At 38.4% G+C, this 63,212-nt stretch overlaps 2 protein-coding genes across 4 annotated transcripts; one reads left to right on the plus strand and one right to left on the minus strand.

The window, feature by feature from the left end:
- The first annotated feature begins 5,212 nt into the window (after nt 1-5,212).
- TRAT1 (T cell receptor associated transmembrane adaptor 1) lies at nt 5,213-20,884 on the plus strand. The gene is made up of 6 exons (XM_074856536.1): nt 5,213-5,362; nt 10,613-10,723; nt 12,379-12,415; nt 13,753-13,814; nt 16,297-16,355; nt 17,575-20,884. Exons 2-6 carry the CDS (start codon nt 10,621-10,623, stop codon nt 17,839-17,841), a joined length of 528 nt encoding a protein of 175 aa, XP_074712637.1. The 5' UTR covers nt 5,213-5,362; nt 10,613-10,620; the 3' UTR covers nt 17,842-20,884.
- A 1,740-nt stretch (nt 20,885-22,624) lies between these two features.
- Nucleotides 22,625-46,477, minus strand: HJURP (Holliday junction recognition protein). Of its 3 annotated transcripts, none has more exons than XM_074856553.1 (13): nt 46,380-46,477; nt 44,816-44,882; nt 43,351-43,415; nt 42,111-42,138; nt 37,718-37,773; nt 36,145-36,184; nt 31,916-31,977; nt 30,718-30,816; nt 29,914-29,974; nt 27,396-28,969; nt 26,801-26,864; nt 25,310-25,397; nt 22,625-23,191 (listed from the first exon to the last, which is right to left on the minus strand). In XM_074856553.1, the coding sequence occupies exons 2-13, from the start codon at nt 44,844-44,846 to the stop codon at nt 23,071-23,073; spliced, it is 2,289 nt and encodes a 762-aa protein (XP_074712654.1). In that variant the 5' UTR covers nt 44,847-44,882; nt 46,380-46,477; the 3' UTR covers nt 22,625-23,070. The 3 variants fall into 3 exon arrangements, with proteins under 3 accessions (XP_074712654.1, XP_074712648.1, XP_074712665.1); XM_074856547.1 differs by lacking the exon at nt 46,380-46,477 and adding an exon at nt 46,124-46,282; XM_074856564.1 differs by lacking the exon at nt 44,816-44,882 and having other exon boundaries at nt 46,380-46,470.
- Nucleotides 46,478-63,212: the final 16,735 nt, after the last annotated feature.

Genomic DNA, 63,212 nt, shown 5'->3' on the forward strand with positions numbered 1-63,212 from the left:
TGGGTCATATGGACCTGCTCGTGGTAGTCCCAAGCAACTTTTAAAGGCACAGGCTCAGTCTTTTAGGGACACTATCTTGCTCATTAATTATTCTTGCACTTTGGTCAAAGTTGATAGAGGTGCAAGCTTGATATCAAGCACAGAGTGGGGCCTGCTGGCTTCACTAGGATGTCTGACATGAGGAATAGCTGCAGAATCAGGTCTTTGGCTGCCCAGGGGAAAATGTTTTCCCATACTCTCTCTATAAGTGTGTCAAGGGGGAATTGCAAAAATGCTAAAACCAGGTAAATGGATTTTATTGGCACCAATAATAGCACGTAGAGTAACTCCTTCCTAAGCCTTCCTATTCCTCCTTCCTATTCCTCCTGAATGTATAGGAAATTCATTCTTCTTGTGGCTATTGAAAGAAATATCACTAGAGATTACATCTTTCTCAGGATACAGCATCTGTCTGAACAGAAAATAAAATCCACTGAAGTCAATGGAAAGGCCATACTTCTGCAGGTCCGGATGAAGTGGCATCTGTTCTGTTTTCTCTCTGCTAGTCATGAAGATACTGCTCAGCTATCTCAGAATGCAACACAAAAAACCCCACCCAAAGCTGCACAACTGTGCAGTGTTAGCTCTCAATGGAAATTTTGACAGTGCAGAATTACCAAGATAAGAAGTTTTCTCTTTACAGTCCTTGATAATAAGGTTCTGTAGCATTCGCAAAAAAAACCTGTGGTTTCCCCACAGGAAACCCATGATACTGCTTGTAATAGGAGCCATAATTTCAGGAGCAGTTAATGAAATAGCATTGTGTTTAACACTGGCTTAAGTAAAATAGCGATATTCAGGGCTTTGTCTACAATGCACAAATGACACTGATTTGTTAAAAATTTTATCATTAAATACAAAATTCACTGTAAGAGTCAGAAGAGCTCTCTGCAGTATTTGAGGCTGGCTTGAAAGGCCTCACTCTTTCCGGCAGCTGTTTTACGTCAACCTCTCTTTTGTAGCATTGTTGCTCATTTATGTTCACTACACAAGGAGCACCAGGTCTGCACCTGCAATCTAAGCAAAGAGCCACATGCTAAGCTTAGAAGAAGAGTTCTACTTCGATAAATTCATGAGATTAGAACCAGAGCAGACTCCACTTCAGCATAAGTTCCCCTCAAAGCATTTCTGCTGTAGTTATTTTCCCCAGCAAGTACGAGGAGATTAATTATTAAAAATATATTCCCACTTCAAACAGAAATGTCATTACATCTTGCAAGAATACCTACAGTTTTCAAGACTTTTACTACGAACAGTCTCTTTTTCATTCTTTGCAAGGGGGTTTCCACTACACCACTTAGCATTGAAAATGACATCATATTTCAAAGAAACATTATCATTTGAGTAGTGATTGAGAAAGTAGGCATTTGAGCCCTGATTCTGTTGTCAGCTGTGCAATTTATTTCACATGCAGGAAGCTAGAATAAACATGCATTCTACTGTCTTAGAAAAGTACAACTTGCTGGCAACATGCATACATTGCAAAAATGTAATCAACTAAATGACTTCTTAGGTAAAGAGATGCAGATTTATCAAGTCAAATGCATTGGAGCCTTGTGCTATCTGCCTGTTAAAATTGCATTTTCTCCAATTACATTTGAAAAATGTAATATTTAGTTGTAATACTCATTTTCTAAGAAACAGTTAAGGCAGTCCCCAGAAGTCTTCTTTTAGTGGCACAGCACAGACTATCTTCTTTGAAAACAAAGAGGAAGGATTCAAGAAGGCTCTTCAATTTCTTAGGGTGGAGGAAAGGGAAGGTACAAACTTTGAAATTACTTTCAGGTCAATAAGGGTGAAAATACCTTTCCCTTGAGATTTCCAGTTATGTACAGCAAATTCCAGGTTTGGACGAGACTGTTGGGAACCACTAAAGTATTGTTACCTTTTTAAGAAACCATAGTAAAATGTTCCATCCTGCCATGGTTCATCCAGAACCAGAAAAGCACTTTAAATATATAAATCCTAGTAAAGGTCTTGTTTCTGGAGACTTGCTGATCTCCTCTGTTGGGATCTCAGCAATATTATAGTTTTTCCTTGGTCAGCCACTGCCTTAGCTCCATGCTCCTTGGCAACAGTCTGCTATCTCATCAAAGAAATTAGATATAGATATCTAACATGTTTGGCTGCTGCCACATATTTCCTTCCTCAAAAAATTAGTATAAATCTTCCAGTTTCACATATACCACTGATGCATAAATATACAAGTTGAAGGAACTTCATGGTAAGTGTGAGTTACCACCTCCTAGAACATGAGTACTTAACACAGACACTGCCAGATTTTCTATTCCATTCTGTAGATAACACCATGTATTTTCAAGAAAAAACCCCAACCCTACATTCATAATGTGCTTCCTCCCTACACTAATATCAAGCTTAGAAAGACTCAGCTAAGCCCAGAGAAAGAAATTCAAGATCCACTCTCTCCCTTTCTAAGTATGGCTTCCCTTCCCAACACAGAGTGGTCTTTCATGCCTACTTTAGGACGCTTCTGCTTGTCTTTCCCTAAAACAACAAACAAAATACTACTTTATAAACTCTTTTTTCACTTTGTCAATTGATCTCTCAGTCAGCTTCACTCGATCACCCAAGACTTCTGCCAAACAGTGCTGTTTGACTCCATTTGAGCACAGACTTACTCCTTCATGTACCTCTGTGCACATCAGTATTTAATAGTACTCCATTTACCTCCTTCAAGAACTTAAATAGCAAGAGCTATTTCCAGCCAAGTCGGATGTCCACTTGACATATAGATTCTTATCTTGGATACATCAGCAGCATATGTTTACCAAAGATCACATAAGTAACTAAGCAGTCAGAGATACTTTCCCAGAATATGCACCCAGCAGTTTATAGCTTAGGGACTTTCAAAAGAAGAGGAAATGTCTTTGTACGTGATAGATGTGGATGGAGTAGCATTACCTTATGTCATGTCTTTCTAAACTTAGGCACGATTTGTTCTTGTCTTTATTATCCTGAATAACAGCAATTCAAGCAGACTACTGGCTCACTAAGTTTTTTAACATAGCACCGATACAAAGGCCAAGAAAGAAAAATAAGAAGTATATTCATAAAATCCACATTCACGATGGATTTTACAGCCTGCAGTGAATAATTTCTTGCTATCTAATGGAGCTTTCAGTCTATTGCAGGCTGCCCAAAATAACCTACTAAGCTTATGTCCAATCCAATAGACCTCGCTTCTGCAGCCAGTCAAAGCTGATACTGTACAAGAATGGTTTGCTCTTGGAGAGCAGAATTATTAACACACCACCAGGACTACAAACCCAGAAGTCTCCTGCTGCATTCTCAGTGTTCACCTTTCCATTATGCCCCTAATTGTCTCCAAAGGAGTTTATTCCTTGTAAGCTTCTTGTTCAGACTGATAAACATTTCATTCTGAATCCTCTGCAGATGTCGGATTTACTTCTCGTGCTCTTAGCTGAGGAACTAAGCAACTGTCTCGATTTTTACAAGGCATATCTCTCATTCTCTCCAGCTTCCCTCTCAGTTCAGGATCCTTCTTTTTCTTAACAAGAGACCTCCTCTTGAGATGCATACTCTCATCAGATCACCCAGGAGTCTTCTGTTCACTTGATCCTACAACATGGAGCTGCTAAATCCAGTCGTTATAACTGGTCAAGTCCTTCTCCTCCCCTAGGCTCAAGACAATCCCTTCAAACATATGAATTGCAGTCTCCGCAAAAATGGAGCTCTTTCCTGCTTAAAGCACAGTTCAGACTAAAGATCATAGAATGTATCACTTACTGAAAGGAGCTCTAGTTCTATATCCTGGTTTTCAGTGAAATGTGATGGACCCATGCTTTTTAGTTTAACAATGAGAAATTTTGATTCTACTCTTATTTATGAGTGGGGTGTCTAAACTCAATTGCTGGCAAATGCCAAAGCTATGTCCACTTTAAAACAGTGTAGTTTTTCATGCAATTTTTCATCATAATAATTACAACCTCAAAACCAGTATAAAATGTAAGAATTCCAGATATTTTCAATAATTTTATATTAATTGCTCCTCATCAGCTCACTTCATTATGATAGAGATCTGAGTAGATAAGAGACTATAACACCTTTGGAAGCAAATAGAAGCGTATAGTATATTAATCAAGGCTAACCTTCATGTCATAACCACATGCTCCTTCACGTTCAAATAAAATGCTAATCCAGTAAATTATTTCTTAAGCCTTGATTGAAGGCAGTTAATATAAAAATAATATTCCAAAGTAATAAAATCCCAAATAAACATACACTGCAAAGGACATTTTCTCACATAAGAGACTTTCTCAAAGAGCAATGTTTTCCACTGCTCCTTAGGCTACACTGAGGGCTATTTCAATGTACGTATTCCAAAAAGACAAACATAGTCACATGATTCACTTTTTCTCCTAAGAAACCCGTCCTGCTTCTACATTATGAATAACTGGAAATAAGACCGTGCTCTGCAAAAAAACCCAAAACCTCAGAATTTAACAGAAAGATTCTTTGAAAGTCCTCAGAGTGCAAGCTTCCTCTGGAAGAAGCTACTCTGATGTTGAGAATAAAATGGCTTCTCTACCCAAACACAGGCACGTTTCATTAGATTTTAAAGACACACAGTAAGCCACATGCTGACTTACCCTCTCTTTCCACAACTGTTCTGGATTGTGGAAAATTCATAGACTTTAAAGAATGGAGAAAGGATATTATGATGATATCCTAACCTGACCTTCCAGAGCTGGCAATGGTATAATTTCTGGATCACGTCTCTGAATTCCAGTTCAGCTAAACTGTAGGCTCTCTCAGCAATGGGCTTTGAGACTTGTTTCAGAAACCTCAAGAGATAAAGAGCCAAATAGCACTTCTAGGTAAAATAGTTCTGTAATTTAGTTTAAAATGTATCTAAATACTTTTGTTGAATTCAACATAATGTCACAAACAGGAAGACTTAGAGTATGGGTCTCATGAATGTTACAAAAGAAGGTTTGTGTCGCATAAAATGGAACTAATAGCTCTGTACGTGCTCATCTGTGGCAAGACAGGTGGATTATCAGTGCAAGTGCACACATAAATATTTTATTCCTCTCTTGCAGGCAAATACTGAAGGAGACCGTCAGTTTTCTGGTGAGGTTATAAAAGCCTGAACCACATATCCTGTTTGTAAGAAAGCAGGTGAAAAAAAAAGGCTGGAGACCTTTAAGACTGACAGCAACTCTAGAGATAGATTCATGCTGCCAGGTCCAAGACAAAAGAGCATCCAAGATCTGCCAACATAACTTGATTTCCTGTTGGATAAAGGGGCGGGGAGTATTCCTAGAAACAACAAAACCAGGTAAGAGTTAACTTTTCAGTATTATAAACTTGCAAACAAAGGAGCAGTAAAAACACACTATGGTAGATTATCAGTCTTCCAAGAAGGTTGCTCAGGGTTCTGAAGTCAAATTATTAATAGTAATCATGATGACTTGAGTCATCATCAACAACTTAAACCTTCATTAATTAAGGTTTGTTAATGAAGACTAAGTATTGGCATTAGTTTTGTGTTTAAAATATTTACTGTACTGAGGGCTTCTTTTTCTACAGTGCGCTGCTTCCCTTCTGAAGTATGAAGTTGATATCTTACAAAGCAATTAGTTGTGCACTAATTAATTGCAGTTTAAGGAATCCATTCTGGAGGATTAATCCTGTCTTAAAAACTCACACAGGTGGAAGCATCTTTAATGCTAATTTAACATTCATCAATTTCTTAATGGGTTTATTTTTCTAAGGGTCATTAGTACAGAATATTATTTATTTCACCATTGAAAATTGGAAAGGGGAGGGAAAGCTAATTTTATCTCATCTTTGACAAATTTGCAGACAGAAGCAACAGGAAACAAACCATTTTGTTCTCCAGATCATCATCTTAAATCTGGTAGAGCCCAAACTGATTAATTTGGTTCTATGAATGATGAGTTGATACCGTAGATGTCACGTCCAGCTAGACAGGTATCTATATTCCCCACCTCATGTGCCTTTTCTGTAGGAAAAACTGCTAGAAGTATGATATCTTCCTGTTATGCTTTGTGATGGATTCTCTAAACAAAATACATTAGAACAAGAAGGAATGAAACTTAGTACTTCTGCTACCTATTCTCATGCTATTAGGAGGACAAACACCTATTTCTGTCCCTAAAATCTTAAATCTGGCCCCTTTCCCAAAGGTAAGTGCATGATTATGACCACTTTGAGTTGCAATAACATTGAATTGCAGGAAAGATTAGAATGTTTTGGCGGCTTTTGTTTGGTTGGGTTTTTTTTTGTTTGTTTCCTTCTTCATTCTGTTCTGCTGTTCATTACAGTATAATGAACCCTGCAAAGAGAAACCTAAGAACGAGTGACCAAAAGTCTATTTATTCCTGTGTCCTGTCTCTGTTGGTGGAGAAAGTTGACAATAGATTTAAAAAGGAGAAAAAGCGTAATTAACTATGTCTTTAGAAAGTCTCGTTTGCCTGTATTTTGCTGTGTGAATATAGTACCTTTAGTTTATAGCAGTGTAAAATATACTAAGAGGAGGTGAGTAACCCCATCCCTGAAGTCAGAAAAGCAAAAACATCATCCAAATGGAGTAAATTACCTAAGGTAGATGTTCTACTCAGATGCAATTCCAAGTTTGACCGTGCTTCCAAATAGAAATGAAAGAACAGCAAAATAGGAATGTATAATTAATATTATAGATATTCTGGTATTATGTATTCAAAATACTGTCATCTTTATAATGATTAAATGTAGTACTTCCCCCACTCACACATTCCAGCTTCGTAAAACAAGAATTGTTGTCCTTCTCATGAAACCTTTGGCTATATGATGAACTCTTTTCTTTCAGAGTAGCACATTACTTTAAGAACAGCTTCAATATGATTTCTAATGAACTACTATCACTCTTAGTTTTTTCCATCACAGATAGACTGTTGTAGAAAACCCTGATGGAATTTGAGCTTATTTTATTAGAATCATAGTGCAATATTCCCAGGGGCCTAATTTTTCCTTAGGACCGTTTTTCAAAGATATAACAAATTTTTTTAAAATATTCAATTTGATGGCAGTTGTGTGAGAATGCCCCTGAACCCAGTGCTACAGGTTCTTTGGAATAAATATGTCACATGTAAAAAATAATAATCTGGTTTTGTTCCATTTGACAGTAGATGACTTGAATGAGAATTAAAAATAGAGAAAAGAAGAAAAGACACTATTTCAGAACAGACTATAATTAGCCTAGTAGACTTCTCATTCCATTTCTTTGTCACTCTCCATCCACAGTTACCTTATCTTTTTTTGTCATTAGCACAACTGTCACAGGTTGTATCTGCTCTTATATGTATAGGGACAACAGTGTAGTTATTTGAGGAGGCAAATTGTTCTTCACTCAGGTATTCAGCTTTCCTTCTACAGCCGCTGTTGACAAAGTAGTAAATATTTAAATAATGTAGTTGCAAATAGCTATCATATTGACAACGACTATAAGGGTCATACAAGAACACCTGGGAAAGAGCTGGGAGTTGTATATCTGTAAAGATAAGATATAAAATCAAAATCTCTCATATTTCTTACTTGGAAAGTAAGATTAACTTGAAACTGACGTTAGAAAAACATAAAGCACTCAGAGCAGCACCAGCATGTCTCTGATCAAGGCCTTTACTATCGTTTTATGGGGTAAACAAAAACTGCTGTTGTTTCTGAAATATAGTGTTGTCTGACAAACAAATAGCTCACATTGCAATGACAAAAAGAATTTAAAAATAAGATACTGAAGTCACACATATGTTTGTATACATTCTACTGAAATACAAGCAGATGTTTAAGTCAGAGTTGTGAAAAATAAATTTAAAAATAAACTAAGTTGTCAACTAGAAATAAATTTAAATGTTGTTTTCCTAATCTCCCCACACCCATGCAGTTTTCTAAGTCATGTTTAAGAAAGAACTATAGATTGTGAGGTTTAAAACATTGGTACATTTTATCAGAAATCCATGTTTCATATATTTTTAAAGGCCTAGAGAAGTGGGATTGCTCAAATACTGTAGAAGTTAAACTTCAAACTGAAAAGGGAAACAACTTTTTTTCCAATCTCTACTGTTTTCCAGATGATAATTCCTATTTAAATCAGAAGCTGAAGCATGAAATAATACTTGTCATCAAAAACTTGGTTTCCTCCTCCACTTCACTTAAGGGATGAAAACATTCAAATTGAAACTGAGTTCTCCCTCTGCTCTGGAAACAACAAGGAAAAATAGGATTACTAACTCAGAAAGATAAATGACAGCATTCAGTATCAAGAAAAATGTACATACTTAGGTTGGAACTGTATTTTAGGTATCTACTCACTCTTTTTAGTCTAATGAATCACAGGGTTGTAGTTTCTATCAGAGTTGCATGTGCTTCCCTTCTCTTAGGCCACAATACTGCTTTTCCTCCCTAGAATTAAAAAAGAGTTTGTAGGAAAAGAAATACAAAACAAACACAAGAAAAATGGAAAACAGTTACTACAGAAAAGATAAAAGGACAGGAGAAGAAGGAAGAATTACTCTTATTATTTAGGCACTACATTGAGACTTAAAAGCTCTTGCCTTTGACATAGACTTCTTGTAGTTTTGGACAGGTTGCATAGGATGCAAATGTTGAGTGACCAATCGTAGAGTAGCCAGGTTCCAAACACTGGTGGTTCTTGATGTGGCCTGATAACATCTTCTCAAGGTAGGATCTCCCTTTCTTTTAATTCCTTCTCTGGAAAATTGGAATAACATATAGCTGCTTCATGGGGGTGTTGTCTCTCTTCATGAATGTCTATATGTCATTACAAAAAAGTGCCTTTCAACATGGAAAGTAGTATTGCAGTGATAGAGGAGCCTCAAACACCTTTGGGAGAACTCAAGCAGGAGAAAAGAAAGGGATGGAAATTGGATGTTCAGTATGAAAGGAAGGATGAACAGCCACTGGAAGTACCATGTGCAAAAACCAGTTACAAGTCTGTCAGAAAGTTATAGCTTATTTATTTGCTCTGTTTTGTTCCCTTTAAAAGAGAGTTCTGATGAGAAAGGAAACCTGCATCATAGAATCCCATGTGATTTGTGATTTTTTTACTACCAAGGATTATCTTATCTTGTTTCATCATCATCATCAAAACATCTGTGCCTTGGAATATAACAAAACTAAAAGAGCTTTTGCAACGCCAGCATAATTAGGGAACAAAACCCATAAGGGGCAGTTCCTAAAATGAGCTGGAGCAGGTCAGCCAAGAACAAAGCTCTGTCTTCTCAGTGGGAACAAATGTATTGCCTGCCACCACCCCTGGCCAGCGACATCAGGAAGTGTATTCCTGTACTCTTTTACCTCGGCTTTCCTTTAAGAAGCAAATGAAATGTCAGCCTCCTGAAGGAATCCAGCTACATCAAAACCAAATAAGTATATTAAGGATCTGCTCAAATCTCACTCTGACACCATCATCCAGTCTCTCCCCTTGACTGCCTTGCTCCAGTTAGACTTTTTTGTACGGTATTAGTGGAGTTAATTAGTTCTTGGGACCAGGCTTTATTTCAAACACTCCAAATCTAGAAGAACATGAAACATGCCTTTGGGAAAAGTGAAAAATCTAGCTTCAAGCTCCTTTCACCCATGAATTTGGCTCAGCATTTCCTGTCAAGGAAGGGTTTTGCAGGCCATTTGCAGCAATGCTGATCATTTTGGCCGTTAGACTGTCACAGATAGGCTATTTTCTTCAGCATGGTTTGTGATGGAAAATTTATATGAGCTAGGTTAATTGAAGAATTAATTAAACGACAAAATATCTTTGGTGCAGAGGGGTTCCTTCCTGTGTTTCTAACAGGACTCCAAGGAGAGGCAAGTTCAGTGCAAAAGAAGGCATTGTGCAATTAAGTTGGCCCACCTTTTATCAAGGGATTCTTTAGGAGCTGTTTGGGTTTTTCACTGCAGCAGTTCTGGGGGGTTCACTGGTTCCCATGCTTTGCCACTACATCCTCTGCTTTCTCAGGAAGGAGGGCGAGGATATGAGTACAAGTAAGAGGTTTTAATAGGAGATGCAAGAAAACACATAACCAACCTTTGAAATCTGTTGCAGGGGTTAAAACCTGATGGTCTTAGCTATTATTCAGAGACATTTCCAGTGAGGCAAGATGACTTGACTGAATTAATCTTCAGAACTACATACATGAGCTCTAGAATGTAGCCAAAAATATCCTGCAAATAGTAAGTTAAAGACAGTTACAAAAATAATTTCAAAGGTATTCACTAAAATGACTTTTTTCTTTAGCAGTTTCTGATTTTTACTACATCTTACAGGCAACCCAATAGCCCAGCCTTTGGCTGAATTCCTATTTAACAGCAGTTCTGCTAAGAGTTTATTGATGTTGCTTTCTTATTATTTAGCGTCTGGTTTTGATATTAATTATTTAGCTTATATAGCAATGGCTGTCACAGAGTAAACAACAAAATAGCCGTTTCAATTACAGAAAGCAAAAATCAACCAACCACAAAGAATACAGTAAAACTGTTAGACAACACAAACTATACAATTATTTTCTTTCAGTTACAGAAATGGACTGCCATTTTTCTGTCTGGGCAGTTTTGGCCTTTCTGAGCTTGTCTCTGATTGTTTCGTTGATACTGAACATTTCACACTATATGAAAAAGAAGAAAGGTAAGTAATGTCTCTCTGTAAGAAATGGACTATGAGTGTTTAAAGTGTCTGTAGAGAAAGCCATCATTGCTGGGGGATTGCAAGACAACAAATTCATTCTTTTGAATCTTAAAGCTATCTTTTGGCAAGAATGATTCTAAGTAGAGAGGATGCAACTTTTAAAAATTTTGAGGAGAGTCAGGTATGATTACAGAATGATTGCTAGCTGCCCAATCTACTGCTAAAAATAGCTACCCAAAGCCATTCTCTGAAGACAAACCAACAGAACATGTACAAGGTGATGGATTTAGTTCTGGCTAAATCTTTATTTTTAAAGTATGTTTTTAACGCCTGTAATGTCCTTTTTTTAAGTGTACTTTTCATGTAACTGGTTATTATTTGTACTTTAATTTAAAAATTATTTTAAGTAGCTGCACTGATACAAAATACATTTGAGAAAATTTTCCCCTCCTAAAATTTAAGAATGTTTATTTGAATTTCAGATTTCATACACATTTTATGCTTAATCAGTTTATTTTGGAAAAAATTTCTAACTGCTTTTCATCATGGGATCCTAATGTAGCTCTTAAACCAATGTGTGACCCACAATAAGTAACTGATTTGTTTAATTTATGTTAAAGGGTGACTACAGTCATACTGTGGTTTTGGTTAAAATTAACTATGACTTCTTTCACAGAATCGATTATGGCAGTGCAACCTCTCTTATGCATACAATTCTATAGTTATTAAGTTGTACAATCCTCGCCACTCACATTCAGGGAAAAACGCCTTTTACACAGGGAAAACTGCACCTGTGCTATATGTGCCTGGGTGGGCAGGCAAACACTGGTGGATTCAACCATGTTAAACACGCATACATACATAATCTACATAAACAGAGGGCCTATGTATGCTATGCTATTAAGCTGAACTCACCAAGTAGAAGAGAATTAGATTATTACAGGATATTAAAAGAGCTGCTGGAGTGCTGCAGGATGGGTGGGTACCTTTTTGGTTTATTTTGTCTTTTAGTGCTACTAGGCAGATATTTTTATGATGAAAAAATCACAGCCATTTACAAAACTAACCTTGAGCAAGGTTTCAGTCAAGTTGGCATTGCTCATGGAATCAGAGCTTACTGCGGTAAATTCTGGAGTCCTGGAGCAGAGGATAGAAAGTCAGGCACTCCTGAGCTATTAATCAAGCTCTAGCAATAAATCTCTTTGCAGCCATTGCCTTTCTGCTTAAATTTCTTCATCTGTGTGAATCACGGGATATCTCTCTTTCAAAGAGACAAGAAACAGAACTAGTAAAATAAATAAACCCTTCACCTTGTAATATAAACACATGATGCACCTCCCTAGGCAGAGAAAAAGATGAGGTAGAAGCAGGAGGAAATAAGGAATTAATCGTATGTGTTACAATACATTTTTTGCGTCTTGTAAACTAATGTAGGTTTTGCAGCCACAGCCCAGCGTCATAACACAAACATTTCCTGTATTAGTCTAAAGTATTTGAGAAAAGCAGGGGGACAACTGAAAGTCCTGAGAGCCAAGAGCTTTCAGTTTTACTCTCTACAGTGAAATCAAAAGCGTGTCAGTTGAGACAATTATCTCAAGTGTTCTAAGACAGCATGTTTCATTTTCTCTTATTTTTTTTTTTAACAAATTTTCCAGCTAAAATGTATAAAGACTATGAAGACAACAGTCCAAGGTAAGTTGAATAAAAAAGTTTCTTTCTGGCAAAGATGAAATAAGCAATAAATAATGACAGATATCTTTGGAGGGATGGTGTAGAGGAAACATCCAATATCTCAAGCAGCCTGCCTGGGAACATCAGAGAACAGGATGGTTGTGAAAAAAAGAGTTTTCCAAAGAAAAGAGGAAAAAAAAATAATGTGGGAGAGATGTACTCATCATTTTATCAATGAAATAATTGCGTGCTAATATGATAATTTTATATACTGAAGGAGGTGCAAGATGTCGAGCTAAACTCTATTTATTATGACTCAAAGTCAATGAATCTATAATACTTCTAAAGAACACTCAGGAAACAATAATATATTATAACTCTATATATTATAATATATTATTGTTTTCTGCTATTTAATACCTGTGGAGCAATAATTTACATGTATTTATGTTTCATACTCTTTGTTTACACATGGTGTTCAAAAGCAATAAAATAGAGTCTGTTTACAGCTGCTGGATATCTCATGATCTGTTACAAGTCTGTTTCTCTTGTTCCATATTAAAAAAACCCCAAACTTTAGAAAAGAGAGATGGGAAGTCTCATCTCAACCCAAATATAAAAGGCCCTTGAAAGAAAAATACAAAAGCCTCCACCTGTTTCCCAAAACCAATCCTCAATTACAAATTTACTTGAAGTTGGGAAGTCTCTTTGTCTATTACTGCCTGTTTAGTTGAAAAATACCACTGAAAAAGTGATGTTAGATTGCACTACTTAATTCCCTTGATGAGGCACAGTATAGGGATACAACAGGAACAAGGTTACACAGGGCTCACCACTAACAATTCCCATTTTATAAACATGCTTAAAAACATTTTCAGGCAACACCAGGTAATGAAACAGAGAATACCATTAAAAATCCAAAGCTGAACTTTGCATTAGTCTAGTTGTGTCGAGATAAGTATTTTAGTTAAATCAAGAGTGGACCTTATAAGAACTTCGCTCCCAAAGACCCATTTAGTGCTATAGTTTGCACTGGAAAGTGGTCTCAGAGGACATGAACTGGATTCCTTTCAATGATCATTAATATTTCTAGAACTATGTCTATCAGTAGCGTAGTAGTCTTGAGATTAGCCTTATACTTAAGTTACAGAAAAGAAGAGTTCAATTCTTGGCTAGGTTAAAAATCTCTCTTCAGAATACAGATATTTCTGGCCCCCCTCCCATAATTTTGGTCTTGTTTCTTAGATCATATACAATCTGCTGTTGCTATATGTGTGTAAAATGTTTAGAGTAGAATAGTGGGGTCCTAAATAAAGCATGTTCTGTGATTTAAAGATATTTTTCCATTCCCTTTCTAGCTATGATGACTATTACACAGAAGATGACCCAGTTTATGGGAATCTCAATCAAGATATTTTAGGTAAGGTTGTAAGCAATCTCAAGATATTTTAGGTAGGAACATGTATCTGTTCAGAGGCTATAATAAATCACAGAATCATCTAGGTTGGAAAGGACCTTGAAGATCATCCAGTCCAGCCATTAACCTAGCACTGACCGTTCCCAACTACACCAGATCCCTCAGCGCTATGTCGACCCAACTCTTAAACACCTCCAGGGATGGGGACTCCACCACCTCCATGGGCAGCCCATTCCAACATCCAACAACCCGTTCTGTAAAGAAATACTTCCTAATATCCAGTCTAAACCTTCCCTGGTGCAACTTGAGGCCATTACCTCTTGTCCTATCACTTGTTCCTTGGTTAAAGAGACTCATCCCCAGCTCTCTGCAACCTCCTTTCAGGTAGTTGTAGAGGGCGATGAGGTCTCCCCTCAGCCTCCTCTTCTCCAGACTAAATAACCCCAGTTCCCTCAGCCGCTCCTCGTACGACATGTGCTCCAGACCCTTCACCAGCTTCATTGCCCTTCTCTGGACACGCTTGAGTCATTCAATGTCCTTTTTGTAGTGAGGGGCCCAAAACTGAACACAGTCATCGAGGTGCAGCCTCACCAGTGCCGAGTACAGGGGTAAGATCCCTTCCCTGTCCCTGCTGGCCACGCTATTTCTGATACAAGCCAGGATGCCATTGGCCTTCTTGGCCACCTGGGCACACTGCTGGCTCCTGTTCAGCCGGCTGTCAATCAACACCCCCAGGTCCCTCTCTGACTGGCAGCTCTCCAGCCACTGCTCCCCAAGCCTGTAGCGCTGCTGGGGGTTGTTGTGGCCCAAGTGCAGCACCCGGCATTTGGCCTTATTGAAGCTCATACAGTTGGCCTCAGCCCATCGCTCCAGCCTGTCCAGATCTCTCTGCAGAGCCTCCCTACCCTCGAGCAGATCAACACTCCCACCCAACTTGGTGTCATCTGCAAACTTACTGAGGGTGCACTCGATCCCCTTGTCTAGATCATCAATAAAGATGTTAAACAGGAGTGGCCCCAAAACTGAGCCCTGGGGGACACCACTCGTGACCGGCCGCCAACTGGATTTAACTCCGTTCACCACAACTCTTTGGGCCCGGCCATCCAGCCAGTTTTTCACCCAACAAAGCGTATGTATGGTTATAAAGCAAAATGCATGGTTAAAGCAAAATGTATTGTTATAAGCTGGCCGACCAACATTTTCTGTGTTTCTCAAATAGCAAACTTGAGAATCTACCCCTTTTTAGTTGCCGTATTAATACCTGCTTGGGATAGAACTGCAAGCCGTCATACTGCACATTATGCATAATACATACTCCCATTTGTAAGACCAGATCTCATACTGAATTTATGGTTAATGGTTGGACTAGATGATCTTCAAGGTCTTTTCCAACCTAGATGATTCTGTAATTCTGTGAATTTGATTTTTTACATCCAAATGAGCCTGTTCAGCCAAATATCTCAAAACCAAGAGCTTTTCTACATGTAAAGCTGTACTGGTTGAAATAACAGCTTCATCCCCACATGTTAAAGCACTCTAAGACATGTATTACTCACTGCCCAAAGTCAGTGCTCCTACAGAAGCTGGCAGAAACAAACACATACCACTTCTCTGCTGTAACTGTCCACAGAGCATCAGTGATGTTGACAAATACGCTGAAACAGGCCCAGCAGGTGAATGGTGGGCAGACATAGCTTTTCTCTGTTTTACTGGGCTGAAGTTAATAATCCTTGGCAGAGATATACCACATCATATGGCATCATACAACTGTAGCTAGAGCTAGATATGCTGAGGGTATGTCTCTCAAAGCTCTTCTGGTGTTAAAGCAGTATTTAAGTAACATGAACACAACTTTTTTGCTAGTCTTATTTAGGGTTAAACAAAACTAAAGTATTTGAACTGTGGGGAAAAAAATAAACCCAACCTTTTCATACAGGGCTTGCATAAATTTAACTAAGTCAACACTCAAACGCATTGACACTACAAAAGTCTGAAAACTGTAATCTGTTTTACTGATGGCTAAAATGAGATACGGCATGAGAAAATAACCTGCACCAAATTTACAGAAAACTGAAAGTAGAGTCAGGTATGGAATTTAATCACCAGCTGCTGCAACTCACAGCCTCTCTCTCAGCCAAAGAAAAGATTGCCTATGCTAAAAAATACATCGGTATGTGGTTACCCCTAACTGCAATATGTCTCCCTAGCAGTCTAAAATGATGCCCACTTAGTGAATAATGAGAAACTTCCCATCCATATGAACAGAAAATGATTTTCATTTTCACCACGTGTGTCTGAATTTCTAAGCTATTCAGCCCTCTATAAATAGAGGGAGAGATCTGTGTAATTTCAAAACAAAACAAACTTCTACCAATGTAAACTGGGGGGAGTTTGTTCTGTAACAGGGAGGATCTGTTGATCTGATCTTTTAAGACTTGATAGCATGTCTTAATAACTAAAACTTTTCTACTTTGAAAAATTATAGAGGAATGTTGTTACGAGCAGATGAAGTCCCAGCCTCAAAGGCCAGTTAACCAACTACAGGTATTTTTAATTTTACTTCTGGATTTCTGAATTAGGGTAGCGTGGTCTGTCTCAGAGTTCTTGTGTTTATCCCATAACAATAGATAACAATAATCTTCACACTGCTCATCACAAAAATTACCATGTGTTAGTGTCTCAGTTCATCAGGGAATTTAAGCATAGACTTGACCCTTCATTCAATCTGGGTCATTAACGAGGGAGCGGGATAATTATAGACAGCTCATTTTCATCCATATGGCATGATAAAACTCAGTCACAGGCATGCAGATCAGGCTGAATTAAGCCTGCATCTACTGCCATGACTTATGTAAAGAATTAATTTTATTTATTTTGGACATCAACCAAGTGAAAACACAAGCTGTATCACATGATAATCATGAGTTTGACTGGCTCTCTCCTGCCTAGCACAAAATCTATATGTCTTAACAGATGAAAGAAGACTGTCTGTTGATTTGTATTTTGTTGAGATACCTGGCTGCCTGAAAGCATGCAAGCTTCAACTGAAATTTGTCTGTAATTGAAGCATTCCTAGCATCAATTTCCTGAGTTGATTTCCAGGTATTTCATAAGGACTGATTTCCAGCATCTCTCTCAGGATATGTCCAGGGGGTAGAAATATTATTTTTTTTAATCTAGACGTTTGCCTGCATTAACTTCACAGAAAGAAAATAACCTTTGAAAATTCCAATGTCAAAAGTGGTTGACAATTTGTCTTGAAAGACACAAAGAGAAGCAGGGGAAAGACACACAAAGCATATATTTTGTACTAGAAACGAGATCCTATATACAGACAAGAATCACCCATCTTTGGTTTTCTGCACAAAGCCTGTGAAAAATGTTGTTGCTAACAATTGTATTCTAATTAAAAAAAAAAAAAGTGGGAAGAAAAACAGATCAAATAATGTCTTGCATCCCAAAGAACTTGTACTGATTATATAAGCTACTCTCATTCCCCCAGAGATTCTTTCCAATAATACCTTGATGAATTTTTCCTTACTGCCACTACCCTAAGAACATGAGTCATTTACCATTAGTTACATTGGTCTGTTTTCTGTGCTGCCGCAGCTTAATAATTTGTACTTTTTACTTTTTCATTTACAGCTAGTTTGGGTAAACTTCAGCCACTATTATGATTACAGCGTAGACATACTCAAAGTACTCTTAGACATAATTTTAAAGTAAGCATAACTACTGAATATTAAAGTGAATTTCCCTCTAGGTGGAGTCTGCCAGTCAGATGTGTTATGCCTCGCTTGATCACAGTGTCAAGGGAAAACGCAGAAAACCAAGGAGAAAGAAAAACCCTTCATTACAGGAGGATGGAGAAGAAAGATCATCTACAACTACCACGATGGCTTCCAAAGTCAGCATTTACCTCAACAGTGAGCAGCTGGCTGCTGAAAACACAGCAAATGTAGAAGCCATTCATGATGATCCCATCAGATTAATGGGTTTGATGCATACTACAGAAGGAGAGAACATTTGAAGTGGCTCCACAAACCAAATATGTAATTATAAAGTATCTGCTTGTTCATTCTGGAGGAACAGTGAATGATTAGAGATAATATCCTGGCAAACTGACATACCAAACAATGGTATAAAATGGGTAAGTGAATTGTTCCAAAGTGTCTTCCAACCATATTTATGGACTAAGCAAGAAATAAGTATAGATCCAGACTGCCACTTTGAAGGACCTGTCCTTCTGAAGATATTTTGAAAGGAAGTTGTACAAGCTGGTATCTCAGCATTCACATGATATTGATTCCAGTCAAAATAAATCTTTTTTTTTAAAACAACCATCAACTTTCAAACAGTCCCAAAAGACTCACTCTGGTGTGTGTAGAGCTCTAGCAGAGTATAACTATTCTATATAGGTTTTAACATTACTTTTGGAAGGAAATCGGTTTCTTACTTGCACGCATAATGATTTAGTAGTTTTCCCGATTAAAAACTGATCTGCTGTTCAACATTGTGTACTTTCCCACTGTGACTGGTCTATGGTAATAACACAGTGTATCTAAAGCTAATTGGAGAATAATTTAACAGCTTGTTTAAAGTATAATTGTACATCTCGTAAGATTTAACAATATCCTTATATCTTTAGTATCCTTCTGTGAGTAATGCCAGAATGCATCTCAAATCTCGACTCCTCTACTAACATAATGTTGTATCCAGCTGTATTCAGGAGCCCACAAAGATATTAGCAAATGATCTGTAACAATAAATCTCCTAGGGAGGATTTTTTCCAATATTCTATGTGATGCTTAAATTCTTATTGGGTTTTACATGGCCATTGTTACAAACTATTTGACAAAGTAGAAAAAGCTTTTTATTTCCCCAAATAATTCGCATACTGTGTGCACATTCATCTTAAGACTTTAAACTCATCAGATGATAAGCTTTTATAGACTGGGGATTTATTTTTCTATTCTTGGAGTCATTAAGTACTAGTAGGAAACAGTAAGGCATGTTGATGTAATATGCCTACCTCTAGGTGTCGGACAGTTCTGCCTTCTCAAAAGAGGATATTAGTGCCTTTAAAACCCATGCAGAGCACAGTGTCAAGGATTTAGAAACTCTCAAGCACATATAGACCGCTGCAAAGGTTTCAGGTCCTGAAGGAGATAGCCCTGAAACCAGTTACAAGAAACAAACCAAACAAAAAGCCCACAGTACAAAGAGCCAACTCCTTTTCTAAAAGCAGAAGTGGATGGACATGTCCAGAGATGGGACAAATTTACAAAGAAAAAAAAAATCTTTGTAAAAGAAACAGTTCTTTGACAGTGTGGTTCTTGTTCAGTTTAGTTCATAGTTAATGAGCCTCTTTAATGTGCCTTAGCTTCTATGCTAGACCAAAAGGAAGGGGCCAACCCCTGCAGCCAAAGCTGCCCAGTGTCACTGACTGTCTTGTGCCAGCACTTGCTTTTGTGTGCAGAAATCATATCAACATACTCTTGCTTAGACTCATGTATTGAAATTGTTTGAATAGCATTAATATGTCAAATATTTATATACAATATTTCAATTTAGCTGGCATCAATCAAATGCAATACTCAGCCCTCTGAGATGATTAAAAGAGAAAGTTTTCTTAAACAATCTCTCAAGCAAATATGCACAGGCCCAAGAGTCCATTTGTCACTATTTGTCACTATGCAACAAGGGATGCTGTATTTTCGTTCAATACAATTTGTGCACTCTTTGTACAAAAGTTGCTATTTCCTAATTTTCTCAAAGCATTTGCACTCTTGATTATGCCTTTCCTCTAAAAATTCCAAAGTCAAAGAACTTCTATGACTTACCTAAATTCAACCTGTCTTTTCAGCCTAACCATTAATTTAATGGAAATAAAGTACACAATTCTCGCATTGAGTGTACACGTAACAGTAAGTCCACTTCATGGGATTTAGGTACCTCTAGTTTCCTCTGTATTCTTGGTCTTCATTGTTTAGTTGTTCAGCTATTTATTTATGCCAATTTTCAGCAGCTGCTTTCCCTTGCAACACAGCTTGCTAAAAGAGCCGGGCACTTCTGTAAATATTCTCCTTCAATATATACTTCCTTTCCACATTTAATCACTGCTTCCATTAAATTATTCACTGCTGCTCTCACAGACTCCACTTCAGGATCATCTTTAATGGCCTATCAACTGTTTCCAAGGCACAGTCCAGATTTAGCTTTATTCCTCCAGCTCTTTACCCTCTGTCTGCTTAAATAAGCAACTGAACGACCTATTTTTTAATGACCTTTTAGAATAGTTTTTAAATGACTACTGAATTCTTACATGAAAGAGTATATTCAATATTGCTCCATCTTCAAGCCATTAGAGAAAGACCTACATAAACTGTCATATATTAGTTAAATTCTTTATGTATAAAGAAAGTTTCATCTAATTACAACAAAATAAGGAGATGCTAGGTCTAGGTTTATACTGTCTCAGTAACCTAGCCTGTTTTTCTAGTGTTCTTTACAGAAATTTTGAAGCAGAGGGAAGCAGTGTGAAGCTGTTTTTATTAACAGTAACCTTAGCATTCAAGTATCAGTTCAATGGAACGGTGAAGAAAGAGTAAACAAGAGGAAATATGGTGGAAGAAGAAAGGCTGTTTCAAAGGGAAGAAGAACAGAGCTCAAAACAGAAGAGAGATCGAGTAGCACCATGAAACCTTTGTCAGTCTAGGACAGGAATACTCCAGTAGCCACTATAGCATCTGACAATCACTGCAGATGCATCTGCTTAAACAGTATTGTTTGGAAAAACAACACAGACTTCTGTTTATATCATACTTTTAAGAGTCTGCTGACACAAGTGGATATTGGAGGATCAAACTATAAATAATTGGGTAACTTTCTCCCATTTTTTGCTACAGCTAGCATCAAAGAAGTGGCACTAGGATGAGCTTATCTTCCAACACCTCAAGGTTTTCCAAGAACTACCTCTTAAAATTCTTTTGAAGTAATTTTCATAGAGAAAATGAACTATTGCTATGTTGTTTAAATAAACTTACCCTCCTACCTGGGTAAACCTGCATTCAGGTTGCTGTGTAGAAGTCATATCTAGAGTCAGAACATGTCCAAAACCCAACTCCAGTTTACCTTTAAGATAATGTAGAACAGAAAACTTTAATGGAATTACGTGATCTCTCAGTACTGCTGTATCAAGAAGTACTGGGAAATGATTACCTCCACAAATCCAAGGGGGAAGGTAGTTCATAAAGCATATTCTCCACAGTTCATCCATGTCTAGAACAGGAAGAAAAATGAGCCACAAAAGCATTTTTAAAAGATAACCTTTTGTTGCTGTTGTTGAAGGAAACACAATATACAAATTATGAGGGAGAGAATATGTGTGTGTGTGTATTGCAGAAGTTCCTGTTGCAGTGTAAACCACATTGAAGCTGGCTGCTTCTTCCATTCAAGAACAATATTTAAGATTGCAAGATCTTGGTTTTAAGAGCTAAAATTACATAAAAAACACCCGTATGCCCAGGAATGAAGTAAAGACAAAGAAAAATGATTGCTCCCTTTTCTGGAGCTCAAAAAGCTGACAAAGGGAAATGCCAATAAAACAAAGTGTACTTGACCTGACACCACTAAAACAATCTCCTTGCCAAGAAAGAATACAGCAATGAAAACCTGTGGGACCCTGACACATCATTCTCATGTATTTGCTGTAGGTATATGTCGTGGTTTAAGCCCAGAGGGAAACTGAGCACCACACAGTTGTGTACTCACCCCTTCCCCCTCAGGGATGAGGAGAAAATAAAACAAAAGGCTGGGGAATCAAGAAAAGGACAGGGAGGGATGACTCACCTATTATGGTCACACGCAAGAACATCAATTTAATTTGAACACCACCTCCACCACCTAATTCTCCAGTCAAACAGAGGACAGCAAGAAATACAACCAACCCCTCCCTTCTTCCCAGGCTCAACTTTGCTCCCAATTTCTCTAACTCCTTGCCCCCAGTAGCGATGGGGGATGGGGAATAGGGGTTGTAGTCAGTTCATCAGCTGTTGTTTCTGCTGCTTCTTCTTCCTCAGCAGGAGGACTCCTCACACTCCTCCCCTGCTTCAGCGTGGGATCCCTCCCATGGGAGACAGACCTCCACAAACTTTCTCAGACACGAGTCCTTCCTACTGGCTGCAGCTCTTCACAAACTGCTCCAGTGTGGGTCACCCCGACGTGTTGCAGTCCTTCCAGCACTGAACTGCAACAGTGGCAGATTCTTCCCTCAGAGTCCTGGCCTTCTTCAGGTGCAGCCCCCTACTCCGGCGTGGGGTCCTCCACGGGCCGAGGGGGGTCTCTGCTCCACCGGTGACCTCCACGGGCTGCAGGGGCACAGCCGGCCCTCTCGCCACGGGCTGAGGGGGTCTCTGCTCTGGCACACCTCCCCCCCACCCCTTTCTTCCACTGACCTCAGTGTTTGCATAGGTGTCCTCCTCACAACTCCTCCTCCTCCCACATTCCCTTTTTTAAATATATTATTGCAGAGGTGCAGCTAATCAGCCCAGCCTTGGTGCAAAGGAGAGTCCAACTTGGAGCGGGGAGAGCTTTGAGAAGCTTCTCAAAAGGGGCCACTGCTGTAGCCCCCTCCCCTGCTACCAAAACCCCCCACCACTCACTCAAACGCAACAGAGTACACAAAAACTGCTCCTGAGAACTCATGTACCCAAAATAAAATGTTGAAAGCAGGTTTTGTTCAGAATATGTTTTTATTTAGAACATATATTGTGTCAGGTAGAATTTTGACAAAACACAGTAGAACAATCAAACCCACTAAAAATTATAACATTTTATTGAACAATCACTTTTGGTGAACTAAGAAAATTTAACATTACAATTACATAGCAGGGATATTACAAGTCATAGCATATAACACCACATTTGTATCATCCAGCCTAATTTAGTACTATACTCATCTAGTACTGATATCTATGAAGCATGAAAGAGCTTGTTACTTATCTTATTACTGAGATGCAAAGCTTATTAGCAGAGAGCACATTCTGTTATTATAAACACCACTAAATAGCTGATTTAAGCTCAGCCATAGAAAGGAAGCCCAATTCACTGCAATACACCTCATGAAAGCAAAGGAGTAAGAAGTGCCCTGTCAGAAGGGACGAACCAGTTCCTCAAGATTTACATTACAGGGAAGTATAAATCAGGAATAATTTATGCTTGATTTTTGGAAGAAGAAAGAACAAAACAAACTCAAACTTCATAAAACAACCTTTTCTCTGCAGCAGTCCATGAATGTTCCTAGGTGAGTTTTGGCCAGGAAGTCATCCTTGCTGTGATTTTGGTCCTTCCCATCAGTGTAGTGTAGTTTTCTGGATGTCCTATAGAAAATAATTGTTTAGATGATGAAGTAAATTACACAAAAGTACTATGCTTGCTGAAACTCCGATGAACAGAATGAAGTTGAAACAAACTGCCAAACCAAGATATCTGAATGTCTTGACTGTGAGCAGCAGTGGGACTCCTTGTGTGCATTCCTGTGTGCTTTCAGCTGGGGAGGAAACTTTTCATCCTATGTCATTTTAATGTAATGCTACCACACTAAATAGCTATTTACGTAATTTAGGTTAAACTTCAAGATGTAATCTTTGAATATATTCACAGATAACTAAAAATGAATGATACAAGTGAAAATACAATTATTTCCTTGTATATTACTTAAGAAATGGCATAACTTTTTTAACACCTATTTTAAACTATTTTGGTTTACATCTGACAATTAAGTATAGCCATATAGCTGTAGGACAGCATTCACACAGAGATGAAGATAAGTTTATTAGTTATAAACATTTCCTTTTCTGAAATATCTCTTTCATAATCATGTTCTAGATAAAGGCAATCAAGTTCCAGACAGGAAGACAATATTCCTTTTCTTTCCACAACCATTCATTACAACATACAGCATTTTGCCACATGGCTTAGGCATAAAACTTCTGAAGGGCTCTGAAGCCATTAAAGAAGAGCTTCACTCCTGGGAACCATAGAAGGCTAAGAATATCACACCACAGGCCTAAGGAAGCTTGCCAGCTGACAGTCCTTTTTGGCTACAAATCATCAAACACGGATTTGTGAAATTAAGGAACAACGAAATAGATTTTATTCCATATGGCTTGGCAAGAAAGTACTCCATGAAAGCCTGATTTCCAGCTCTTTCTCAAACTTCTCTAGTTACAATGCATTAAGGAAAGGAAAACCTTTTCCTTCAGAACAATTCCTAATCTCATATGGAGGGCTATTTTGTATGGAGTCAGGATTTTTCTGACTGAAGTGAGAAAAAAAAAAAGAAGAGGGAATCCAAGAACTGAACTGAAAAATTTACTCAGCTAAGTGGGCATACTCAACATCACAGAAACATCCTTGTATACTCATCAGTTTGCCTCCAATCTTCCATTACATCAAAAATAATCCAAATACAAATAAATAACAATACTGATAAAGATTGTAATACAAGCCTCTAAGTTTTAATTCTATCTTTACTTAAACGGAAACTTTTTTCTTTAAATCATGCGGCCTCTTTTCTGGTTAAGCTCTCCGTAGGAGTAGTTTAAAAATGCATTCAGGCTTCCTTTGAAGTTTTAATTTGAACATTGTTGGAAAATGTTGATATCAGCTGTATGATCATCTCAAGCATAGTGAAGATATTTCTTGACTGAGTTTGGGAAGGCAGCTTATCTTGTGGTGCCAAATTAGACTTTTTGGCAAAGAGGCATGTAAAAAACATTTTGGAAATAAAATGAGAAACTGTTTTGAGAACTTTTAATGCTTTTTAATCCTTCTGCCTATTAGTTTGTAATTAAAAATCCAAGAGATTTGAAACTTGAGAATCCTTTAAAAGTCACACATTTTCTAAGAAAAGCAGATGTAGTAGGCCAGTATCCAGGGTGCTGGAAGGAGCGCTCTCCTTCCAGAGATCTAAATACACTGCCAATAGTGGTAACAGCAGGAGGAGAGGATCTCATATCTTCCAGAGCCACTGCCTGTTTACACAGAGTCAAAATCCAGATAACTATGCCCAACTGCAGAGAAGCTAACTTCTGAAAGTCCTTTTAAATGGCAACATACTGCCCTCTCCATAGCCGAAGAATGAGGCCTTGTCAGCTCTAACACACAGCCAGAATCAAACCAATTCTACAGTTTTATTTAAAATAATAAATGCCTCTATAATAAGCATAAAATAAGGATTAGAGTAGCTATTCATTTAGGCTATCTTACTAACTTGTGTTCACTAGCCATCCATGCTGGAGCCTGGCTAGTTTTGTCCACAGGCACTTGCTTCCCAGTGTTCAATTCTGCAGGTTTGTTTAGCTTGGGCTCTCCCAAGCATCCATGCTGATTTTCATTCCAGAACTATGCATGTAAGCAACAACCTCCATACGCTTAATACAGATGTAAAGCAGCAAGAATCTCTTCTGAATTGTCTTCTCTCAAAAGAAACTTACCTTTGGTGACACGTCTGTGCATTTCCAGGACAGCTGTAATTCTTCATTGCCCTTGGCCAACCAGAGTGGGCATCTGCAATCCCAGATTCTGGTGATGAAAAACAGGAGTATGAAAAAGGCAAGAACAATGCTGAGTAGCATGGACACTACAGTATGTTGTTAAAATATTACCCTATTAAGACATTGTTAATACTCAATTGGCATACTTCAACGAGCAAATTTCCTTATGAAAATATTCTAATGCAAAAGGTTGTGGCAAAACTTAATTTCAAATACATTTTATACACAATATGTGTAAGTATAAGATAGGTTTCTTCAAAATGTTTATAATTTATCAACATTAGAACAAGGTAGAAATAGAAGAAACTGTTGATACCAGAAAAAAATGGAATAAGTATGAGTAAAAATTGCAGGAAGGCAAAATAAGACAGATGGGATAAGTCCACCTTAACTGATCAAATTCCTTACAATCAATCAGTAATGAAAATGCAACAAGGCAAGAACCATGCAAACAAGAGATTCTTCTGTCATTTTCTTCTTGTATACAAGTTGACAATATTTCAAGTCACCTTCTTCAGTATTTTCCTTTACATGTTAGTTACTTATCTTGATGACAAGCTTCATTAAAATAAAATATGGAAAACAAACATTGGTGATTTTACTTAGCAGGAAAATGTTCAGGTTATGTTATAAATATGCTTTATCTGAAATCAGTTAAACAGAAATTAAAATATTAGCATCTAAAATCTTAAACTAATGTAGTTTTAGGGCTGTTTTTCTTTAATTGTCAAAAGTCTTTTTATCCAGATTAATAATCTAATTCACCTAAGCAAGTGAGGTTGTTTCTTCAGTATGAGGGTGGTGAGACACTGGCACAGGTTGCCCAGAGAAGCTGTGGCTGCCCCCTCCCTGGCAGTGTTCAAGGCCAGGTTGGACGGGGCTTCGAGCAACCTGGTCACAGGTTGTCCTGCCCATGGCAGGGGGGTGGGACTAGATGGTCTTTAAGGTCCCTTCCAATCCAAACCATTCTATGATTCTATGATTCTAAGTGACAGTAGCCATGCAACAGCTCAATTGCAACTTTTTGTAAAGCTGAAGAATCCAAACCAAAGCATTTGGTTATTCAAGTGTAGGAATAATAAACTATGCATTTCCTGCTGAACATTTAGATACAAGAAGTAAAAGCAACAGCAAACTTCAAATAAAATAAAATTTAAAAAGGATGAGAGAAAACCAGCAGATAATAAACAACACTTCAGTAGGAAAAGTCCTAAAGAACTTAAAGAACAGCTTCTTAAATAGCTGTTAACAGGAGATTAGAGGAAACCCTTTTCTGCATAGATTCCTTAAAGGCACATTTAAACATACCCAATTATTATGATGTAAAAGAGCTGTCACCTAGACAGTGGTCTATCGAGATCTGTAGATCTACTCTTTGAAGCAGTGCTTGCAACTGCTAAAGCAGCAATTCATAAAGTCTCTGAAACTAACCTTGTATGGAAGTACCAGGAATACCAAGAGAAGTTTTATCTGAAGAAGGATGAAATCCAGCGTCCTGAAAATAAATCAACAGATTACATTGATGGAAAACCTCATGTATTATTTCACAGCTTGCCTCAGAGGAAATGACTGGGAAGCTGGAAATAAGGGCCTGATTTAGTATTTAAATCAACAAGTCTAACAATTCCAATGAAACCCAGAAAAGCTTAATTTGTCTCACTTTGTCCATCTATACAATGATTAAAACGCTGTAATTTCAGAAGGACAACACCTTAATTGACAGGGTCACTGTTTGAGATTATTTTAACCAGTGACACAGTCTATTAAAAGGTAACAAAAGCATTTTATAACCATGAACATTATTAAATACAGTGAGCTTCCTCACATGATCCAGGAGACCTCATACAACTTATATTTTACCAAATAAAAATTCCCCAAACCTGTAAGACAACCCTACTGACCAAATAGCACCAGAAGTATGCTGTCAGTAGTATAAACAGCTTCCAGCTCCAAATCATTTTTTAAGCCCTTCTACAAGTATCAGCAAAGAGTACACAATAATTTTTTTTACAAGGTCCTTAAGTACCTGACTTTGACAGTTGTGACTGTCAAAAAAGCCGGGGCTACTGCCTTTGTATATGCTCAAAAAATCCATGTCAACTGTCTGAAGATTAAAGTTTTTTCTTTGAGAAATCTGTTGACATTTTGTTGAAGGAAAATAACGTTCCGGTATATTTCTCAGTCGCTTTACTGGTGAACAAAGATGATCATTTTGAAAATTTCCTTGTCTTTTAACTCTGGGAATTGCAGATAAAGTTTGAACAGGTGAGTTAACAAGAGCATTTACAGTTTGAGACATCTGTATTCCTTCGTATTTCCTTAAAGATCTCTGAAACCCAGGAAGTTCTGGAACAGCCTCACTACACAATTGCTCATAGATCCTGTCAAATTCTCTATCACACTGTGTACTGGACCTCACAGAATCAATTAAATTACTCTTCACCAATCTTCCTTTCTCTTCAAGGTTCTGTGAATTTGAAAGAAGTCTTGTCAATATCAAAGGCTTTTGGATTTCTTCAGAACACAGTTTGTCGTAGACTTTTTCAAATGCATCTTTGTATTTCGGGGTCATCTTTGAAGGACTCTGCTTCATAGACAATGAGGAAAATGAGTGTTTGCGCTGGAAAGAAAGTCCTCTTTCAGAAATTATTTTTTCGGGATTTATGAGCAAAGTGTTTGATGCTCTTGCAAGAGAAGAGTTTGCAACCGGTGTAAGAGTGTTACTATTGCCATAGGAACTGCAAGTACATGAACGCAACTCTGAGGTATCGCCACAAGGAAAGTCAATTTTTTGAGTTTTACTCTCTTTTACCAGCTGAAGAGCTGTTGACCCTGAACTGCCAGTAGATATTATAGAACAGTATTCTAGGGAACATTTGTAATCCAATTTTTCACTTTCTTTGCATTTTGAATTCTTCAGTGAGACAGTACTCTGTAACTCATCTTCAACTAGAAGTGTCTTTCCCATTCTAGCCATGACATTAGGAAAAACAGTCTGTTCGGAGACTTTCTGACCTTTTCGAGATACCAAGTGATGTTCTAAACTTGCGTCAGAGTAGTCCATTTTGTTTTCATTTGTATCAATGTAAGAATAAGGTACCAGACCAGAGAAATCATTAATGGAACACTCGTCATCAGAAAGTTCTCTGATCTCATTTCCAAAAGTTTGATTCTGGATGTTTTCACTTCTTCTGCTATATATGCTGGATAGTAATTGCTTCAGTTTAAGAGGTCTGAACCCTCTGATTTTGTGTACAGTGACACAGAGCTTTGGTCTTCCAGAACACCATCTTTTGTGCCTTAAGTGTCCAAACATGCATTTTAAGTATCTTCTCTGAGACCGCTTTGTCATGAGCCTTGTAAGTGTTCCTACCATTGCTGGATACAAGTCTGCAAGAGTTACATTGCTCCAGAAGCATTCCTCATCTGCAGACTGGTATTCTTCCAAGATACTATCACAGCAATTTTTATTCTGTTCTGGAGAAGGTTGATGCTGGGGTATGGTTATTGTATCTGGTGAAATAGGAACATCAGAAAATTGTAACTGTAGATGTCTAGATCTTGACAACTCTTTCTTTCTGCAAACACTGGCTCGGTTGCCTATTCAAGAAAACAAATGAATCACAAAAGAAAGCCAAAAGAAGAAAAAAAACCCAAACCAGTTAGGGAACTTCCAGTAATGTATTACATGACTTAGAAATAATTGTATACGGTACAGATAGTCTTACTGTAATAGCATATTTCATTAAGCATTTTGCCAGGCTAAATGGATGATTAACATACAGTCCATTAAGAAAAAATTAAAAGGTTTTTCCTAACCATATTGAATTAATAGACTATAGAAGACAGAAGTGAAATGTGTTGGAAAAAACCCTATTTTAATATAGCTTAGTATATAGATATAAAACATTTTCATTGTAGAGGCAGACTGCTTTGCTCTCTGTGATTTCTGACCAGGAGAAACAGCCTTATCCTACAGGTTTAGTTACTCAATTTCATATTACTTGAAAGCTTTGTACTTGGTTAGTACCAGTGCACCTTTTCTTGCTGTAAAGCACGACGAAGATAATTCTTTTTGTAGTTGTTAGGCTTGAAATATTTACACCAAAATTCTATCTCAGGTTTGTATCAAGTCTGGAGAGCTTCTGAAGAAAGAAATCTTACTAGCAAAGTACCACTTTGAGTACCCATTACCAGCAGACCCAAAGCAATTCCTTACATTCCTTGAATTTAAAATAAGCAGAACAAAAGAGATATGCTTTCATTTAATTTAGCTTAATGCTGCTGAATTTTTTAACTATGCATTTTTTTCCTGGGGCTATTTAAGAAAAGCTGGTTTTATGTATACAGGTTATTTATTTTTCAAATACATTTTGCCATAAGCAAAATGTCTAACTTTTCTTCAAGAATCCAGCCTGTTGAACTTCTCTGTTGGAAGTGCCTCTGTGTTTTCAATACATTAAATATTTATTTCTAATAAATTTTAATAAAAACACATTTTGTAACTAACATATTTGACCAGCACCCAAAAGATTTAGTTATACCAATCAGTTCTTGCGCTGGTGAAGCTAAATGAAGACCTTTTGACAAACCTTGAGGTGCTACCTGAAAAAGAAAGGAAAAAAGGACACAGTCTAATATCCTGAATTTTTTGCACATTAAAGGTAATATCAAAACCTTATTTGTAACTCCTCCTACTCTCTCCTTACTATACTAGGTCCTGTACAGAGTTATGGTCCTAAGGGGCTTACTAAATTTCAGATAAGGATGAAGAAGTCTGGTCTAAAACTTCAGCAAGAATTTCTAAGAGTTACCAGTTTAATCTTAGAAAGCTATTTATCATCTTTGCAACTTCTACATTATATATCATATTTTAATGCCTTTCCCAAATATGAGAATTTATACATGGATATATATAACTGGATAATCTATACATCTCTGGCAACTCCAGTAGAAAACTGAAACCATAACATGTAACATAACACTTTGTCCTCAGCCACCCTCACTCCTGAAATCAAAATAAAGCTAAAACTCCTTTTTTCTCTACAACTCTCAAATTAAAGCTTTCAGAAAGCTTACTGAAGTGAAAATCAACTCACACATCAGGGTTCAAAGAACAAAGTATAAAAATAAAAGAAATATTTGGATATTGTCTGCTCTGTTTCTTACAAATCATTGCTGTCAGAGACCCGAGACGCTGTGATGTTTACATGGAGAGCAAGCAGGAGAGGAACAATGATGGAACAGCAGAGAAGTTGTACTAGAATTCATTGTGCTGCACCGTTAGAGAGTTCTTATTTCATTCTAATTAGCTAATAACTTAGAACAGAACAGGAGAAATATGTTACCGTAATCCACTCGGGAATATTTCTAGTATAATCTTGTACTATCACATCCACTTTAAGTTTTCCTTTCTTTTGAATGTTCTTATTATCTATACATAGATTCTTAGAGGGGAGAAAAAAAAGTAATTAGAACACATAGAGTTTATTGACACTGACAAACCCAAACATATTACTTAGATTTGTTTCAAGCTAGTGTTATTCAGATAAGGATATCCAACTAGCATAAAGTTATTTTAATGAATACATTTTACATTAAAAAAAATGAGAAGGAACTGTAATTGAAGACACATAAAAAGAGATAACTAGCTAGTTTATTGATGCAGGAAAGCACACACTGTCTCAGAAGAGCCACTGATAAAAACAGAAACCATCCAGATGAAAAGTCCTAGTCTTAGGTTACAGAGCATTGGTAATTAATTACAGCTGCAAATCTTTACACATATTATTAATATCCCATGAATTCATATACACATTGAGGTCTACTCTGTAACACACCTCTACGTAAAAATCTAAAAGCATTTGGTGATAAATAGCAAGTTTTTCATCAGTGCAACTCTTGCTTTCTGAAGTAGTTTGTATTAGCTGTTGTTGGAGACATGACAATGCCTAGCACTATGCTAAACAAATAAGCAAAGTAAATAAATTTTCAGTAATTGTATTTCAGCAAGCAGAACACGGGATTACAGTGGCTGCACACACAAAGTATGTGTTGTACTTTTCTTGTGTAACTACTCTGGGTAGTCCTGACACCCATAGTCTAGTTTGGAAAACAACTGTAGAAGACTCCAGTCTGCTTTTGTTATGGTAGCCATTATTTCAGATTTACTTTTTTTTTTTTTAAAATCATGTTACCTGTTTATGCTAGACTCTCAGATGAATGACCATGGTTTTATAAGTGTTTTCACTTTGTGATTCATCTGGTTATTCTTTTTCCATACCTGTAACAGCCCTTCTGAGGGTTACCTGTTCTATGCAATATATTGTATGACTTTCTCTGGTATACTGATAATATGAATACATAATATTACTTCATATTGGTCTTCACGACATTATTTATTGAACCTCTCGTTTGCTATGCTTACTAAAAATGTGCATTAAGATGCAGACTACATAGAGTCTTCTGCTGACTGAATCAACTCAGACATGTGTAATAATTTCTATTGAACACAAAATTATTCCATTAGACACCCAAAATTTTTACCTGGACGTGAACATCTTCACATTTTCTTCTTAAAGAAACTATATCACCATCACTTTCTTCATCTACAATTTGAAGATAAATACTAAGTAAAATCTAGTAGAACTCTAAAATAGAAATGTTTTTAAACACACACTGTATAACTCACTGACTGAACTGGTTTCATTTTAGAAAATGATTTTCTACACCAAAACTTTTTATCTATATTCAAGTCCAATTGAAAAGCATGGTTTATAGGTTCATAAATGACTTGAGGGCAACAAAGAAGATAACTTGTTTGTAACCAGTTTTTCAAGATTTATGCTAACCATTTCAGAAAGTAGAATATTTTCAAAGCACTGCTCTGCAAGATTCACTGTACATTAATGAATCGTTCCCACTTATTTCCCACTACAGTCCTAAATATCCCAACAAAGATAGTAAGGACCTTCTACCACACTTCCTTCACTTAGTTTGTTATTGTCAAGACTGCCTTGGAACTGCCATGGTGAGAAGACAGACTTGAAAATATTAAAAAGCAAGTCCAAATCTTCCAACTCAATTTTTAGGTATCCTACGGGTATTTTTGTGAATGAAACGCAACAAACAAATTTTTTTTTTTTTTTGCTAGATGTAGCCAGACATTCCAATTTATCATTAGCTAAAGCCTCAGTCTTTCACGATTATAAAACATGACTGCATTGTAAGCCCTGATTTTTGAGTTTCCCTGGCTGTTATATCTTTGTCCCATGATTGTGTTCACTGCAGGGAGGGAAAGAGGAGGAGAATAACCCTGAAAAAGGAAACAATGAGTGAAAAAAATCTTGGTTATGACTTCTACCACATCACTGTCTCTTCATACTATTCTTAAATTACTAAAACCAGAATGAAAATCTTTTCCAGATAATCCCATCTTCCTTTTTTGTTCCCCATCAGTGCAATCATCACCTAAAGCTCTGTGGACAGCTGCTGCCGTAGAGCTAGGATAAAGATGCATATGAAAGAAATGCTATTTTTGTAGGAGACAACTTTGTATCTTCTGGTGAAAATGTTATGCAATCAGAGCTTTGGCTTTGACAGTATACCTGACCCCAGTAGAGTTATTTTATTAGAACTGAAACCCATACCTGTCAGATTATCAAAGTTTCTTCCCACATGACTAACAGAAGACAAAGTTGTAGTCACTTTAGCCACAGGAAATCAGTTAGTTACTAAGCATCAGTGGCAGAGGAAGCAGTAAGAATGTTAGTGTTTTAAACTGGAAAAGTTTCAGCCTCCAATTTCTGTTTTAACAGCTAATACTCTCCGTCTGCCATACAGTCGTCTTCTTCCAGTAGCATTGGGCAGAAAACTGGCAGACTGCTCCCAAAATGGTCACTGAGATGACCAGAATAGACTGCTATAAAAATGGAAGGTTCTTGAGATAAAGGTAACAACTCCAGTGTCCAGGAATGGTCAACTCCATCATGCTAATCACAAATTATTAAAAATAGTTTGTATCATAGAATGATTTGATCTATATACAAGTTGAATACTCTTCTAGGTCTGAAACCTCACAAAAGCATAATTTTAGTATGTCTTCAATGTATTGTCAATCATACTCAAATCACTGGAACACTAATTGTTAGCAGAGGACCATGGCACAGCACTGAACAGGAAAAAGCGAAGTATCTTCTCTAGGGAACTTAGAGTGTTTCTAAGGGCCAAAAGGGAAATTTGGAAAACCTCTGCTCTTCGAGTGCAGAAGAGAGAGGAAAAATGAAAACTCCCATCTTTCTCCCTGGAAAATTTGACTTATAATACAGGAAGTTATTTCACTGGAAATGCACTTAATACGCTACCATTACCTAAAAGATATATGTTACTTAAAAGATGAACATGTTAGTAAGGGGTTACTGTAAATTTTAAGTTTTGACTTTGATGTCATCCTCTAAAATTAAATACACTTAAATAAATGTACAATTCAGATTGAACTTTCCCCTTTCTCTCCAAATAAATTCATTTTTTCTGTGATACTGTCCTAATAGATACAAGAAATTGCACATGGAAAAGGAGGTGATTGCTGACAGCCAACATGGGTTAACTACAGGCAAATTGTGAATGACAAATTCGGTGGCCTTCTACAATGGGGTGACAGTGCTGGTGGACAAGGGAAATCATCTACCTGGATTTGTGCAAAGCATTTGACACCGTCCCACACAACTTCCTTGTCTCTAAATCGCAGAGACATGGATTGCACAGATGGACCACTCGGTGGGTAAGGGATTGGCTGAATGGTCTCAAAGGGTTGTTCAGCCTGGAGAAGGCTGTGGGGAGACCTTACAGCAGCCTTCCAGTCCCTAAAGGTACAGGAAAGTAAAAGTACAGCAAAGGTGGGGAGGGACTCTTTATCAGGGAGTGTAGGGATAGGACAAGGGGTAACAGTTTTAAACTGAAAGAGAATAGATTAGATTAGATGTAAGGAAGAAATTCTTTCCTGTGAGGGTGGTGAGACACTGGCACAGGTTGCCCAGAGAAGCTGTGGCTGCCCCCTCCCTGGCAGTGTTCAAGGCCAGGTTGGACGGGGCTTTGAGCAACCTGGTCTAGTGGAAGGTGTCCCTGCCCATGGCAGGGGGGTTGGAACTAGATGGTCTTTAAGGTCCCTTCCAACCCAATACATTCTATGATTCTATGAAATTGTTCAGACATCACTATACTTTGTCATGCTACTTCCTGTGAAACCAAAGGCAGACCCAATAATTTTCCCTATTAAGGGCAGACCAATACTTGCAGGTACAGGTGAGGGTTGTTTCACTCTATTTGTACCTGTTGATAGGCTTTGCCTACTTTTAGAACAAAAATACAATGTAATTGTGAAGGCAATGTTTCTTTCAGGTAAGAAACGTGAAGCATTCTGTAGGAATACTAAAGATGAAAAAAAACCCTACCAAAGCTGAAGTTTTAGCTAAAGCAGCTGAAGATACATGTTTTTCTTAACAGTTAGCTATTGCTAACCTTCTATATAACACAAAAAAATAAAAAAAACCAAAAAGCCAAACACCTAGGTGAATTCCATTCTTAAGTGAGAAATCCAGTCCCAAGTCTCTAAGAAGCTACTTTCTAGGTCTTACTGTATTTGGAGATAGCTGGGACTCACCGCGGCTGCTATAAATACTCTCCAGTCTCTTCCTAGAACATTCACAACAGGAGGAGTGGATAATCATATTACTGTGTGCTGCTGTGAAGATACCCAGGTCTGAACGGCATCATTTATTTATCCCATGAGTGCAAAAGACACAAAGGACACGTACAGAAGCTAAGCTACAGATGCCCCTGAAATTTGTTTCCTATGTTTCATTGCACAGGTTGAGAAAAATCAAAGTTATATTTTCTGAATTTGCAGAAATTATTTTATCATTCAAACAGAGACTTGAAGTTATCCTCTCAAATCACAGGAGGACAGATTTCAGATTGCTGTATCTTATTTTCCCAGCAACAGAGAAGTAATCATCTGCCTTGGAGAGAGCTATGTGTATGAAGCACCTAATTTATACCACAGAATTTAAAAACCAGCTAACCATATTTTGCTACAACTGCTCTTTTAACCATTAAATGCTGGTTACCACCTAGCCATAGTTTAATTTACACAAAATAGTAAGTTTTTATATGCACAAGAATCAAAAGATCTTCAGTAATACAAGTTTTAAATATTTTAAAAAGTCATTCCAAGATTGTTATCACTAATTAATACAATCAAATAATTATTTAGGTATACAAGGTCAAAACCACCCAAAACTTTGCAGAAGGTTACAACACTGATGCTGAAACTGGTACAAACACTACTGAAGACTTATTGTTGCAGCTGAATGCAATTTCCATGTTTACCAGACTGCTAGAAATTAATGTATATATTGTAATTATTAATAAAACTTATATGGCCACTTACGCCAAAGTTTTGATTTCACTGTTCCTTTCTTTATTAAGAAAAGGCAATTGAACATATTCCATATTGACTTTCCCGTGCATCAGGGATTCAGGACCGACATTTTAAAGAGGAATGTGGATATTGATTTCATAGTACTACCAGTACCTCAGTCTCCTGTTTTCCTATTCTCTACTTTCTGAAAGTGTATAGAACACTGTTTTATAGGGTTATTTTTCCTATATTAGAATTATTTTTCCTATATTAGAAAAATTACAAAAAAGTTATTAGCAATTTTTTTTTCAAAAAGTTAAAAGAAAAGGTAGTTAAAAAGTAAATTAAAAAAACCCACCTACGTCAGATGTATCCACACAAGAGCTCTCAGAAGATTCCTTAAAAGCACATGAAAGGAATTAAGACCTGGTAGCATAAACTATGTTAACTAGTCTGTAGAATTTTCTGCTCTCACTATTTGCTCAATTTTTTGGGGTGGTGGTGAAACAAACCCAGTTGTATTCCACAAACTATGTCCAAATGACACCATCTTTATTAACAAATATGTACACAAATTTTTCTTGATTCACATCTCGCTACTCAATGGGGAAAACTGTTTTCTTCCCAGCCCTTCTGTATTTGGACAAATAACAGAAGGAGAAGTCATCATGCAATAAGAGCAAAAAACACTTGACAGATGAACTCTAATCACCAAATCTTTATCAGTGTGTTTTGGGGATTTTCTCTGTGTTCCCATGTATAAGGAAAGCTTCTTAACTGCCCTCTTTAAACAATTCTTATATATAATAGAGCAAAAACCCTATCTGAAATATTTTGTAGAAGTCTTGATAGTTGCATGAAAAGCTCATTTTTAGGGATAAGGACCCTTTTCTAAATGTTTACAATCTACATCTGACATCACGTTCTTTAGAATTTCTTTTAAAAAAGTCTAAATCCAGTCTAACTAGTTCAATCATAAAATTAGTGTATTGTGGGTTAAAATGACATCAATAAGACAATTCTACCATCTATGTAGAACAAATAACTAGGAGTGACCAGTGAGATGGCCCATATCACTCTTCAAATGCTGAATGTTTTCTTCTTAAAAAGATAAGGAGTCAAGAGATGTTACTCTAGACACCCATAGATTTTACAAATAATACTTGTTTTAAAGTTAGACACACATATTGCCTAACTAAAAAGATACTTGATTGTTTAAAGCCTATACCAAACTGCTCTTTCTCCTTTTAAATAAACTTAAGAGTAGAATTCAGCTGAAATCCATGGCTGGTATCATGGCTGCTATTTGATACCCCAAATATCACAATGGGAGGGAGGATATGTAATTATATGAAACATATGTAAACATATACCACATAAACAACATGAATAGGGTCATTGTAAAATTTTTTTTTAAAACGCATGAATCCACCATCACAAAATGTATGAGACCACCACATATAGAAGTCCAGAACTTGAATTTTTCACCACCTCAAAGCACAGAACCTATTGGGGGAGGAAACGATCAGGGGAAGTATACTAGATGAGCAACATCAACCAGAACCTGAAGATTTTAATTTTACACAAACATGCACTTGGTAAGTAAAGAGACATCTTTCCTAAAATAATGCAACGACATGAAGGGAACAACATGAAGGGAGATATAAAGCAATTGTTTAATAAGGTATCTAAAGTTTGACAAACTGCAGAGAAAGAACTGCAGCAAAATACTTCAAGCCCTCAATTTTTTCAGAAGTCCTTATTTAAGGAGAATAAAGTGATTCAATTCAGCAATTAATAGATCTTTAAAAATCTAGCTTTATAGCTATGGTACAGGACCATCTGCTCATAATTAATTTCTTACGTTTAACTACATAAATATGTTTTCCCAAAGAGGCTTTATAACAGTAAATGCAGTGTGGTGCCCATACCTGATGTGCTCTTGAATATCCATTTTCAAAATCACTGGTCTGTTGCTTTGACATTTCTTAGCATGTATGGAAGGAAAAAAAAGAATTCTATGTTGGTTTGATAGGCCACAGATCAATGTTGTACAATGTGGTTGTTATACACTATTTTGAATATTTTATATTTATTTATATTTTATATTATATTTATTTATATTTTGAAAATTTTTTAACACCAGCATTTAACAAAGGGAGACTGAAACAAAGAATAGACAAGTGATGGAACAAGATTCTAGTCAAATACAGCAGACTAACTCTGATCAGAGGTGTACATCTACCATATTACATGTTTTCTTCTTAACCCATAAAGCACCACAGAAAATAAAAAAAATTGCCCCTTTATCAGGTGGTATCACTTGTAGAAAAGGAAGCCAACTGCAAACTTTTTGTGCATATTTCCTGGCATATGTTGAAAATGATAGGAAAAAGACTAACTACTCCTGAAGCCTGAGGGTAGAGCCCCAAACCTCTATTGCATCATTTTAATGATTTTTGGCAAGGGAGCTTTCTAGAACTGCCAGGCCCATCTCCCTTCACAAACAGACCCACCCACAATCTTTGTGGGTTGGTTTCCCCCCTCCCCATTTATTTAATAAGAAGCAGAAGAAATATAAAGAGTGTAAGAGCTGTCTAATGTAGCAGAGATCTCCTCTTTTTACATTTCAACCTATATTTTGTTCTTCATTAGCTATCACAACTCAAGATTTAAATAAAATCCAAAACATTAGACCCACAAAGAAGCTACCTTCGAATAAATGTGACTTCCACGTAAGCTTATTTCACAGTCTCTAAGACAGATATTATAGCTATTAAAATCACACAGATTGAAAACTGTTTTGATATCGCTGAAAAAAGTTACGTTTCTAACCATTGTCTTGTTAGATTTAAAAAAAGTATCTGTTAGAAGCTACAACCTCTCAAGTCTACATACAGTGCATATGGTTATGATATGCATATAAAAATTATTGCCTAAATCTATTGTTAATGCTGCATAAATTACAGAAATTTAATCTTTCCCAAAAGAGAAGATCTACATCTCCAAACAAATGACTCTGCTGGTACTAAAGTTGGAGTGGGACTTCTCATGATTGGATACATGTGATAGACTAAATAATAAAAATAATACGTATGCTTTGGCAGATACGTTTACCATACTCAAGACTGTCATTAAACAAGTTTCTGCTTAATGCAGAATTTGTTCTATTTGCTTTTTTCTGCATTTCTGTTTCCAGATAAATTGATGTCAAGTATCACAAGCAATTTACTTTTTTTCATTAAATGGTGAGAAAACCTCTCAAACCTACCTCAGGCACATAGGTATTATTTACTCCCATAAACACTTCATATTATTTAATAGCGCCAAGCAGACATCTAAAGGTTTCCAGTTTTCTAGGGGCTTAAAGCATATGGAAAGGAACCTAAAGACGTCATCTATTTCTGCTTTCATTTTAATGGAGGAACAACTATACTTATCTCACCTCTAGAAGTCTAACCCATTCTTACGAGCAACTCCATAATCTCTAAGAAACATATTTCAGGACTTCCTTATGTTTACGTTTGGAAAGCTTTTCCAATATTTAACCTAGAGGCTCTCTTTTGTTCTCCCCACCCCCAATTTAAGTCCTATCACGAGGGGCTCTAGTAACTATTTTTTTTTCTGACTCACTCCAGCTAGTCAAGCTACTGTCAAATACAAACCAAAGTACTCCACCACAAGTTTTATCACTGTTGAACAGTACAGAAAACCTGTTCTGTGTGCTTTACACACTAGGCACCTGCGCATATTTTCTAGCAGTGTGCACTATTTTCCCAACAGAGTGATATTCTTGGTTGGCTCAACCAGCCTTCAATACTGCCTCTTCCTACATTTCATTATTCCTACATAAATCTATTACTTTGAACTTCTCTGCATGAAATTACATGTAGTTTACTTTGAGTTTTAGCCCCAGTTTGCCAGACCATATTTCACAGTGGTCATCCCTACTTGGTATCATCTGTGAGTATCCCCCCTTCCACTATTTACTTAAATGAAGTATAAGATAGCAATTTGCTCAAGACAAGTCCTGGAAAAAAATCCCTCATTTCCTTTCAGTCTGTACACAGACCACTGATAACTACTCTATAAAACTATTGATAACTACTCTATAAAACCAGTCCCTCATATAAAGTTAATGAAGCATATTATATAACCAGAAGGCTCTGGCTTCAGCTTGTAGCCTTCTCAGGAAATTTATGTTCACTATTTTGCAAAAAACTACAGTAATTCTTCCTTTAGAATATATTAGCAATGCATTTTTTTAGAAAGCTAAGTAAAACGTTTTCCAAACATTTCTGGATTGGGAACACAGGAAATCAGAGTAATGTGGTAATGTCCCATTGAAATCCCTTACTGAGCAAGATCTGTGAAACACCACAGAGGGTGTTTCATTTGAAAAAACTTCTCAAGAAAGAATTTTAAGTGGCTAATATATGACAGAAATACTGCTCCTCTTGGAGGTTGAAATTTAACATACTTGGTGCTCCCATAGTCAAAACTGTATAAAAGAAACCCCAAACACTCAAATGTCATTTTACCCAGTAAAATTGCATGGGCATACTGGACATTCTATCCTAATAGTAAATTAGATTCTAGCAAAATTCAGAATTGCGAGTTGAAAAAAATAACAAGACACCCCATATTCCAGGAGAAGGGGTTCATTAATAAGTATTTGGGTCTCAAAGATATTTTAAATGTTCACACTTAATAGAACAGAACTTTATGTATCCTAATTGAAAACACATATCAGACCCACCAAAGAATATAGAACAAGAATAGGTAAAATCTGCACATTAGCTTTAATAATCCATAGCCAGAAGGTGGGTTTTTTTAGTTTTTGTGTTGGGGTTTTTTAGGGGGCCTTTTTGTTTTGTGGGTTTTTTTGTTTGGTTGGTAGTTTTTTTGTTTTTTGGGTTTTTTTTTAAAGGGTAACACCAACCACAACCTGTCAGTTCAAATGCTTATTCCACGTACTTTTGTGTTTCATATAAGAAAGTGCAAGATATGATTTTCTTAAATTGAACAAAATCCATGAGATTCTTTTATAGCATATATAAATATATACATATAAATACCAATCTGTAAAAGCGGGTTTGTCCTTATATCAAAAGCTGTTAACACTAGTGTTATTCCCCCACCTTCAACGTTTAGTTAATATTTCTTCCCTAGGATAACTTATAACTCAAGTCTTTGGTCAAGTTGTATTAAAAGTTGGAAAAAATATGTAAAATATCAATTTCTCTGCTTTTCTATCTTATTTGTAATGTAGCACACTAAATTTAAAATTAATTAGATCAAGTCTTTGTAGCATTAAAGAAACTCCAAGTAAATTCCTTCAATAAGAACTTCTAAGGCATTCCAACCTTAGGTCAAAACACAAAGGTTAACAAAAAATTACTTCTAAGAATTCAAGTACTGTATCTTTTAAAAACCTAATTGCTAGATGCTCTTTCTTTCCAAGTCCTACTGCAGATTGTAGCCAGTCATTTTTTGCACTTTTCAGACTCATCTGCATATATTTTCCAAAAATCAGAGGCAAAGTCTGGACCATCTGAATCTTTTTGTATCAGACCCTTATTTCCCAGCTGAACACTTTAATTTCACAGACTGATTCAAATCCTATACCTGAATCCTGTATGGACAAAATTTTTGGTAGGATGTAGAGGGAGAGACACACTAGGTTGTGTTTTGTCCTCATATGTTCAGCATAAAAGTTTCTCAGATTAATGTCATAAAATAAGCACTAAAGAAATCACTTCAAAACCTTAAGAAAATAAGCCCAACATACCTTTGCTGTAATAAACATCATAGCTTCCCCCAATCATTTATCCCAGCAGAAACATATTTTATTAGAACATACAGCTCCCTTTCAGAACAATGAAAAGATCTTCAGATGTATGACATCTCCCTGAGTAGTATCAGAATTACATTTTTGTGTGCAGTCTTGATTTGACTTCCATCATGGTACTTGATCTCTAATGAAATAACCGTACACTACTTTTTCCTGCAGGCAGCCTGAATCATTCAGTACACAGAATAATCTGCTAAATTTTTTGATAGCTCATCATGCAACTTCATGAGATTCTTCTAACACACTTTTTTATATGCCTATTAATCTAGTTATTTTCAAGAAGCTAGCAATTTCCAAATTTCTCCACTTGTACACCCACATATGAACATAAGCATAGGAGGTTTTTTTGAGTGGTTCCCCCCACATGAAGCAGTGAGTATCCTACAGAGTTTGGCATAAAAGCAGGATACCTTCTATTAAGTCAATTCTTTGAATAAGATCATTTACAACACTTCTTTTAAACACTTTACCTTCATTCCTTTGAATTCCTCTATTATGCTGCAAGTAGAAATAGGAAAAAAAAAAAAAGTCAGAAGAATCTTAGAATAGTGAAGTTATTTTAACAGATGCCTTTATTTTATTTGGTGTATTTCACAACTAGGCACTTCATAAATAACCATTCAGTTTCCTTCAGGTTTCCCATGGCCTGATCAGAAAAGCCACAAATGCATAGTAAAACTTACCTGGTCATTCACTTCTTGCCATATCGTTGCTGCTGAAAGCACTGCAAGAACATAAGCTATAGCTACCTTGGCCCACATAAGAGGCTAAGACAGAGAATTCCTCTTACAGCCCTTAATTGATTTAGTCTGGAAAGTTGTGCAGCAATGCTTAGTAGATGATGCACAAGGTATTACCAGGAGCGGAAAACAAAAGGGGAGATACAACCCCTTTTCTGTCTCCATTAAATCTAACACTCTTGCTCCCCAAGAGTGAAATTCAGGATTTCACTCCTCATCCCCTCACTCTTTGGGGTTCAGAACTGCTTCTGCCTTAACTACCACAGGACACTACACAACTTAGCTTTTTAGACAGATATTAGGAATGTAGCAGCAAGGTGACATCCGATAGTTATGTGAAAAACACTAAGATTTTTATGAAATTCACTGTTGAATTCTTATGGGGGAGTTTAGGAAATAGAAAAGGAAGTGACTGCTTGTTTAATGTTAATACTGACAATAAAAAAAATACAGATCATATGCCCACAACAGTAATGGCTTTAGCCTGAAGCAGACAGTGAGTGCTGAGACTGCAAAGATACTTTAAATACTCTAGCACTATTTTACACACACACACACCAAAAAAAAAATCTAAAGATGGAACCAGGAAGCCCTTTGGAATTAAAAAGCTGATTACCTGAACCAAGATAAATTGATTCAATGCATGTTAACTTCAGTAACAATATTCTGATGGGATCCAAAAGTACATGTCCCCATCAGACAGCATGTAAAAAAATAATAATTTTCCAGGTTTACCAGTGGTGCTAGCCACTGGTAAATGGTCATCTATTTTAGTCTCTCTCATCTAACGGGCTTAACCAACCTATCCTAAAACCTTATTTTAAAGCTATGTTGACTTCATTGATTAATATGTCTTGCAAATATTATATAGTACAGCAAGATTAGAATGTATTCCTATAGACATTATATATATATAAAAAAGAAATATTGCTACATTTTGACTGCATAGTAGGACTATATTATTAGATACCTCAATTACTTCCTTCTTCGATTTTTTACACTTCTTGGTTGACGCTTCCCCCCATTGTTTTTCTCCTAGAAATAACAAGAGATATCAATATAAACATAGATTTTCTTGTAATAGTATCTATACCAAGTATCATTCTAACAGACATAAACATTTAGGAAGAAATTACTACATCATAACAAAACATTATCAAATCTGAACAGCCTCCAATACAATTGCTGAAACAAACATAGAAAAACAAGAGAATATTGTAATTTCTAGTTAACTAAGAAGTCAGGCCAAAATAAAAAAAAAAAACAACAAACCATACGCTGAGTCTAACGACATTGAGCTAAAATCCAAAGAGCATTACAGCCCTAGATGCTATGAAGAGGGGAAAAAAAGCAAATTATTTCACTTTTTAAATTTCACTTAATGCATGCAGACTACATAGTACCTGAGTTTAGTTAAAGCCATAATTAAGGCTTTTCAGGACTGAGATCCACATTCATTCCGTATTGAATAGAGGTTACTAAACCAAAACCATAACCGAGCCTTTACAAATCCAAGACTGTGTATTACAGTGCTGTACGCATGTTTCCTCCCCCTCTCTTGATGGACAATGCATATAAAACACTATAAAATGCAAGCTTCCTGGTCTGTAAAAGCCTTTGAAAAGGAAATCACATTTGGTGCAACGATTACATTGGGTTTGACACTGTGGTAGTACTTCATGTGTACGTCCAGTAAGTTCTACTTTACAAGAATTGAGACGGCAATTTACGTATCATAATCTTCACTTCAGCGATAATAAAAACTGGCAGAACATTTCATTTCCCAGTAAAGCCACCAAGCTACTAAGTCACATGTCCCACTAAAACCCTGAGCAATGTATTTTAAAACAAAAGGTTTTTTTCCACAAGAAGCACTCCATAAGCATTATCAACTTTATAAGGGATCAACAGTTATAATGAAACACTGGAAAAATATGACATAGCACAATGTGGTATAGATTTATACCAACCACATGAAATGAAAAGTTAAAGAGACTATATACCCAGTCAGCCCTGACATCTGACATAACAGAAATTTATCAGAGCAACCTACAGAATACTACTAATGAGATGAACTACACAATCCATTCACACATATCAACTTCCTGCTAAAACCTCTATTCCTTTGTTTCAGTTCAGTTTTCTCCATTTTGATTCTTCTTCATACAAGTCATCCGAATATTAACCATTGTTATCCTGAACTTTGCTAGTAACTCTTTTGTATTGTCTAAAATAGAGCATACAATGGACTAAAATGTTGCGTATAAATAAATTCTCCAGGTATTATATGCACGTACAAAAGGCTACATATGAAATGCCATACCTAGGTGGACAAAATTCAGTATCTGTTGCAACTAAATGTTATATAACTGCCAACAGTTACATGCATTATTAAGTTGAAATATACAGCATGTAAAGTTTTAAGAAGTTCTTACCTTCAGGTGTATTGTAAGTGAGAGTTGCCATGGAAATAAGCAAATCATCTTCGAAAGGATGATTGTACTAAAAGGACCATTAAAGATTACAATAAATTATTAAAGCAATGTTTTTAACATGCATTTTAAGTATTGTTTTTAAACCATTTTCCTTTGACCAAAGTGTGACATTATCTGTACATTGTTTTATTGATTGAAGTTAGAAGTCAGCAATCTGGAAATATTAATTCCTAGAGGAAACATATATATTTTAAGCATGTACATAAGTCATTCAATTTCAAAGCATAAGCCAATCACTGACAAAATGGGGCTTCTGAGAGTTTTCAAAGAGGTTATGTTACTCTGTTACAGTTTCTTCTAAAATTCCTCTGTAGTTACTGGAAGTAGCCACTTCGCATAGATCTACAGCTCATGACATATAAGAATACCCAATCTAATGCTAGATAAGAAAAACGTTCTAGAACCAGACTTAGCCTTATGCCAGCACCTAGACATTAGCACAAAACATTTCCCTAAACAGCAAAGTTGACATCCCAGAATAAATACATGCATCTCTGGACAAAGGTGCGTGGCTCCCACAGCTTTAACACAAAATGGGTCTAAAGGAAGGAGTATTTGTGGAGGGAGTCTCCCACTTCTTTTTGTAGTTTTATTGAAAATACCACATCTGATGCTTGCTATTTGGGTTAAGGACACTATAAAGACAACTTGAACTTAGAATTAAGCCACTTATTTGATACTGGCAATCCCGGATGTAAGTTTTATGGATGTATTCAAGGAGCTGGCTCTTTACTAGCTTAGTCAGTCCAAGTCCCAGGAGTGCATGGCTCAGCACAACTGCAAAACTGCCTGAGGCCCTGGGTGATAGCTGCTTTTGGCAGCCAGGAGAAATAGGAGCTTGCGATACCACAAGTAATTAATTGACGAAGAGCATTCAGCCGCAGTTACTGCGAATTAATGTCCACAAAGAAAAGCGCACACGTCAGCACCGAGACCCCAGGCCTTAGAGGTGACGAGGAAGAAGAGGAGCCGAAGGCTCTGCCACTGCCTAAAGGCGAGGTGGGCAGGGGGCCGTGCTGCCTCACACCCTCCCAGAGGGTCGCCGAAAGGGCGGCCAGGCCCGGCCGAGCCACGCCACGCCATTTCGGCACGGGAAACCGTAAGCAGACCGCCTTCCTGAGACGGGCGGCAGCAGCCCGGAGGCCCCGCAGGTGACAGAGCTGCCCCACCCTGCCGTCCCCGCCCCGGGAGGGTGAGGGGAGCCTCTGACAAAGGCCCCTGCCCAACGGGGGCGACCGCGGCCCTCACCCGCTCCACGATGCGGTTCAGAGCAACAACGAAACGAATGTTGCTCCGCCGCAGTCGCTCGTCCACGTCGGAGTCCATGGCGGGCCGGCTGCTCCACTCTTCTTCGTCCTCCTCCATGGCGCCAGCGGCCAAGCGGGCGCCCGCACACCCAGGCTAAGGCCCCGGTACCGGCCGCTACTGCTACCAGGCGCTTCTGCCCCCCCGCACGCCAATTCAAACAGCGCGCCAACGCCCACCGCATCCGCCCATTTCCCACCTTGATTGGGTCTTGCTCACGTCAGTTCAGGCACCGCAGCCCATCCGAGCACGCGGTGGGGGGCCTTCTCATTCTGATTGGCTACTAAGAGCTGCCGAGTGCCCACCCCCTCATCACAGTCAACCCGTCTCGAAGCCGTCCCATTGGGCACGGTGCTCGCAGCGGGTTGGGAGTTGACGCGGTGGAAAGTCGCTGTTCTACCTAGCAACGGGGGCCCACCGCGAGCTCCCATTGGCCGCGGGGTCAGCGACCACCGCAGCCCGCTGAGAGACGCGCTGTGGGGGCCGATGGCGGCCGCGACCGTTGTGCTGCTTCCCGGCCGCCGGCTCTTCCCCGCTGCCGCTTTCTGGCCGTGGGCAGCGTCGGGTGGGGCGCTCAGAAGAGAGCTCCCTCAGCGGTAGCCGCTGCTGGAGGGAACATGGCAGCCCAGGGGCCCCGCGGGTGCCGGGACTGGGGAAGTTTTTGCTTGCCCACAGGGTGCTGCCCTGGCCTCGACGAAAAGCCAGCATTTAAAAAATCAGTACGAGCCACCTCCTGTAAAATAGACAGGGCTTTGGCAGGGCTCCCTGGGGCCAGGGCTCCTTGGGGCCGCAGACCCTGCCACCCCCCCGCCGGGGAGCAGTGCAGGCCGGGCAGCTCCAGGCAAAGCTGTACAGAATATAACCCTTCTGCTGGACTTGGCAGAAGCGGTCAGAGGAATAAGGACTGGAAAATTTGATGCTAAATGGGTGCCCTAAGTCATGCCCTTTCCAGTCATTTTCCAACCGGTCTTAGGGGCTGCAGGCCTGAGGCCACTGAGGGGGGAGGGCTGGAAGTGGCACCGCCGAAAGCGTTACCTGCCCACCGGCACTGATATTTTGGATGTCATCCCATTCCTCTGCAATATTCTTCAAGCACCTATTCCTTTTCTATAAATAAAGATTTTAAAAAATGAATGCTATCAGCACATCAAGTTCCCTGGAACCTGCCATTGTAAAAACATTTGCCATTTTGCCAATGTAAAGACATAGATGCATTTTTCATAATGGCTTACTGTCTAAAGCTGATTTGTATTTATGTATTTACTGTTTATTAGTTCGGTTGTAATAAATTTTATATTTTAAACACAGAACTAAAGAAAAAGACATCGTTTCATGCATTTTTAAGCATTCTTACTATTACGTGGTTGCAAATTTTCCACAGCTGACAAGTTCTGCATTAAGGCCTTACCTTGTTTCTGGGAGGTCTTACCCTTTTCCTACTTCTGCATTAAGGCCTTACCCTTTTTCAAGGTATTATTTTTCTGCCACCACTGCATGAACCCCAGTGCTCAGCGGTTATATGTGTGTGGTGAGCAACTCAGTTACAAGAGTAGCAAAGTGTTGATTTTGGTTAGCAGGGAGAGAGAGGACGAGTGTGGTAGTTCAAAGCTGACAAACTAGATCCCACTCCTAGATTTGTGACTGTCCTCCCACTGGGATGAATGCAGGACAAATCATCTAAAAACCAGAATCTCACTGATGATCACCTAACTGCATATTCTTTATTTCCTTGATACCTGGAAGTGTATTAGCAGAAGCTCTGAGCACTTTCTCTTGCTGTTCACGTTGATGGAAGCTATGCTTTGAATATATAAAAGCTTATATAAACTTCCTAAGATTAAAAAAAAGAAAAAGTGTGAATACCCTGAACTAATCAGATTCTGTGTATCTCAGACGGAATTGACAAAATTGGTGGGCACTCAGTACTTTGAGCCAAGTCCCTATAATCTTTCATTTCCCATGGGTAAAAAAGGAATAATACTACTACTTTTACTCCCCTGAATACTGGAAAAATAAATTCTGTGATACTTCCAACAGGGTCAAATAGTGGAATAGGTCAGAATATTAGTAGGAAGTGTATTAGTAGACAAGTAAGACTGTATATGTTCAGGATAAGCTTTAGATGATGTGTAGTAAAAAAAATTCGAAGCCCCATGCTTACAGAAGTGAGTCCTGGCTAACTGTTTGGTTCTTTCAACAAAGTGCTATTCCTGTGGAAAAAAATGCATCATAAAGTTACTGTCAGAAAAGAAAAGTCTTGTTTTTCACTCTACGGTTTGGGGTCATCATCGCCTTCATTGTGGGGTTCTGTGATCCCCTTGCAGTGCTTTGATAATTAAGGATTGCAATACAGTGCACACATAAGATGAGATTAATTACTTTCCTCTGATATTCCCTAGCTTAGGAGTCACTTACTTTACAACCTTAATGTCTTCTAATTTTTTGATATGTAATTTTATACTAGAAATAACAGAAGTAGCTCGGGGCTGATTATATATTTGAGGTAATCACCAACCTAGGAGAATAAGGGTATGTTCCTGTTATTTCAGTCTTACTGATATAAGATCAGTCTTTCAGCCAATCTATCCAGTAGTCACTTTTGGCTGTTTTGAATTGATGTTACACTTCACTAGAATGACAGGAGCACTCAATTGCAAAGAATTTCTTAATACCACCCCTGTGAGAAAATGAGAGTGGCATTCAGCCACTGTACATGAAAACTATCCTACAGCAGTAGTAACTGGTTATAACCAAAAATTTCAAACTCCATGACCTTAGGAATTACAAAGTCAACAAATGTAAGCTAATGCTTTTGCCCAGAGGATGCATTTATGCAGACTGCAAAGCAAGGTAGTGCATCAAACTGTAAACAAAAGGAAACAAGGAAAAAACATAATGTTAAAACCTTTGTGTTAAGGTCCCAATAGGAAACAGCAGCTGTCATTTGCTTTGTGTGACCAGAGAATGGCCTGTCTTTTCTTAGTGCTCCTCTGTACTTATTTTTGTGTCTGCTGCTTGCTGTCCCTTGCTTAATTATTGAGATTGTAAATTAACAGGGACCACCCATTTGTCTTATGTTTATGCAGCACGTAGTGTAACAAAGTCCTTGTCTTAGGTTCTACTCCAATAAAGATCATTATTAAATCATTAAAATTATTTCTGAAGTCGCTAATAAAGTGAATAGCGGAAGTGTGGTTCGCAGTCCTCACTTGAGTGGGGGTGGCTGGGCTGTAAAGGTGTAATTGTGCTGTGTGCCAAGAGGAAGCATGGTCATGGACAGTACCAGCAGAGATGAAAGTGCCCTGGTCCTGCAGTCAGTACACAGCCAGACTTCTGAGGCTTTGCTCTTAGATAGGTTCTCACTCTTGCTCTGCAACTGGGAAAGGGTATACTGATGTCAGCAGGAAATTTCCTATGGTATGAAGACAGCCAGCACCTTTTTAATCTTATGATCATGAAAACATAGAATCATAGAATCATTTATGTTGGAAAGGACCTTTAAGATCATTGAGTCCAACTGTTAAGCTAACACTGCCAAGTCCACCACTAAACCATGTCCCTCAGCGCCAAGGTCTACACATCTTTTAAAGACCTCCAGGGATGGTGACTCAACCACTTCCCTGGACAGCCTGTTCCAGTGCTTGACAACCCATTTGGGGAAGAATTTTTTCCAATTTATCCAATCTAAACCTCCCCTGGTGCAACTTGCGGCAACTCTCGTCCTATTGCTTGTTATCTGGGAGAAGAGACCAACACCCACCTCGCTATAACCTCCTTTCAGGTAGTTGTAGGGAGCGGTAGGGTCTCCCCTCAGCCTCCTTTTCTCCAGACCAAACAACCCCAGTTCCCTCAGCCGCTCCTCCTAGGAGTTGTTCTCTAGATCCTTCACCAGCTTCCTTGCTCTTCTTTGGACGCACTCCAACACCTCAATGACTTTCTTGTAGTGAGGGGCCCAAAACTGAACACAGTCATCGAGGTGCAGCCTCACCAGTGCCGAGTACAGGGGTAAGATCCCTTCCCTGTCCCTGCTGGCCACGCTATTTCTGATACAAGCCAGGATGCCATTGGCCTTCTTGACCACCTGGGCACACTGCTGGCTCATGTTCAGCCGGCTGTTGACCAACACCCCCAGGTCCTTTTCTGCTGGGCAGTTTTCCAGCCATTCTTCCCCAAGCCTGTAGCATTGCCTGGCATTGTTAACAATGAATATTGTGCCATTTTTTGTTATAAAAGAGAATATTGTTAATTAATATGCTGCAGAAACAGATATTTCAAGAAGAAAGCTTCTTTGGTGCCATATAGTGCTTGAAGCTCGTCCTCTGTTCTGTCCAAGTTCCACATCTTCTGCAATTCTGTTGAGTAGGTTTATGCAGAAATGTTTGACAGAAGATTTAACGTCAACTTCTCTTTGATTAGTTTGTCTTACAGAAGAATAATTTGTGGGACTGAGTTGTGTGTGCCATTGCTTACCCTGTGGTACACTGCCATATGTAATTGTTTTATTCATGGTCTTTATTCATATTTGGAGAGAGCTGTGTCCTCTCCAGCTCATCGGTTAGCCCAGCCTCAAGCTGTATTTTATCCCTTTAATCTTTTTATCACTTGCTTATAAATCAAAATGTCTGCACCAAATGATCATTTTTACTATTCTACTCTGAACTCTCTCCAGTCAGTCAATATCTTTGAGTGTGTAGGCATCTGGAATAGTAAATAATTTTCTGAAAGCAACCTCTGAAGAACCATATAAAAAGCGATTTACACATCTATTCTCTGTAAATGTTGATCTTCAGATACAGCCAAAACATCACATTGACTATTGAAATGACAAACTCATCTCTCTTCAATATATTTCTTCCAGATTGCATGCTGCTCTCACTCTTTGTACAAGGGAGTATGAAAGCATAAAATAACTGCTCTTTTCCAGAAACCCTTGCACGGCTCAGCTTGTGTCAAGTCAGTGAATATAACTGTAGATTCAGAGTCTGTGAAAAACCACTGAGAAGTGTGGAGGGGGGAGTAGCTGTAGGCATGCCAAAGAGCTGGCTGCCTGTGGAAAAGGCAGTGTGAGCATCCTGGGGAAACACCACAGTAAGTTGGTCAGCACTGTGTGCCATCACCGCTGTGAGGAGCCCTGCCTTCCCTGCTCTCCTAGAAGTGGGACAGAAAATGGCATTTTACTCCTCCTTACTCACAACTCTATCCAAAGTCACAAGTTAGTTCCTTCTCATAAGGCAGTCCCTGCATGAGTGTCTCTATTGAAACAGACAGCTGTTTCCAAACCTTATCATAATTAAACACACCCAACCATTCCCAAACTCCAGAACTTATATAAAACATAAAAGAAAACAAAACAAAAAACCCCACAGTTGGCCATCAGGAAGCCATCAAAAATCTTGCCTGTCAAGCCAAGCTGAGCTCCCAAACATGATACTGGGTTGAGTAACATTATTTAGCTCCCTACTTCTGAACGTTGTGTGCAGGCCTGCTGGAAGGGAATCAGCTGCCCTTGCTGGGTCGGTCGTTCTCTGAAGGTTGTTTACTGCCCTCGGTTGTTCAAGAGCATATTTAGTTTTGTGGGGGAGTAATTTAATCAGTTCCAGTCTAATCAGTCCTCTACCGGAATGGGACTTTTTGCTACTTTCATTTCTTTTTCAGTGTACTGGGTCTGGCTGGGATGAAGCTAACTGTCTTCATAGCAGCTCTGTGGTGCTGTGTTTTGGATTTGTGGCTAAAACAGTGTTGGTAAACCATTAATTATGTGGCTATTGCTGAACAGTGCTTGCAAGCATGAGACTTTCTCTTTTTTCCCACTCTGTCCCCACCTTCCCCAGTGAGCATGGGTAGGCTGGGGCTGTGCCAGAATTTGGGAGGGGACACAGCAGGGCAACTGACCCAAATTCACCAAAGGGGTACTCAATGCCATGTAACATCACGCTGGGGTAGAGCAAGAAGAAGGTAAGGTTTTTTTCCTTCCATGTTGGCCATTGCTTGGAGACCTTTGCTTGTGGGAGGTATGAGCCTTTGCATCAGTTGGCTTTTGTAGGGATTTTTTTCCCCTCTTTTCACCTTTTTCACCTGCTCAATTATCTTTATCTTGATTCATGAGTTTTCTTGCATTTGCTCTCTCTGTTCTCTCCCCTGTCCCACTGGGGTGCACAGCACCTGATTACTTCTAAAGCCTTCTGGTCACTGAAATATATCTGACTGTAAGCTCATTTATAAAGGCAGGTCCCAAGTTCAACCAGCATGTCTGTGAATAGAGGGACAAGCAGTTACTAGGACAGCCATTACCTTAAAATAGTCAATCCTGTTTTTTATCACATGTGGAAACGGAGAAGTGAGAACAAAAGTCACTTTTTATCATTGAGGACTTGGGACACAAATCTCGGGAATCAGACCTAGTAAGATTGTACTACTATTGAATCAAAGAATGAGCATTTCTTCAAAAAGGAATGAGCGATTCTTGCCCCTTTCATTACTCACTACTTTCCCCAATTTCTCAGCATCAGCTGAAATTGTCTGGATTGACTTTTGCTCCAAACCCTTCACTCTCTCTGGCATCTTGTAGAAGTAGCTCTTGCCTGGATTGGCAAAGAGCTGAGTGTCACCAGTGTTCTGAACGAGTGCCACGACTCAACAGTCACATCACACCTCTCTTACATAGATGTCAAACCGTTTCACAAAACATAGTAAGAATTATTAACCTTGTTTGATAGCTAGAAAACCCAAGGCACAGAGCTAAGTGATTTGCCGAAGGTTATGCACATGCTGTTGACAGATTGGTGAATAGGCTGTAGGCATATTCTAAATTCTAGACTAGCATCCCTCTGCTTGACAGTATTAACATCTAAATAATCATAGCCATTTCCCCTGAGCGCTTTCACACACAGCAGGATGGAAGGCTCAGGGTCTATCCCCAATACGCTGGTCCTCCTGAAGAGCGCATGACGGCCTGTCGTGTCCCTTTAGGTCTTCCTTTGAAGGAAAGGAAGCAACCATTCTGCATGACCCCATCCGTTCCTGCCAGCTTGCACAAATGAACGATCGCAGTCAGATGTATTGGAGGTGATATCAAAGCATATTCATCTGTAACAGGCCACTAAAAGATGTGCTGTAATCAGCAGCGCTACCTAACCTCTGTCCTGCATGAGCAGATTAAATTGTTTTAAAATGTTTGAACACAGCGCTCATTGTGATCAATGTCATTCTGTTGATCAGATCAGCGGGAGTGAAAAATAAAACCACATTTACTCAACAACAAATATTGGCAGTGCTTCTGAAACAGGCCAAGGGCTTATTGAAAAGAATATTGATTGAGCCAAGAAAACATCAAGCAGTTATAAAAGTTTAATCATATTCTCATTCAAGCCTGCCTTCAGTGCCAGGAATTAAAATTCTCCCATCTCCTGAGGACGGAAGATACATTTCCATAATGTTCTGTAACTTCCAATGCTTTGCATCTGTACCGAATGGTGGAATTATTCATTGCAAATGATTTAGCTGCAATACATAGCCCTTTCTACTGTGAGCGTACAAATTATGCATAAACAAGCTGTGATTTTTTGAATGTTTCTCATTTGCAATTGTTTAACAAAGAGCTGGGCAAACCAGAGTTAGACTGCAAGGTATTTTTGAAGTGGTCAAAATAAATATTTGGTGTGCATGATTCAGCAACATATGCCTGGTCATTCGAACCAGATGAAATTATAACGGTTCCTCAGCTAGAAAAGATCTGTTTCATTAAAAGGATGTCTCCATGTCCTTAAACTGCTCATAAACATTTGCAGTTGCCCGAGAGAACCACTGTATGCAGAGAGTGAAAGGCCATTTTCAGAATGGCCTGTTTTGGCACAAGTGCTGTGGCAGTGTCTGGTTATAGAAGCTGTATGTGGTTTAAAAGCACAGAAGTTAGTGCTCACCAGGAGAAAACAGGAAACGTTTTTTCAGGGTTGCAGTTGTAAAGATTCACACCTTTCTAAGCTAGACTTGCTGCTGTGGAGAACAAAAAGAAAACAGAGCCATGCCTGAGCTATTATTTCCCCTCCTCTTTCAACCTTCTCCTTCTCTTACGTCTGTGGCAAGCTTTATGGAAGTCAAGTGTTGCTGGGTCTGTCCTGCAAAGGGAGATGTGAATGCAGCAGGGGCAGTGGTACCTCAGGTGGCTTCCAGACAGCCGGGACTGTAGCGTTAGCACGGGCTCTAGGGTTGTGCAGGGCATGGACACCCACTGCACACACCTGGGACCCCTCAAATATGCTGCTGTATTCTCAAGGTTTTTAGTATAGCAGGTACCTGGCTAAATCAGAATTATGTGGCATGTACTCCCATGTGTTGTAAAATTGACTTAGGTAGGATATACCCAAAATAAGGTGTGCTGGGCATCCTTCCCCTATTGCAAAGCTCATAAGAATTCGTGGCAACAAACAGGGTCAGTAGGCAGCATAGCTTTCCAGGCACATCCTGCTTGTCTCAGACTTCTGACCACTGTGGACTGCAAAGCGAGGAGTTAAACCCATCTGGACATGTAGGCTTCAGTTTTCGTTGACTGGCTTATCACTTCTGAGGTGCAAAAACCAGTTGCATTGGTGCATGAAGTTCTGAATTTCTGACCTTCCTCTTTCTTATCCCCCACCCCTCAGTTGCCTTCTTCTGTGGGGTCTCTTCAAGGAATTGGGAAGAAATTTCATACGTGAAGGTGGCTTTAAAATTAAGACAGGGTCTGTGTGAAGTTGGCTGAAGGATTGGGTTGCAGAAAAAAATAATCAAAGGGGATGGATAAAGACCTGGTAGCAAGTGCTAGGGTAGAAAATAAAAAAATTGTGATGCATTGGTAGGAGTAGCTTAGGTGCGGATGGATACAAATAGGAGCAGGGCCAAAAGGAACAGGGAAAGCCTCGAAAATTTCTTGAACCATAACAGATGCACATAATGTGGATGCTTGGAGGCCCTTTTGTCAAGGCAGTGAGGAGACACTACATCCCCCTACTTGAAAAAAAGATACAACGGGAAGATTTTGATCAATTCCTCTGCCAATTTATCTGGGAAGGAAACAGTCAAAGTGAGAAGTCCAGAGCACAGGGCTCTGCAGAGCTGTTGTATCTTGAGGCACCTTGCCTACATCCACTTGTCCAATCTAGCATCTAATACTCACAGATTCATAGTAGAGTACCCCTAGCTCCAGCTGTACACCTGCTACACAAGCCAGGAAGGTGCTTCCTAATGGCACCTCTGCTTAAAAATGCCCAATTTGAGGACATATTCCCAGTCTACACTGTTATACCCTGGTCCTTCACACATCATGCAGCACCCCTAGCTACCTGTGCTTATCGTGTGACCCTGAGCTGTATGTGTGTTCGTCACGCTGCTTTGACAAGCTGAATGCTGTGCTCCCCATCGCTTAACCCAATATTTAGAGAGTCACACATCACCATGCTCAGTTAAACTGAAAGATTCAGTTTGCTTTTTGGCACAATACACCCAAATGATTTAGAAAGAAAAAGAAAGTATTGCTTTGCCCTTTTTTTCTGCCTTACTCTCATGATGCACAAGGTTAACATTTATTTCCTTAGACATTTCTCTGTGTTTAGAGATGGTCTGGTAAGGTGGACACAGACTTATACTGTGATGTAGGAGGTAAGATCATTCAACAATAAGGTGGGTGCTGGGAGGGAGCAAAGGAGCTGCTAGTCAAGGGTTGTATCTCTTGCTTATATATTTTAAAGGCAATACCATACATAGATTAACAGCACGCGTGAAAACAAAAAATGATCAGGAATCATTTACAAATATAGATTAGGATTACTTCTAGAGTGGAAGTTGGAGCTGGATTTATATCGCTCGCTGCATTTGGTCACCATACTACTACAGAGCTTATAGTGAAATTGATTCTCAATGAAACCTCCTTTAGGAAAAAATTGTGTATATTCAGGCTTCTTTATCTCTGCACTCTTTTTGGTATCACAGAAACATATGAAGATAGATCTGTAGCCAAATACTAATCTCATAAACTCCACAAACACTAACTAACACCATCTGTGGCAATTTTTACTGCAAATTACCACAACATATAAAGTGCTTCTTTCAGTCTGATAAGCAGACCCTTGTCATGGGAATAGTGTCACAAGGCCTTCTTGCACCATGGCTCTCATTTCCAGATGTCTCTGGTTTAGATACACAGGAAAAAATGCTTTGTTATATCTCTCCAGTAAATAGGAAAGTTCATCTTCTCAGTGCGCCTTGAATGTCAATACAAAACAGAAATGAAAGAAATCAAAATAAGCAGCAGGAGTAGCACATCTGTGAGTAAACAGTTTTCTCCAGCACAAAGCTACTCCCCAGATGCCAGAAAGCCATTTTTATCTGTCCTCTCCTCCTTGTTCTCAGGGTCTGATTCCCTCTCCCTTGAGCTTCTGGTAGTACTTTGCACAAGCAGAAGAAAGCAGAAAGAATTTGGAGGGGGAGAAAAAGCCTTCAGCCACAAGCAGACCAAAACAGTGGGAACAGGGAAAAAAAACATGGGCAAACAACCGATCATACTCCATTCATGTATGATTTGCTTGCTCATCACATAAAATATTCCCTCCTGCCTGCAGCAGACTGTGTTGCCACAAATATACTTCTCCATTACCACTTTCGATAGAAATTGGGCAGGGGGGGCTAGAAGGATTTTGCTTTGAGGATTTGTCTTCCATCTAAAACAACAATATAGTTTATTTGTTGAACCATTTCCCCCTAACTTTTGTACCTGCAGTACAGTCATTTCTTATGTGTCCATCCTCAGTTAGGGCTGTGTTAGGATCATTGGTCAGCACTTCCCTTTAGTCCTGGGAATAGCTTCTTGCCTGTTGTGCACATCTGGCTTCTCTTCAGAGACCTGGCAGCATTTGGCACTTTTCTGGCCAGGAGGCAGAGAAGGTGACAGCAGAACACATCCTGTATCTGAGCAGGCACAAATGTGCTTTCTGCAACAATCAAAACCATCAGAAAGTACCAAGTTAAGATTTATAATTGTGTTCTCCAGAGGCACTTACTAACCCTGGCAGGCAGAATGTATCATTTTGGGAGATTCCCTTTTTGGGGAGCAGGACTACAACTTTATTTTGCTTGATTATTCATATCAGCCTCTTTAGATGTGTCTGATGCGCTGACCTACCACTACAAGAGCTTCCTCTTTCCACTGGCTAAGGAAAGTGAGCTCCTAACTTGGGTGCTTGGGATTCTCACCAGCTTAGATACTTAGAAAATTTTGACTACTGATAATTAAAAAGCTTGGATTTCTTGTGTGTTTGTTTTCCCTGTGCACTTTGAAGTTCTAGGGAACAGTCCAAACTTTCTTGGAAAATTGAAAAAGTATTCTGCTTGGAGGTAGTTCTGGTCATAAGTTATAGTTTGTGTTTTGCAAGCTGTTTGATGTTCACTATTTACGGAATGTTACTGGAAGTCATTGTATTACTTTGAAGATGACTAAATTATTGTGTGTTGTGGATGAAAGTATTGACACGGCAATATTTAGTAAGAAATCTAGATTTATTAATAACTAACAGCAATTTGTTATTATAAAATAATTCAGAAATACTAAAAGAAAGAAAAGCGACTTATTCAGATTCTAAAATGACAAGATTCACACTAACTTACTTAACGGTACCTATATATACATATATACACATGCATGCACATAACAAAATGGACAAACATACAGAAACAAAGGTGTTTGGATTCAGTAGAATGAACACAGAACAGACATACACACACAGAAACAAGGGTACGTACCCACACACACACACACACAGAGTAAAGAGAAGCTAGCTCAAAGAAAATTTCCCTCTTGAGTTTAGAGCAAATACTCACAATGCCTTGGCATTCCTCAACGGGCGATTATTGAGACTCAAGCGGGGGACTTCGCCCTGGCCTTCCGTCTGGAGCAGACGACACCTTAAGGGTTTGGTACCTGAGAGGCGTCCCAGCTCAGGGGAGATGCTGGTCACAGGCCCACTGCGATCCAGGAGAGCTCAAAGGGTCTCCCTGGTGGTCGCCATTTATAGGGTCCAAGATAATTGACTTTTGTCAAATGCATTCTGGTGCCTTCCAGCAGTTACAAAAGAATTTGATTAATGTGCGACTCTGTTATTGTTCCCATTTGACCACATCCCAGGCACAGGTGTGCCAGGCCCTTAGGAGTTGATGGGCCATTTTAACCATTTCCGAGCAATCGGGAGGGGCAGGAGCCAGGCTCGTTAACATTGTCAGTCCTTATCTCCACAGACTGGTGTATAGCTCGGGGGATGTGGGTGGAATCGCACCTAGCACCAAGCAGCCCAACAAAGAGGGGCGGGGGGGGGGTAAGGATTGCACCACCACATTGTGATCTTCACCAGAAGTTGATTGCTAGCTGACACTGCCATTAGAGGCAGATCTGGTGAACAGGATATCAAAGGAAAGACTGACCTAATTAAAAAATAAATGAGGGCAAGGGAATAAAGATCCTCTTTCGATACAAGCACCTTTAGTATAATAAAGGAACAAAGAAAGAACAATAAAAACCTGTTTGATTGCAGATGTTCAACTTTTTCGTCTAAGTGTTGGCAGCTCTTTAAAAGTGAGTTGTGTTTTAAATCTGAGGGGATTTGAAATCCTCCAGGATAGCAGCAGTTTGTCAAATATTTGTCTTTTAAATGAAAAGAGGAGAGAAAGTGCAAACTCTTCCCATATTGTCCAGAACCATGAAAGTTATGTGCCAGAGGTATGCTGCCAGTGTAAAATAACCACATCATTTTTATTGCTTTGGGGACAGGGATGGAAGGAACATGTGAATGGATGCTAAGAATGAAAAGCTGTGCCTGAAGCCTGATGGGAGTTTAGTTTCTTTTGATACACTCAAAACTGTGTCAACCATTTCCCTGAATATTTTGCTGGTTTTTAAAAGGAACATCATGATGTCTCTAATACATAACTTTTTTTTTTTTTTTAATGTTTTCAAAATACTTATTTCCTTCCTTCCATACACCTTTCTGCTAATCTGATTCTTTCTGAATGCTAGACAATCTCAGAAGGCAGTTTTGGTTTGTACCTTTGTGCAGGAGATAGGCATATACAGGGTAGTGTGTATGACCTCTTTTGGGCTCTTCCTTCAGCAGTGCATTGTTGGAAAAGTTTTGCAATTCAATTAGGGCAGAAAGGAAAGCCAAATCTCAGACAGAATCTCAGATTAAATACTATATACTTTCTGTTTAAGGTTTCATTGAGCACTTGAAGCAACAGAGTTGTCAAATATCATCTGAGGCACAGAACAGGCACAACATGAACATGCCTCTTTATAGCCTTAGTCTCTTCTCCTTTTCCTCTTTTCCTTTTGACATCTGGACTTTCCTCTAGCGCATGTCCTTTAGGGCCAGAGATTGTCACACCATGATGTCCTTTTCATGGGGCCTGATCTCTACCTCCTCTGCCCCTTCAGACCTCTTCCTCTGCTTCTTTTTCCCTATGGTCTTTTTGGGTGTTCTGTGACTCCCTCCCAATTCTCTCCAGTATTCTGCATGGGACGTGGGTTAATCTATGGTTTTTGTAAACAGTGAAGCTTTAAATGAGACAAGAAGTTCAGGCCTTACTAAAAGGAGCTAGACATTAAAAACAGAGCCAGTAGTATTTGATGCTTTAGCAACTTGAAAGCTAGTATTTCATTACAGTGTTTGTAAACACAGTAGCAGCTGCGTAGCAAGCTTTCTGAAATTCTCTTGCAGTTCTATTGCAGAGGAGATAGAAATAAAAATTAAGTAGTGATACAAGAAAACTTTTAGAACAACTGACTTTGACAGTTAAGTTACCTTTGATGGCTGAACCTCCTCTCACATGGCTGCTGTAAGGCAAAAATCAGTGAAGGTCTAAGCTTAAGACACCACTTTTCAATTCAGTCCATCTGCCTTTAGAGTCCTTCAAAGCCAGAGCTTTGTTTTCTGCTCTGTGTCCCAGTCAGGCTGTAGAAGTAAAATGTTGCCTGCCTGCTACATGTACCAGCTGAGCGGGAGCTCCTTTCCTAATCTTTAGGTCAGAAGTTGTCAGGTCACTGGACAATAAAGCAAGGGTTCACCGTAGCCTGGTTACTAGTGTAGAGATACCAGTGATGCAAACAGTTTGGGCAGAGACTGGAGAAAAGAGCCTGTTCCAGCCAGTCATTATTTCAGCTTGTTATTTCAGACAGAGCTCATACAATCTAGAGTCAGTTAGATTTTGCCATGTTAAAATCATACACTTAAGCTCTTTTCTGCCTCAGCTTTCTAATAAGGGCAGGTCAAAAAGTACCATGTAAAACTACTTACATTTCCTCCTTTCAGCAATTTCTATAATTATGCAAGACCTCTAGAAATTTTTCCACGTGGACAGTCTTTATCAAGTAAATGGATATATGTCCTTGCACACAGGGAACTCGACGTTTGAATATTTAGCTGTTATGGTCTGTATGGTACAGCTAATCTTACATAAGGGCAAAAATTAAATGCAGCCTTGAGATCTTTCCCATACCACAGCAAGCTATCCGCCTACTTTCTCAGGGAAGCATAACTATAGCATAAGGTTTAATCATGCTTGTTAATGCTTAAGCAATTTCCCATCTACAAGAAAATGCAGTTTGCTTGTGGCTTTGAATTCCCAGATTCTCAGAAGAAAAAGTACCTATTTATTTTCTTAGCATATTGAGCTACCAGAAAAGAAAAGGAGATAATTTTAGAACAATTAATAATTGTTTGAAAAAGGGGACTGTCACACTAATTACCTTCAACTGTTTGGGTGCAGTAAAAAGAACATAAAACCATAAGGACTTCTTAAGAGTAAAAGAGTTTATATTAGAAGAGAAACTACCAATTACCCTGTTGATTGGCAAAGCTCACCCAGCTGCACAGAGTGAATTTGAAACCTGTGATTCTTTCCAAGGTGAATATGGTGACAGAATGATTAAGCCATTCTCAGTACACATCTATCTTAATTAAAGCCTATTCCCCTGTGATGAGGGTATAGGCAGCCCAGCTTCTCCAGACACACAGCTGGCATCTGCATCAATCTTCTTGACAAAGACACTTCTTGAGAGCATGTGCTATAACGTTTTTTCTCTCCTGTGTAGGGCTTTGAAGCGAAAGCATTCCTGTGGACTCTAGCAGCCCTTAGGATAAGTGGCTCAGCACTACCCCTTAACCGCTTAAGTATTTGCTAAGGTGTGTATGTAACCTGAACTAACACTGGGCTTTCTTTTGCCTTTTCTGCTGTCTATTAAACTAGCAATAAACATTCCAATAGTCAGGGCAACTTAACAATATACCATCATGACTACAAGGCACCTCCACCATAACAAGTTGCAGCTCCATGTTGTTTCAGAACAAGACTGGAGGGTTGACAGGATTTTGACGTGCCACCTGATTTCACTGATACACTTGATGAGCAGCTGACAAATTTAGAAGAATGAGACCAACAGAAAATTGTGGCCATAATGCATTTATCTCAAGCAGCTGTGTATCAAATTGTGTTTACATAGTTAAAGGACATTTATGTTAATAAACTTAAAAAAAAAATAGAATCTTATGAATAGTCCCAAACACATGTGGAGTTAGTGTAGGTAAATATTTTTGGAAATGATGTGCCAGAGTGTTTACATTAAACAGCAAAGATACTTCTTAATTACATAGGTTTCTGCTTAATGGTTTTAGATGGAAGTGTGAAAAATTAGCATGTCAGCTACACCTTTAAATTTTAGTCTAACAAAAAATGGCTAAGAATTTCCTTACCTACATCATGTTTTAATACAACACTCCTCCTGAATTGGTGATTCACTTCATATAATTGTAGTTACACAGAAAAAAGAGACATATTTAAATGGAAATATCTTTAAAATCCCTTTATAAAAAAAAAGTCAGTGTACATAGATAGTAGTAATTTTTCAAAGTCTGTAACTTCATTAGTTTAAAAGCAAAAATCCAAGCTGTTCCAATACACCCAAGTTGCTAAGATTGGACAATTTTATTTTAAACACTGTAAAGCCATTTCTGAAGGACACCACCCTTATAGGATCTAAATACGAAAGCATTAGATTAAGAAAAGTGGCTTTTTGAAGTCTGGGTGTGAGAAAACTGATACTGACTGACATATTAATGTGCCAATGATGAATAAATACAAGAACTTAAAATTCGAACCGCCAGCAATCTCATACATCATTCTTTTTTTTTTTTTGAAACGATGTAAAAGATTCAAATGTCAGAACTATAATGTCAGAACTGTTTATAATGTCAAGTGATGCACATTGCATACATCTAGTATATTCCATTGATCAAACCAGAACCTGGGATAATAATTGCAGATGATGGAGGACATTTCATGTGCAAATGGACATGGATTTGAAATGAATTTGGAAGAAAAATATTTTCATATTGAAGTGTTAATAATTGTTTCATTCAACCTGCACCAATCTGTGCACAAATTATTTTGCATAAAGCTGATGCTTCTAACAATAACTGATACTAGCATGATGCCTGCAGGGCACTGTCAGCCAAGGAGAACTTATGATATGATGTAGTAATTTGATAAAACTTGTTGCAGACTTGAGAGAGAATCAATCCCAACAGAACCACAGAGAACTAGAATTTTCCCTTTGCAGACAGTTCATGAAGTTTCGTTTCAGCTCATAGAATTAATCTTGTTATTTATAAAGTAAGGTTGAGTTGGTTTTAGCCTAGTTTCCTAAGAAAATGAGGCATATGTGATCATGCCATCTGCAAATGCTTTCCCTGCACTCCTAACAACTACCACCTTCAGAGACAATTGCAACCCAGTTTGAAAGAAGGTAGAAGTCTCAAAGAGACTAAATTGCTAAAAGCTTTCAGCCAGGTATCTGGGCAGGGAAAAGATACCAAAATTAGTACTCCCTGCCAGGGAAAGGCAGGAAGAATTCAGCTGTTAAACAGTCTGTTTGGCAGAAGCCAGCAGTCCCATCAGCAGGGATGAGTCACGATACCTCTTACCTTTTGTCTCACGCAGCTATGGCAAAGAGCGAAGT

Source organism: Strix uralensis, chromosome 2, assembly GCF_047716275.1.
Source record: "Strix uralensis isolate ZFMK-TIS-50842 chromosome 2, bStrUra1, whole genome shotgun sequence".
NCBI classification, from domain to species: Eukaryota; Metazoa; Chordata; class Aves; order Strigiformes; family Strigidae; genus Strix; species Strix uralensis.

Coding starts and splice junctions, on each gene's coding strand:
- TRAT1 (XM_074856536.1), top strand. CDS start 10,621: ATGGACTGCCATTTTTCTGTCTGGGCAGTTTTGGCCTTTCTGAGCTTG. Junction 10,724..12,378: donor CTATATGAAAAAGAAGAAAG/GTAAGTAATGTC, acceptor CAAATTTTCCAG/CTAAAATGTATAAAGACTAT. Junction 16,356..17,574: donor GGCCAGTTAACCAACTACAG/GTATTTTTAATT, acceptor ATTTCCCTCTAG/GTGGAGTCTGCCAGTCAGAT.
- HJURP (XM_074856547.1), bottom strand. CDS start 46,240: ATGGAGGAGGACGAAGAAGAGTGGAGCAGCCGGCCCGCCATGGACTCC. Junction 31,978..36,144: donor TGTGGATACATCTGACGTAG/GTGGGTTTTTTT, acceptor TTCAAATTGTAG/ATGAAGAAAGTGATGGTGAT. Junction 30,817..31,915: donor GTGAAGATGTTCACGTCCAG/GTAAAAATTTTG, acceptor CTCCCCTCTAAG/AATCTATGTATAGATAATAA.